This window comes from Engystomops pustulosus, chromosome 11 (assembly GCF_040894005.1).
Source record: "Engystomops pustulosus chromosome 11, aEngPut4.maternal, whole genome shotgun sequence".
Taxonomy (NCBI): Eukaryota; Metazoa; Chordata; class Amphibia; order Anura; family Leptodactylidae; genus Engystomops; species Engystomops pustulosus.
In genome coordinates, this window is record NC_092421.1 from 59,067,254 (window position 1) to 59,139,342 (window position 72,089).

At 42.5% G+C, this 72,089-nt stretch overlaps 2 protein-coding genes across 3 annotated transcripts in view; both read right to left on the bottom strand.

Moving 5' to 3' along the window:
* The window catches only part of SLC35G1 (solute carrier family 35 member G1), a 19,144-nt gene extending 6,840 nt beyond the window's left edge, over nucleotides 1-12,304 (bottom strand). Inside the window, exon 1 of the mRNA XM_072129745.1 lies at nucleotides 11,945-12,304. Coding sequence (XP_071985846.1) covers nucleotides 11,945-12,212 — 268 coding nt within the window. The 5' untranslated portion in view covers nucleotides 12,213-12,304. The remainder of the gene's footprint in view (nucleotides 1-11,944) is intronic.
* A 5,037-nt stretch (nucleotides 12,305-17,341) lies between these two features.
* Nucleotides 17,342-53,689, bottom strand: LGI1 (leucine rich glioma inactivated 1). Of its 2 annotated transcripts, XM_072131029.1 has the most exons (8): nucleotides 53,107-53,688; nucleotides 52,846-52,917; nucleotides 37,398-37,469; nucleotides 36,624-36,695; nucleotides 30,881-30,952; nucleotides 28,030-28,199; nucleotides 18,611-18,775; nucleotides 17,342-18,521 (listed from the first exon to the last, which is right to left on the bottom strand). In XM_072131029.1, exons 1-8 carry the CDS (start codon nucleotides 53,304-53,306, stop codon nucleotides 17,701-17,703), a joined length of 1,644 nt encoding a protein of 547 aa, XP_071987130.1. In that variant the 5' UTR covers nucleotides 53,307-53,688; the 3' UTR covers nucleotides 17,342-17,700. The 2 variants fall into 2 exon arrangements, with proteins under 2 accessions (XP_071987130.1, XP_071987131.1); XM_072131030.1 differs by lacking the exon at nucleotides 37,398-37,469 and having other exon boundaries at nucleotides 53,107-53,689.
* Nucleotides 53,690-72,089: the final 18,400 nt, after the last annotated feature.

A 72,089-nucleotide genomic window follows, 5' to 3' on the forward strand; every position in this document is an offset into this window, starting at 1 on the left:
ACCTATGGAGCCCAGAGCCCCACATTCTCATTTGCATAATTGTGGATAAAAACCAGGGCATAACAAGCTAAAACAAGAGCAGATCCTGCCCCAGAGGGGGCACACACTTGCATGTCAGTGTGCTTGGCTTACAATCCTCCATCCAGAAGGTAGATATCCTTTAAAGGTGCGGTGCACTGTAGTTTGTTAAACTCTCAAACTATTTACAGGATAAACTGATCAAAACTGAATTTACACAACAAAGTTGAAAACTAAACCCGTTTAGGAATAATTCATTAAAGGTCAGCAAACACCTTGGGCAAAACTAACAGTCATCTATATGCATGTTATGGTAAGAAGCAATAGCTAAATATTTGAAGCACTGAATGGAACTTTTTTTTTTAATTGCAAAAATATGAAAATAGGTACGTACATCAGAAAAAGACAGATTCCATGTGGCACACTGTAGCATTCAATGGTTACAGCCTTTTTTCTCTACTTTTAGAACATAGTTAGATATTTTCACCTTTTGCTTTGTGTGTACTGGAATCTAATACTAACAATTAATTACCGTACATTTTTATTCCAGGTCCCCCCCCCCCCCCCCCAAATCCCAATTCCCTCTCTCTGTCCGGGGGGGAAAAAAATGAATGGAACTTTAAAAACAGAAAAATATAAGAAAAAATAAATAAATATAACACAGTATAAAGTATATGTACAGCATACAGTATAATATGCAAACCAGTATATAAAATCTTAAGAGCTGAACCCTGTTGCCCCTTCTCCATATATACTATGACTGGTTGAAGGACAACTGTCTGTATTAGCCCCCTACCCCTCCTAATCTGCCTATAGTAGGACAAAGGATTTTTACTCCCCACCCTGTGCTATGTCCTAAACCCTCTAGCCAACCACCAAGCAAATGTGAGATGTCTAGCAGGAAACCGTCCCCTATATTCTTAGCAGAATTTTTATGGCCCTTTAACTCCGCGTTACGTATCTCACGCCACTTGGCAAACAATAAAATCTACCGATCTCACATATCAGGTGGACCAGTGTAAGGCCGCTGTCTGAGGAATGAAACTCAACACAAGTGATAGAAAAGACACATACCCGAGACCCTAGTCTTAGTGGCATCCCCATTCAGTTATCAACCAGAATTCCTAGGCAATCCGGCTACATCTATATATAAATCTTGTAAATCTTGGATATTGGGGCTCATTTACTAATGGTCCGTGGACCGCACAAACATCGGATATTCTGACGATTACCATTTTGCGCCGCATTTAAAAGCAGATTGTGGTGCACGTGATCGGATTTTGGCGCAAACGCACCGGCTTTCATGTGAGGGGGGGGGGTTCGGGCCGCCTGACGATCCGATGGATTTGGACTGAGTGCAGGACTTTACAATTGAATTTGTGTCGCAAGCCATGCACTTACATGCAATCGGGCGCACAATCTTAGTGAATCGCGCTGAGTCCATGATCGTCGGACAACGCACAGCGGGGATCGCGTAAGGGACGGGTAAGTTAATGTGCCCCATTGTGTCCATACCCAAAATGTAAAGTCATCAATAGTGTATTGTTGTATATGTATCAAAACTTTTTTAATACACTGTATGCACTAGAGATGAGCGAACATACTCGTCCGAGCTTGATGCTCGTTCGAGCATTAGCGTACTCGAAACTGCTCGTTGCTCAGACGAATACTTCGCCCGCTCGCAGGGAGACTTGCGACCGTTGTGTTTAGCTCTTAGTGACACACATATCCACCTCAAACACCAAAGTGGGACAATTTATTAGTGGTTTGATTTGAATTAGGCACAGTCTGCTGATTTATTTTTTTTTTACGTTTATTTCATTTTATAACTCAAAGTCATCAGGCACAGCACAAAATCCAGTTGTGTGCTGTCAGTGTAGGTTAGAAACTAGCCATAGCAATAGGATAGCATCGTTTTGTTTTAAAAAAATAAATAAATAAAAATAAACACCAAAAAAAAAAAATTAAGTTTACACTTTAATTTGGAAAATGTTTAACCCGAGGGCTAGGGGTAGAGGACGAGGGCGTGGACGTGGGCGTCCAACTACTGCAGGGGTCAGAGGCCGTGGTCCTGGGCGGGGTGAGACACCACCTGCTGATGAGGGAGCAGGGGAACACTGCTGAGCTACACTCCCTAGGTTCATCATGTCTCAAGTTACTGGGACTCGTGGTAGAGCACTGTTGAGGCCAGAACATGTTGGGTTTCAAAGCTGGACATGTGGCACGAACTGGCGCTGTACGCCTTGGAGGTTCTTGCCTGCCCTGCCGCTAGCGTGTTGGCCGAGCGGGTTTTCAGTGCAGCTGGTGGCATCATCACCGATAAGCGTACACGCCTGTCGACTGACAGCGCTGACAGGCTGACGCTTATCAAGATGAATAAAGCCTGGATTTCTCTGAATTTTCATTCTACACCAGGTGAAAGAAGCTCAACCTGAATAATGTATGCACTCCTCCTCCTCATTGTCCTCCTTCTCCTCCTCTTTGTACAATAAAGCAGAGGAAACTGGCTATTTTTTGCCAGGGCCAACTGGCTCTAGCTATAGTACTCTATGTATTTAATTTTTCTGGAGGGCCACCTACCCGGTCCTCTGTTTTAAACAATTTTTGGGTGTGCCACATACAGGCACTCAATCTATCTCATTTTTCTGGAGGACCACCTACCTGCTCCTCTGGTTTGAAAACTTTTTTGGACTGCCACATACAGGCACTCAATTTATTTAATTTTTCTGGAGGACCACCTACCTGCTCCTCTGGTTTGAAAACTTTTTTGGACTGCCACATACAGGCACTATCCAAATTAAATTGTCTCCATAGCAGCCTCCACATGTCGTCTTTTTAGCTGCCTCCACACGTTGTCTCCATTGCTACCTCCACACGTCATCGCCATAGCTGCCTCCAAAAGTCGTCCATATAGCTGCCTCCATACATGGTCCCCTTATCAAACGAGCTGTGTCAGGCAGAATTTTGGGTTGTTTTCATGGCTTCCACATCAAACTTGTTAACTTTGTCGCCACCCTGCTGTGTAATCCACAAAATATACTGGCAAACTTTTATCATTTACCGATATTATTTCAGCGCTTCTTGCGCATCTGTTTACATTCCCCTCACCTGCCATATCCCAAACTTATAAGAACGCTACTACACTTGATCTTATACAAAAAGTTCTTAGAAGTGCTGTTTGGGGAGTAGCCTAGAGACAGGGGCTTGGATTGGCGAAAGCTCGCCTGGCAGCGGAGCGCCAGCTCCATCCCAAGATCCAACTAACATAGTTTTAACTGCAGCACCTTTAATCTACTACTAGTTCACTGCCTCCATACATCGTCCCCTTATCAAACGAGCTGTGTCAGGCAGAATTTTCAGGTGTTTCACCAGATACATAGTGGAACGCGGCCCATCTGTCGCCGCCATGCTGGAGACCTGAAGTTGCAATCATAGCAGCGCAATATGGATGCCCCATAATGTCGCTCTTAATCATGGAACCATTTCCGTAAAAACAATTGAAAATAGAACCACTATGCTATTCCATTATTCCTAGGTGAAATATTCAAACGACCCGGCCTGCTTTGAAAATCATAATTTTTTCAAAGTAAACGCTTCTGGCCCCCAGGCCAATAATGGGTGGGGAGGAGCCGATAGACAGGAGCTTGTACAGGCGAAAGCTCGCCTGGCAGTGGACCGCCAGCTCCATCCCAAGATTAGGCAGCCTCGGAGGCATCCATGCATGCTGCCCCTGCTGTTTCCTGTCCATTTTGCCTGTCCATATGCAGCACATCATCCCCTTATCAAACGAGCTGTGTCAGGCAGAATTTTCAGGTGTTTCACCACATAGATAGTGGAACTCGGCCCATCTGTCGCCGCCATGCTGGAGACCTGAAGTTGCAATCATAGCAGCGCAATATGAATGCCCCATACTGTCGCTCTTAATCATGGAAGTCGTCTCCATGGCTGCCTCCACATGTTGTCCCCTTATCAAAAGAGCTGTGTCAGGCTCATTTTTCACCAGATATGTTATGGAACTTGGTCACTATGTCGCCACCATGCTGTGTTATCGACTAAATATACCGTCAACCTTTTGTTCACATAGGAAATCATTTCACCTCCTTTGGTGAAGCCTGAGTCCATTTAGGGTATGTCGATATGACACTCTCTAGCCTGCCGCTGCCTCTGCATGCCATTCCCTATAGTGTCAGGGTCAATTATTGCATGTTTTAGATGCTATCTAGCCTCATTCGGTCACTCTGTCATGGCCATGCTGTTGCCCATAATTTTGGCATAATGGTGCGATTAAGCAGCCTCAGAGGCATCCATGCATGCTGCCCCTGCTGTTTCCTGTCCATTTCCGTGGTGTTTCCATCCTTTTCTGAGGTTCCCAGGTGTTTGGCCAAGCTTCCCTGTGCAGAGCCTTGGTCCCCTTGAAAAATGCTCGAGTCTCCCATTGACTTCAATGGGGCTCGTTATTCGAGACGAGCACTCGAGCATCGGGAAAAGTTCGTCTCGAATAACGAGTACCCGAGCATTTTAGTGCTCGCTCATATCTAGTATGCACCTAACCAATCGTGCCATTACAAATAGACATGTCCTGCAAAAAAACAAGCCCTCATATAGGTATGTCAATAAATAATGTGATGATTCTTGGGGTGATGGGAATGGACAAAATCTTCCTTAAAGAGAATCTGTCATGCAAATTAACGCACCTAACATAAAAGTTATGGTTAAAAAGAATTGGCCTTATTCCAAAATGGTTCCTTTTCATGGCTGCAATGTTACAAAAATCAGTTTGTAAACCTATATGCAACTCACCCAAGGTATTCATGATTACTTGCATTGCCCTGCCTCTTTGTTCCTGATTGACAGGTTATGATATTCTGCTGTATGGAGAGCTCTGTTACATCATTGGGCACTTGAAGTTATGTGACCAGGATGACATCAAAGGTCCTGTGACGTATGCAACATCTAACTTATGTATGTACCTGATTACATGAAATTAAAACAGCCTCCATGGAGGATGGGGAGGAGTATAAGTCCAGGGAGGCTGCTGTGATTTCATGTGATCAGATATATACATGGTGAACAATTTGCCAAAGGACCATTAATCATATCACTCTGGTCACATGACATGCTAAATAGAGGCATAGGACATGGGGAGGTGTAGATGGGAATGACAGGCTGAGCAGGACAAGCCTTCTCCGATGCCAGGGAATATAAAGTTGATTTATGTGGATCTAAGGGAAACAATTTTTAGCTAAAAGAAGAGTGTCAGTTAGTTAATAGGACTCTATAGGAGCCTGTCACCAGCTGTATATATGAAAATGTGGTGACAGGTCCCCGTTATAAGTCAAGTATAAACTATAAAAAATAACAGTTGCCCTGTGTATACCAGCAAACCCAGTATGACTTATAACAGAGCCTTATTACGGCATATTTTACTAGCACATTATATACTGTAGAGCAAGAAAACAATATACTACAAGGACGTGTGCTGCACAGGGTTACTATTAATACGGCTGATAAGGCGGGAGGTGCTGACCGATATCTCTGGTGACGTAAGAGGCTGTGACTTTGACCAGTGAAGCATTTCTGTGCAATGTGTCAGTAGCGGAGCCTTCATTTGCTGTGGCTATAGTTTAGCTATAGTGTTAGATGTCCTCCAGAGAACAATCCCACCAGCAAGATCCTTTCCAACTACAGTCATGTTTATTCCATTTAGGCTCAGTTCACACTTGCATAACGAGTTTCAGTTACACTACATTTTAGGAGAGCATAAAGCAAACTAAGAACAATAGTCTGTGTTCACCTTTGACTTCAATGTACGGTTGCCTTCAGTTATAATTCTGTTAAAATAGCGGAAAAGAGATGCGGCTGCCGCGCCAATGCTCCGTTGTTTCATAACGGAACTGGCCAAATGTGATTGTGAACAGAGTCTCTCCCGATAAGCCTCTCATTATACAATCCCATCTAAGTGAACCTGTTACGAGAGGTGAGTGGACTTGATGTCTGCATTCGGGTTTGGTGTTCCGGTTCTGGTGGTTGACGGACGTAAAAGATTGGTGCAAGCTGCTAGCCATGGCTACGATTGGCCAGGGGAACTTCCCATTATACCCAAAATGTTTCCCATCAGTCCTTTGTGGAATCTTTTTGCACCTTTTAGGACTACGAAATACATAAAAGTCCACTGACCCGTAGGAAGTGACAGATAACAATCTCCTGTTTATGTCCTAACAATCTATCGCCTCTTCTATAAAAGACAATTGTCCATGGAAACCGGATGAGAAGGTGAAACCAATAAGATAACGGAGACTGTACAGTGCGATGGGAGAGACTCATCCAAATGATTCTGGAATTTCTCTGCCCACCTGCTACTGAAGGAGTCATGTTAGGAGTTCCCTCAATGGGTGGTTGCTATGTAGTAACTCCCTGCAGTAGTTATAGAGCGAGGGTGGTGAAAGTCCGGCACTAATGGTGTAAGATAAGATCTAATAATGGTCAATTACACTGAGCACTTTGATTCAGGACATGGGATCTGTGAGTGCCGGGAGCCACATGCTCCTTACACATGGATTACTCTATTATTGCATAAGCATTGTTTTATGCACAGTCATCCTGATGCTCATTTTTAACACTTACAGAGAGACTGTGCCTATACCTGCTGAGTCTGTCCCCTCATGTTGCCTCTCCGAGTCCTGTCCTGTCCCATTGTCCCCCGCAGAGTCTTGTTCCTTCCCATCATCCCTCGGAGTCCTGTCCCCCGCTCCATAGTCCCCAGCGAAGTCCTGTCCCCTCCCATAGTCCCTGGGAGTCTTGTTGCTGTATTCAATGCAAAAACTGTGACTACAAGGCTGCTATTTTATTTATTTTAGTTATTTCTAGTTATTTTAAGCTATACATTATGTCGTTCCTCTGTAATTCCTACTGGAATATTTTGACATTTAGACATTAAGGGGAACCTGTCACCAAGGACCTAATTCTCACTAATGACAGGGTGCAGAAGCCCATCACACCTGCATTCTGTTTTAACTTAACTTGCACCCTACAAGTTTTTAGGTGAGCGACATGTTTTATTGGTTTTGTATCTTAATTTCCATTCCTTTGAATATTGAGATAATAATATAATATATATATATATATATATATATATATATATATATATATATATATATGGGATAACATTATTATTACCCCATTTGTACTTGGGCAGTGTGTGTTGTTTTAGCTGTATGTCGTTCCAATAAAGTTTGTCATTTTTATATTGGCTATTTTGTTTAGGCTACATTCACACTGCGGTTGCCCGTACCGTAGAATGGCGGGCAACGGCAGCATATGGCGTACGGCGCCGTACTACGGAGAAAGATAGGACACGTCCTCTCTTTTTCCGGGGTACGGAGCGGTACGGTGCCGTGAGCCCATTGCCGTCTATGGGGGACGTATATCATCCGTATATACGTCGGCCATATATACGTCCCCTATACGGCAGTGTGAATGTAGCCTTACAAAATAAAAATTATCTATACTATATGCTATGTTATGTGTTTACCTTGTGTGAACTAAAGAAATGTTTTTGGTGGTTTTGCCTTGCACCCTGACAAATCTGTCTGTGCTGTTTACTCCTCAGCTTTCAGCCCCCACCTTTGTGCTCCTGAACAGTAGTGATGGGTCGTTTGGGAACAAGCCGCACGAAGAGCCGTCCTTTTGCAGTGAACGACGGCTCCCCTCAGTGAGCTGATAGATCACTCAACCGAGCCCCTAATTGACTTACCACACCCCCTCTAACCTGGTAAAATAGGGTTAAAAGTGAAGTTGTGTAGGGTGACTGACGGGCCCGAGAATCCCTATTATATATTTAATAGGGAGACTCTTATGAGCCAGAAGAGTGTGCGGAGGCTAATCACTACTTCACAGGAACAGAACTCACAGTGTGGTGAGATGACATCAGTGGGGGTGGGAGGAGCCTACAGGAGCACAAAGGTGGGGGCTGAGAGCTGAGGAATCTGCAGCACAGACAAGTCACGTGTATTTTTTTTTTAAATACATCCAAACCAAGACCCAACCCCTGGGACTACACAGAACATTCTGTCAGTGTGCAAGGTAAGTTATAACACTATTATATTGTAATGCAAATGCTTAGAGAAAGCAGAAAGACATATGTGCAATGCAGCTGTAATGGGCTTCTGTAACCCGTTTTTAGTAAAAATGAGGACCCTTAAGGGTTTTCGGCATCATCCATACTATATTGGGTTACTGGCCATTTCAAAAATCATAAATTTCCCATTGTTGGAGACCTCCTGATAGGCTGGAGGTGTTAAAGGAGTTGTTCACTTTCAGCAAATAATTGATATGGTTTGTGTAAGGAAAAGTTATGCAATTATCCAATATACTTTCTGTATTAATACCTCACGGATTTCTAGATCTCTGCTTGCTGTCCTATGCTTACTTACACTGGATAGATATCTGTCCCTGGTCATGTGATGTCACCCAAGTGCACAAGTCGTTATTATCACACAGCTCTGATTATTCTCTGTGATACTGTGATATTAGGGCTACATTCACACTGCCGTTGCCCGCCCGCCCGTACCGTACCGTAGCGGGCAACGGCAGTGCACGGGGAGTGGAGGAGGAGGTGAGCGCAGCTCACCCCCGCCCCTCTCCATAGGGATACATGGTGCACGGCGCTGTATTACGGGTAAAGATAGGACAGGTCCTATCTTTTTCCCGGGTACGGAGCGGTACGGTGCCGCACCATACCGCTCCCGTAGGCCGCCATGCGCCCATTGCCGTCTATGGAGGACGTATATCGGCCATATATACGTCCTTCATACGGTAGTGTGAATGTACCCTAAGACAAAGCTTTCTATAAAAAATTAAAAAAAGACAGCAAGCAGAGATCTAGAAAACAGCACGGAATTGATACAGAAAGTATACTGAAAAATTGTATAACTTTTCCTTACACAAACCATATCAATTATTTGCTGAAAGTGGACAACCCCTTTAATGCTCATATAACTGTTGTAGCCTGTTGACGGCCTCATCTTGGGTCACATGAGCAAGGTAAGTACCATTTATTTATTTCACTTGGGTAACCCAGGGGTTTTTCTATATAACTGGAAAATAATCAATCTTACCAGTACATTATAGTACAGCCCTGTATGCTCCACAAAACTGGTATTTCCCTGTATGCTATACATTGCCTCCAGTGTCTACAGTTACCTTACAGATACATTAGTCACATACCCCCTGTAATCTCTATGTTACAGTTATATAACCCGGAGAATTATATATCGCACTTATATAAGACATTACACTACCATATATATCAGTCATACTCCTCTGTACATTACAGATATTCACCCCTGTAACGTATTACAACCTTCTATACCCCTGTATACTATCACAATTATGTTACAGACAGATACATGTTTGTAATGTACATCACACCCACAGCTCTACATCAACATATATACCCCCTGTATACCATACTGTAATTTACCCCTTCACTAATATATATATATACATACACAGACACATATATACACACATTCCCCTAACCATGACACTTCTTCCTCTGCCTTTCACTTGTTTATTTTTACAAACTCTGGGTTTAATCTTTCTCTAGTTTTAGAGAGCCTAACCCTTTGATTCTTTCTGCCAAAGAGAGGTTTGGTCACCTTGTTTAGTGCTAAACTGGAGAACAATTGAAGCTGCAGTGTTGAGACGATTACCCATGGAGATTATCCGCATTATCCTTTCCTCTCTTGCATTTGTCTGTCGGCAGTCACCAGCCTTCTTGGGGGACTTGAATGAGTTAGTGATGATGTAAAGATGTAATGTTCTAGATCTCACAGACTTGGAATAACCAACGTCTCTTTCTATGGCTAATAGAGTCACCTCTTTGGCCTTCATCTGGACAACCTGCCGCCTGAGGGGTTCAGTCACTTTTGAACTACACAACATTTTTGCAAAGTCAGTGAAAACGGAATAGTCATGCTGTCAGCTACATAGGGTTCATCAGTTCAGTTTGATCAGTTCTTTTTACAATTATCTTATTTACTCTTTTATTCTATGCTTTAATATATACAATGTATGAAATAAGCTTAAATACTACAAAAGTTTGTTGTTCTCCAATTTTGATCTCCAGTGTACCCTCTATTACACCCCTGTATACCTTCTATTGCACTAGATAGACCCCTGTATACTCTCCATCACAGTATATATAGACCCTGTATACTCTCCATGACAGTATATATAGACCCCCGTATACTCTCCATGACAGTATATATAGACCCCCGTATACTCTCCATCACACTATATATAGACCCCTGTATACTCTCCATCACAGTATATATAGACCCCTGTATGCTCTCCATCACAGTATATAGACCCCTGTATTCTCTCCATCACAGTATATATATAGACCCCTGTATACTCTCCATCACAGTATATACACTCACTGGCCACTTTATTAGGTACACCTGTCCAACTCCTCGTTAACACTTAATTTCTAATCAGCCAATCACATGGCTGGTCTGAGTATTTCAGAAACTGCTGATCTACTGGGATTTTCACGTACAACCATCTCTAGGGTTTACAGAGAATGGTCCGAAAAAGAAAAAACATCCAGTGAGCGGCAGTTCTGTGGGTGGAAATGCCTTGTTGATGCCAGAGGTCAGAGGAGAATGGGCAGACTGGTTCGAGCTGATAGAAAGGCAACAGTGACTCAAATCGCCACCCGTTACTACCAAGGTAGGCAGAAGAGCATCTCTGAACGCACAGTACGTCGAACTTTGAGGCAGATGGGCTACAGCAGCATAAGACCACACCGGGTGCCACTCCTTTCAGCTAAGAACAGGAAACTGAGGCTACAATTTGCACAAGCTCATCGAAATTGGACAGTAGAAGATTGGAAAAACGTTGCCTGGTCTGATGAGTCTCGATTTCTGCTGCGACAATCGGATGGTTGGGTCAGAATTTGGCGTCAACAACATGAAAGCATGGATCCATCCTGCCTTGTATCAACGGTTCAGGCTGGTGGTGGTGGTGTCATGGTGTGGGGAATATTTTCTTGGCACTCTTTGGGCCCCTTGGTACCAATTGAGCATGGTTGTAACGCCACAGCCTACCTGAGTATTGTTGCTGCCCATGTCCATCCCTTTATGACCACAATGTACCCTGTAACATCTGATGGCTACTTTCAGCAGGATAATGCACCATTTCATAAAGCTGGAATCATCTCAGACTGGTTTCTTGAACATGATAATGAGTTCACTGTACTCAAATGGCCTCCGCAGTCACCAGATCTCAATCCAATAGAGCATCTTTGGGATGTGGTGGAACGGGAGATTCGCATCATGGATGTGCAGCCGACAAATCTGCAGTAACTTTGTGATGCCATCATGTCAATATGGACCAAAATCTCTGAGGAATGCTTCCAGCACCTTGTTGAATCTATGCCACGAAGAATTGAGGCAGTTCTGAAGGCAAAAGGGGGTCCAACCCGTTACTAGCATGGTGTACCTAATAAAGTGGCCGGTGAGTGTATATACCCCTGTATACTCTCCATCACGGTATATATAGACCCTGTATACTCTCCATCACGGTATATATAGACCCCTGTATACTCTCCACCACAGTATATATAGACCCCTGTATACTCTCCATCACAGTATATATAGACCCCTGTATACTCTCCATCACGGTATATATAGACCCCTGTATACTCTCCATCACAGTATATATAGACCCCTGTATACTCTCCACCACAGTATATATAGACCCCTGTATACTCTCCATCACAGTATATATAGACCCCTGTATACTCTCCATTACACTATATATCCCTGTATACACTACAGAGTATATATCCCGGTCTCAGATATATACACTATATACAGTATATACAGTATATAACCCAGAGCAGTATATACAGAGTTCTTACCAGTCTTCTCATCGGTGACTATCAGGCGGGCACAGGACATGTGGGGGCAGCAGTGCTGGTGGTCTCCGGTGTCTCCTCTGGGGGGACATGTAGAGGAGAAGGGGCTGTCACCTGGCTGTGCCCTGTCCCCCTCCGCACAGTCAGCACACACCTCGTCACTGTCCCACATGGGCTTCTGTGGGCAGCCATTGCTTTCCGGAGCCCGGACCAGTCCTTCCAGGTCTATCACCTCCTCCTCACTGACTTCTTCTCGCTCGTCGCTGCCCATGGCGGCCCCGGAGTCCTGTCACACCGGCACAATGTGTGCGCGGAGGGAGATCATCCCGGTTATGTGTGTGTAAGCGGAGCCGGCACCAGGGGGCGCCAGAGAGCAGGAGCCGGCACCAGGGGGCGGGGCCTGGAGAGGGACTGATACAGAACGTTCTACAGGAAGGATACATTGTAACGAAGCTGCTGCTCTGTGCGGGGAGACAAAGACTGAGGCTGCATTGTGTACATCTCATGAAGAAGCTTATATTATAACTTCATAATACATGTTATATGGTTATTATCATTGTTAATAATAACTGTAATAATATTTATATTTATTTATATTGGGGATTTGTTTCAGGAGTTATTGAGTAACTATTAGCCAATGACCCCTCCCTCCGCCTTGACTCCCCTTTACAGCGGGATAACCCCCATTCGACCTGTAAATGCTGGGGATCCTAATCACAGTGATCCTAATCAGCAACCTCTGCGGTCACGACAAGCAAAAACAGGTTTTTATCCACAGTGAGCAGTATATTCGGTTCTTGTTTTAAAGGGGTTGTAGCAAATAATTGATATGGTTTGTGTAAGGAAAAGTTATACAATTTTCCAATATACTTTATGTATTAATTCCTCACGGTTTTCTAGATCTCTGCTTGCTGTAAAAAGATTCTATGTTTACTTCCAGCGGATAAGAAATCTCTTTGTGGTCTCATGATGGACACGAGGTGCTGCTTTATTATTCCAGGGCTCTGACTATTCTCTGTGATAATAAGGCTCACGCGCCTGTGTGACATCACATGACCATGGACAGATTTCTATTCACTGGAAGTAAGCATAGAAGCTTCTATAGCAGGAAAGCAAGCAGTGATCTAGAAAACTGCAAGGAATTGTCTTACTTTTCCTTACACAAACCATATCAATTATTTGCTGAAAGTGGACAACCCCTTTAATATACAGAAGTCCCAGGACTCCCTCATATTTCAGAAATGAAAGGGAATGATAATCTGAATACTGCAGGAAGTAATGGGTGGATTAACTTTTTGGCTATGTGCGGATCATGGCTGCCATCATGAACGCAGATTAAATCAACCACAAGCTTTTCCAATGGGACTGTGGCCATGTAGCATATCGGAGAAGACTGGGGTTGTCTCAGAAATCAATTGCCACAATCAGGGTGATGGCACACGTGGCGTTTTGAATGTGTTTTTTAACGAACTGCTTAAAAACGGACTTAAAACGGGTTCAAAATGCCACATGTGCCACCACTTTTAGGGTGCGGTCACATGTGGCGTTTTGAACCCATTTTAAAGCAGTCTGAAGATGCATCCGTTTTTGTCCGGTTTGACCAATTATCTTAATTCATTTTTTAATGCATGCATTTTTTTCTGATCTGAAAAACAGCCCGTTTTCGGGATGCGTTTTCAAAAACTGATGCGTTTTTTAATGCATGCGTATTTTAACGGACTGCTTACAAACGGACCAAAAACGGGTTCAAAATGCCACGTGTGACACCACCCTTATACCTGAATGTGGGGAAATGATTGTATTGTCAGGAGACTGTTACATCATTGGTAAGTGAGTCACAGCGGCTGGATTGCTTTCAGGAGAATACTTGTCAGGCACCTGGCTTTTCTTATTTCCTCATTCAACCTTTCCCAGACATTTCACAATGTAGTGGATAAGCCGGAATGACAGTTTAAAGAGAACCTGTCAGGAAAAATAACCCCCGAAAATAAATATATTTTCATAAAATGCCATTAGAAAGCATTGTCCCTATCCTGTCATTGTCCCTCTACATGCCTGTAAACCTAAGCAATGAGGTCCTAAAGCTGTATGCAAATGACCTGTGAGATGTCTGTGTCTCACACATGTGTATAGCAGAACATGTCAGGTACTTGTGTAGCTGATGTCTGTGTCTCACACATATGTATTAGAGGGAGAGCATGTCAGCAGATGCAGCACAGACACCAGCAATGCTTTACTATACATTACACACAGACATGAGCAGGGGGAGGTGAGGGGAGGGGTAACAGGAGTGACATCACTGCCTCTGACCATGTGACCAGCCTCATTTACATAATAAAGAAAAGATGATTTAACAATGATTAATGTATGAAATAACTAGATAAAGGCTGGGATGGGATCCTTGTGAGCTGCTCCAGCAGGTAGTGGTAACCTGATGACTGGTGTCCTTTAAGGGTGCTGTCACAAAATCAAAATGCACTAGGGCAGCCCACGGCTGATTGCTTATGTGTTTGTAAGGGAACGCATGTGATCGGCATTCAGCACCTAGTGTCTTGCATTTACACAGTACAAGACGATGGGCGTTAATTGCTGATCGCGTCACAAATCTGTTGTTTGAGGCTTGAGAACAGCAGTTTGTGTGCAGGTAATCTGCAGTTTTGACCATATAAAGCTGCAGTGTAAGATTGTGTGCCTGCAGATCTACTAAACCTGCAATAAAAATGCATCTATATTCCAGGTTTGTAGCTGGACTTGATGCATTGAAGTACACGGCTATGTGAAATTTCCTCTAATCAGAGTATGGGCTGGAGCAGGCTTCTGACTAGATATAACAGCAAAGGAAAAGTTTGAATTCAGTGATCAAAGAACACAGCAGTGTGAGGACACTCGCCCGACTGCCCCATGTCCAGCTTCAATCCTGAAATAAAAATGTATTACAGTCTTGCAGAGTTATGACTATACAGTTATCCATGGCCAGTACCTAAATCACTCATACTATGCTTTAGTTTAAATTTCGGCTGGTTAGCCCCTCAGATTGTCCTATTATTCTGAATGCGACTTCATAAACAACCACATCCAGAATAATAGAACTAATTCACATGCAGAGTTGCAGACTCCAGGCTGCATTGAGTATAGATGAACCTACTTCATCAGCACTTTTTTTTGGCTTATTTATTAGATTATATGGAAATAGAAAAACAAAACCTGTTTTGTATCTGAAGAGGGAAAGGTTTTTCCGACAGAAGGTTCCATGGACTTGTTGCTAGGTGACACGTCCCAGCTACGGCTTCTGTACTAATGACTATGCCTGCAGGTAACATAATACTAAGACAATAGTCTGTACCCGGCTCCTGCCACTTTACAAGCTCTGACAGTCAGGAGAAGAGCTGTCAGACACGTCTCTATTAGGAAAATAATCATAGAACGATATGTTTTGCCTTTTCTCTGTTATTCCTCCGGGAAATTTGTGGATAAATTCAGTCTTGTCAGTTTTAGGGTGTGTTCACATATTCAGTTTTTCAGATGCAGTTTTGCTAAGCCATAGGCAGGTGTGGATGATAATGGGTGATCACATAGCACAGAGGGAAGCTGCTCCTCCTCTTATTTTTTCACTCAATTCCTGGTTTGGACATCGAAAACTGCATATGAAAACCTGAAGTGAACTGTCCGTTGTACTGCTTTTGCATCCCTAACGAATGGAGTAGCAGGTTGGACATGCGGACTGGGTGCTCTACTTATCTGGGGTACAATGGACCCCTGATCTTGTGATCTATAGGGGTCCCATCAGTGAGATGGATAAAGACTAAATTGTTGCCACTGGACAACCCCTTTAAAGAGTCTTTTCCATCTTCTAGACAACAAAATTGCCAAATACCCTGAAAATGGTCCCCAACCGCTGGGCACGACCTAACCCTGTGGAACACCTGGTCCCAAGATAAATTCCTCAGTGCTACTGCTTTGGGGGAGCAGGGAAAGCTGAATATGGGACTTTTTTGTTTCAGCAAAAAGAAGAGAGTGTGGGTGGTGGGCTGCATGGAGGGAGCATACAACAACAGGGGCTACAAACTGAGACATTTTCTTTAGCAACCCTTCCTTATAGTGTCCTCTTTTCTGTGACCCCCTCCTTATAAGGACAGGCCACAGAAAAGTGGACAATATAAGTAGGGGGCGACAGAACTGGGGGAGCTATGAGGAGGGGACTACAGGAAAGGAGAAACTATAAGGAGGGAACTACAGAAAAGGGAAACTATAAAGAGGGGACTACAGAAAAGGGAAACTATAAAGAGGGTACTACAGAAAAGGGAAACTATAAAGAGGGGACTACAGAAAAGGGAAACTATAAAGAGGGGACTACAGAAAAGGGAAACTATAAAGAGGGGACTACAGAAAAGGGAAACTATAAAGAGGGGACTACAGAAAGGGGGAAACTATAAGGAGGGGGGCTACAGAAAAGGGAAACTATAAAGAGGAGACTACAGAAAAGGGTAAACTATAAAGAGGGGACTACAGAAAAGGGTAAACTATAAAGAGGAGACTACAGAAAAGGGAAACTATAAAGAGGGGGCTACAGAAAAGGGAAACTATAAATAGGGGACTACAGAAAAAGGGATACTATAAGGAGGGGACTACAAAAGGGGGAGCACTATAAGGAGGGGACTACAGAAAGGGAACACTATAAAGAGGGGACTACAGAAAAGGGGAAACTATAAAGAGGGGACTACAGAAAGGGGGGCACTATAAGGGGGGACTACAAAAAGGGGGCACTATAAAGAGGAGACTACAGAAAAGGGGGCACTATAAGGAGGGGACTACAGAAAGGGGGCACTATAAAGAGGGGACTAGAGAAAATGGGAAACTATAACGAGGGGACTACAGAAAAGAGCAAACTATAAGGATGGGGCTACAGAAGGGTGCACTATAAAAAGGGGACTACAGAAAAGAGGAAACTATAAGGATGGGGCTACAGAAGGGGGCACTATAAAGAGGGGACTACAGAAAAGGGGAAACTATAAGTAGGGGACTACAGAAAAGGGAAACTATAAGTGGGGACTACAGAAAACTATCTTAGTTGGGGGCAATGGAGGAGGGGATTAGCATGCAGACGGGTTTGGGGACCACTGCCCTATTAGATTGGGATCTCTTCTTTGAGATAAATCAAAGACCACTGTAAAGTTACCAACAGAATTTTGAAATCAGCTATGCGTCTATTATAGATGTGAGTTTCTCTTAAAGGGCTTACAGAGATCACAATATCAATGGCCTATTCTTAGAGATCTAATTTTACTTGTATGGGACAAAACTGCAATACTCAGTACAGCCACTACTCACTCTATGGCAGATTAAAGCTTCTCCTCCCTGAAGCTGTCCCAAAAATCAGTGAAATGAATATGATACTTGGAAGACACAAAATGTAAACATTTTATTTGGCAGTTTTCTCTCCAACAGGTGAATAAATAAACGGAATAGTAACATTATTTATATATCTCTTCTGGGATGGACATATGCACAAATATGTACAAACTGTTAATGCAAAGGCCAGTTATCTATCAAGATTTTATAGTTTTTTTTTTTTAGAAAAAGTACAATTCTCAAAACCACTATACATGACAAATTAATGAAGGAGGATCAAGCAATGCTTCTGTTCTGGCCTCCCGGGCTTCTGAAGCCGGTGATCCAGAATCACGTCAGGAGATGGAGTTATCATGCATTTAGTTCATACTGTCCGGGTTAGAATGTCTTTAATGCATTTATTTCAGTGGTCATGCGCTCAGGTCTATTATAACATGTTCATATATTTGCGTCGCCCCCTTAAAACTCGAGGCAAACAGGAAGTCGTGTTTGTCTATGGACACATGTGTGAAGGACCTGGGGGCTTGGATGTTTAACTCTTGGAATTTGACAAATTTTCCCTTCTCGGCATCCCAGTGAAACACTTGGGTGAAGGAATAATCGCTGCCCAGGATGGCATACTTGTGGTTGTTGATCTCTAAAGGCTGGAAGACCATAGACCCACGAGATGGCATCCTCTGGATATCGGAAATGACCGAACCTCCTTCCCATTTGATAACTCTAGAATCCCCAATGAATCGAGTTAGGCAAAGGTAGACGTCGTCCTTGGTGGAAAAGTGCTTGACGGCATAGACGTCCTCTGTGTCTGGTATCTCGGCATGCTTTGAGAAGTTGTTGTACTTCTTGTTCCACTGGTAAATGATTGGACGTTGCGAGCTGCTAGACAAAATGAGATGTGGCTTGTTGGCAATCTCAAGGTATTCCACGTCTGTATCTCGATACCACATGTGTACTGACTGGTGGGAATAAAATCCATTTCCATTCCACTTGTAAATGGTAGTGCAACCAGCTTTCGAGCTATCTGCAACCACAAAATACCAGTTGTCATCTATTCGGAAAGTCTCAATGTCGTTAGGTTTCCGGATTTTAATAACCTCGATGTCTTGAATCTTGATAAACTTGTTTGCAAAAATATCTCTCTTGTAGATATGAGAACCACCGAAGAGTTGGGCCACTATGACATAGAGTTGCTTCTCGATGACAATAGGTTTGCAGACCACGGTGGAGGTGCCTAGGATATCAGAAGGAGTTTGGATTAGAGACCAATCATAAGCGTTTATAGAACAAATGTTTTCATTATTAGCTGGACATTGAGAATACCTGTGATGTTATCATAATTCCTGAAAGACATCTCCACGTGGTCCCACTCCAAGAAGACACATTTGCCAGTAAATGGTTGGGCGATGACCACATACTCATCATTCATGTAGGTGAAGGTGTCCACTGACAGGGACTGGTAGGGCAAGGATTTGTACAAGGCAAATTCTGTAAAACATACAATTTGCAAATAAAGTTAAGAATTTATTACAATTCCATAGACAGACTACGAGCCGGTGTACTGAAAATTTTATGGGCATCGAATAACAGAGACAATGGCACAAAGGCTGACCACCAGCTGTGCCTACCCGAAGGACATACAATATTTCTTGGTTTTGCCATGTGTCCTGAATCATGAGTTTTTAGAGGGTAGAAAACTGCTGCCAGGTGTTCCTGGAGATGGCAAATCTTCCCTGGGAACTAAAGATCTCATCTACCAGGGGACCTCTACTAGATCTCAAATCACTCCACGTGTAAAAACTGGATGATGTAGGGCACTATATAAGCTTCAGTAGAGATGAGCAGACCCAATAACCAGGTTTGGCCACCTGACACGGACATATATCACAGCTCCCCCTGCTGGGTCAGTGTCTGTATTGATCATTCCATTTAGATTTTTGTTATAGACAAGGCCCTGGTGGGGCCCCAAAATAAAGCTATTTTATGAACAGTCACAGTCAGTAAGAGGCTCCTTTAGTCCTGCACAATAATAACACTTTGTGGGGGGCGTGGCTTGGCCGGAGATGTGAGAGGACGCACGCTGAGGAGCTCCCGCTGGGCACCCGTTAATTTATCCTGAATTGCACCTTATTAGAACCGGGGGTGCCCTCTGTGAGGACCGGACTGCTGAAGGGAGCTAAGGAGCAGCGCGGATGGCTGGCAGCAGCAGCAAAAAACGGACTAAGGAGGTGCCGGAGGAAGCGGCGCAAGGCACCCAGAAGGCGGGGAGCGGAGGCGCCATTGATCCCGCAGCAATGGGCAGATAGGATCTAACGGGCCGACGGCACGGATGTCTACAGAGGATGGAGGTGAGGCTGAAAGCAATGACTGGCCGACACTGCCATCCCCAGCAGCAAACATGGCGCCCGCTACTAGGTCCAAGGCCCCAGATACACCTAAACCACATAGAGGACCACGTGTAAATGATATCCCAGCCGCTGCAGCCATTGCACAGGTTACTAAAGAGACAGAACCCACATTACAGGAAGTGCTCAATGCAGTGCATAGCTGCAATAATGTTATAGCCTCCCTTACAATGCTGGTAGGAGGAGTGAAAGAAGACCTCACCATTATCAGACATGATGTGCAACAAGTGTCAGAAAGAGTGGGGGCCTTAGAAGGCAGAGTGGGAGAAGTAGAGGATCAGCTGCCGTCTGTAAGACGTGACGCATCCCACATGCAATCCACCTTAGCGGCGGTCCTAGCAAAGCAGGACAACATGGAGAACAGGCTGAGGAGGAATAATGTTCGGCTGATAGGGGTCCCTGAGAAGGTGGAAGGCCGTAACCCCAATGAGTATTTTGAGCAATGGCTGCTGTCCACATTTGGGCGCGAAACCTTAACACCACTGTTTGCGGTGGAGAGGGCTCACAGAGTCCCATCAAGACCACTGCCACCGGGGAATTCCCCACGTCCAGTCCTTATCCGCATATTGCATTATAGAGATCGGGACATTATTCTACGTAAAGCAAGAGAAAAAGAGAAAATACAAATTAATGGCAGCCGTATATCCTTCTTCCCCGACTTCTCAGCAGAGGTGCAAAAACGGAGGGCAACATTCCACGGGGTCAAGAGTCGGCTAAGGCAATTGGAATTGCAATATTCTATGTTTTACCCAGCTAAATTGCGGGTGATTGCTCTACTAGCTACCCATTTTTTCAATTCGCCTGCAGAAGCTACTACCTGGTTGGATGCACATGAGCAGGAGTTACACAGGCGAAGTCCTAGGCGGGACTGACAAACCCATGAAAGGCACTTTTATAACGGTAACCAAGTTGAAATGGTCCTATGGAGGGCATGATCCCCGGGATGGGGTGCATTGCCTATTCGAGTAAGCTCAGCGGGCAGTGACTCTTTGATTATAACACTGTTAAGTAAGAAAACAAAATGAGAAATGTTGGCTATAGCTACTACTTTTTTTTCCCCAGGTTGTGCCAACGGCACGGGGGTTTATGTGTGTATGTAAAGTTGGGGGTTTATGTTAGGTCCGGAAATATGCATAAGGATAACTTGTACGCTTATACACTTAGGAAAGTATGGAAATACGATGGTGGTTAAACTGAAAATAATTGCATGGAATACGAGGGGACTGGGGGACTCTGCCAAAAGATATGCCGTATTTACTGCCCTGAAACAATACCAACCAGCTGTGTTTTGTCTCTCTGAGACGCATTTAACAGACACTACTGGGACACATTTGGGCCGTGGCTGGGTTGGTGCTAATTATCACTCCACATTTACCTCACACTCAAGGGGTGTAAGTATTTTAATACACAAGTCAATACCCTTTCAAAGTATAAAATGCACTGTTGACTCTGAGGGGAGATTCATAGCTCTCAGATGCAAATTATATCATAAGGAAATGTATATTATAGCAGTTTACATCCCGCCTCCCTTTGCGGTGAGCATCTTAAATAGAGCATTGGCTTTGGCGGCAGAGTCCCCGGAGTTACCCATATTAATTATTGGGGACTTCAACAACTATTTAAACCCGTATTTAGACAAATATCATCGTGGTAGCATCTCCCCAAATAGCCCGAATACGGTCCTGGCCAAATTGTTGAGGGAGGTGGGTATGGAGGATATGTGGAGGTATAAATATCCCACAACTAAGAAATATTCTTGTTATTCCAGTTCCCACAATTCATTATCAAGAATAGACCTGGCGATAGGTAATGATAAAATGATAGCGATGACAGAAGATGTTGAATATACCCCTAGAAGTGTGTCCGACCATTCCCCCGTGTTGGTTACGCTCAAAATGGCTGCAGACACGGGGGGATGGCGGCACCCATGGAAACGTAACCCATTCTGGATTCACATCCTGCGTCCTTCGGATACATTGCCTGGGGAAATTGAGGAGTTCCTCCAGATTAACCATGGATCGGCCTCCTGGCTGGTAATGTGGGATGCTCTCAAATCGCATGTAAGGGACTGCTTCAACAGACGCATAATTGCGCATAAAATCAAACAAAAAGAGTATCTGCAGGCCCTACAGGAGAGGGTACAAGATACAGAGAGGGAATATGTAAATATTGGGTCAGAGGCAAAACAAAAGGATTGGTTAGAAGCGCAGGAATTACTGAAAACACATACATTGGCGACCACAGAAGCAAAGAAATTCTTTGTACAACAAAAGTATTTCGAAGGGGGTGAGGGTACAGGGAAATTGTTAGCTTCAGTTATTAAGGCGCAAAAGGACTCATCACATATTCAAGCACTTCAAAACACGCAAGGTCTGGAAGTCCACACTGACAAAGACATTTTAGAGACACTTAGGAACTTTTATGAGGACACATATTCATCGAAATTAGGGGATAACATTAGTGGGGTGGAGGCCTTTTTAGATACAGTGACCCTACCGGTACTAACTGATGACCAGAGGAACACTTTAGATGGCCCTCTCACCCTAGAGGAACTAGAGACGGCGTTAAAGGCATTCCCGAATGAAAAGGCACCAGGGGCGGATGGTCTCCCGGGGGAGGTATACAAGACATATGGGTCCCTTTTACTACCGGAACTACTAGAAGTTTTCAAGGTGGCAGAAGAAATAGGCAAATTCCCAGATTCCAATGAGGGATGCAATAATAGTAGTCCTGCCCAAACCGGATAAGGACCTGCTACAACCGGAGTCCTATCGTCCAATCTCCTTATTGTGCACTGACGTAAAACTGATAGCCAAGGCACTAGCCAATAGATTGCTGGGGGTCATTCTTGATTTGGTTCATGAAGACCAAACGGGATTCATGCCGGGCAAATCTACAGCTATAAACATTAGACGGCTGTTCCTTAATATACAAATGCAGCAGGAGGGGGAGGGCTCCAGAGCCATCTTATCATTGGATGCCGCCAAGGCATTCGACAGCGTTGAATGGCCTTTCCTCTGGGCGGTCATGAAAAGAATGGGGCTAGGGCCAAGATATATAAAGTGGGTACAAATGTTATACGAGGCCCCCAGGGCACAAATAAGGGCCAATGGGCTTTTGTCCTCACCCTTCTCGCTTCATAGAGGCACTAGGCAGGGGTGTCCGCTGTCCCCATTCCTCTTTGCTCTGGCTATCGAGCCACTGGCATGCCTGATAAGAGCTTCCACAAACATCCAAGGCTTCAAATACGGGGAAGTGGAAGAACGCATCGCATTGTATGCTGATGACATGTTACTGTTTGTTAGGGAAGTAGATAGGTCATTGGGGCCCATTATGAGCATACTATCCGAATTTGGCCAGTACTCTGGACTGACCATAAATTGGCATAAATCAGTGATGATGCCACTGGGCCCCATGCCAGATGAAGTGGTTCTACATCAAATACAAACGGTTCCCAAATTTAAATATTTAGGCATCTGGATATCACCAAGGGTGCAGGATTATGTAGCTCTTAACATGGAACCACTAGTAGTTAGGTCAAATGTAAAGGTAGACGCTTGGTGCAAACGCCCTCTATCAGTTATAGGGAGAACGAATCTATGTAAGATGGTGCTCATGCCTCAATTCTTATATATACTGTATAATTCACCAGTGTGGATTCCAGTACAGATGTTTACTAAAATAACAAAGCTATTTAGAGCCTTGATATGGCGCAAAAACTGGAGACTCTACAAAGGGCCAAAACTCAGGGGGGACTGGCGGTGCCTAACTCATGGCTATATTTCCTGGCTGCACAGCTTCAGCATCTCAAGGGATGGGGACCGGACACTAGTCGGGGTACTTCTGAAAAGCTTTTAAGACATCTGGGAGGGGGGAGACCTCCACTATACATCCTGGAATTGGGAGCGCAGGGTAGGCCACCAGACCATATTCCAACAATGACGCTGATGAGCAAAGCCTGGCAGAAAATTAAAGGAGTCTTGCGAGTAGAGGGTTACACATTATTCACTCCACTATGGAGAAACCCAGGTCTGGGAGAAATAATGCGGCTTGAGGGCTTTAGGAGATGGGAGTCCAAGGGTATCCATGCTCTTACTCAATTGTACGAAGGAAGTGTGGTTAAAACATTTGAAAGTCTTCGGGAGGAGTACAACCTTCCACAAGGGTTATTTTATCAGTACCTCCAACTTAGACATGCCTTGGAAATGCAACATAGAGGGGAGGCAGTACACATTAATAGCCATGAGATTATGGATGAGCTGACAGCCACAGATGGAACCAAAGGGTTCATCTCCAGAATATATACTATACTGTTAGAGGAATATCATAAACAGAATCCCCTTACCATTCAGACTAAATGGGAGGAGGACATAGGCCCAATTTCAGAAGAGCAGTGGGCGGATATATTGGAGAAAGCACCCTCACTGGCGCTGTGTGAGGCACATCGATTGTCACAATTATATTTACTACACAGGGTGTATCGCACACCGCAGTGGTTGCTCAGGACAGGGCTTCGTGGGGATGACTGCTGCCCTAGGTGTGGGAGAGAAGGTGCTCACCTAATGCACATGATGTGGGACTGTCAGAGAATAGGGCAATTTTGGAAAGATGTATTAAAGCTCATTGAGCGGGTGTTTGGATTGGTCCTACAAAAAACTCCCCTGGTCTGCGTGCTGGGATACATAGAAAGCGACAGCTTATCAGATGGTACATTGATAGGAGTCAGTAGAATGTTATACCTAGCTAGGAAACTCATAGCCATGTACTGGTTGCGTCGCGAGGCTCCTGATCTAGAAACGTATATCAAGAAAATGAACAATATAATCAGACTTGAAAAAGGGGTCTATTGCAAGAGGAAGGCAAACACGAAGTTTGAATACATATGGGGGCAGTGGATAGACACCCCTGGTCTACCGACAGCTTATTTACTCCGTAACCCACTTACAGCATTCCTGTAAATGTGTATGAATATGTACAAAATTGGTGTATAACATGTTAACAAAAAATGTATAGGCATTACATGTATATGTATTAAATCCTGAAGGGGTAATGTTTGATATGTATATTGTCCGGACAGTGGGGTGGGCGGATAAAGGGAAAATGTATGTAAAAATGTTAAAAATGTTTAATAAAAAAAGCTTTGATTCAAAAAAAATAATAACACTTTGTAGTTACACACAGTAGTATGGTAAGTATCTGTAATATGGGACTGTAGGAGAATGTTATAGGAGATCGACAGATGACAGGGAGATGGATGATAGAAGATAAATATGATAGATGATAAAGATTTATAGATGGATGATAGACAAATTATAGGAGATGGATAGCTAGACAGATAGATGATAGATATAGAGACAGGAGATAGGTGATAAGCATCTTCACCCGGGTATTCAAACAAGGGGTATTAGGGGAGCAATACATCCTCTGCCTACAAAAGTCCACAAGCAGGGGGCCCCTTTAGGACAGGGGGGCCTTGGCAAATGCGTGATTTGCCGTCCACTTACGCCAGCCCTGGTTATAGGCACCATATAAAAGACTTATATATATATTAAATACATTTCAGTTTTGGGAATGTCTGTCAGTGATGGTAATTTTGTATTAAACGAAGACAAAGATTTCGACACTAGTGCAGAGAAAGTAAACTTAATTATTACTTGCTCACCATAATGTAATATTAAGGCTTGTTTACTCAACACATTTTTTTCTCAATATGCTCAGTATCTGCGAATTCCAAGGACAGCATACTGCTCCTGTTTAGACTATGGAGGGAGGGGGGGGGGATTTATCAAGGCCACTGCCCGGATCTACTGAGAAGCTCTGGTCTTAGATTTGGTTGCAACCTCCGCCAGACTTTATAGACCAGGTTTGTCCTGGAGGAGATTTCAGGTATTGTCTATGCCAGTTTTCCAGCAGAAAGCAGTGCAGGCATACCAACTCTTCCCACTGTCTGCAGATTGGTCAAAGTTTATGGCTTAAAGAGGACCTGTCACCCTCAAAAACGGCACTAGGATATGTTACTAAAGTAAGCATCTCCCAGTGCTAAAATAGACACAATTATAGCGTTATTGGAAACCTGTGATAACGCAAACAAACACTGCTGCACTGCACACTCTCAAAGTGGTCTGGCGTATTCATGCTCACTCCATAGGCCATAGGCCACCGCCCCTAATCCCGTCCCTCATGAATACGCCGAACCATTTTGAGAGCGGTTCGGCGTTTCTATTGTACAGCACAGCAGTGTTTGTTAGCGTTATTGGAGGTTTCTGATAACGCTATCAGTGTAACACTACTGCATCAGTTTTAACACTAGGACCTGCTTACTTTAGTAAGCAGCTCCTCGTGACATTTCTGAGGGTGACAGGTCCTCTTTAAAGCTTAAAGGGAGTCTACCAACACCCTAAGTCAGTGATGGCAAACCTTTTAGCGGCAGAGTGCCCAAAAAGCAACCCAAAACCCCCCTTATTTATCGTGAGGTGCCAACCAAAAACTAAAGCACTAACTTACTGCTCCCTGTTCGTCAACAATCAAATTGGCCTCCTAAGGACAGCAACACAGCAGAAAGATGGAAAATTTGCATCATTTTAGCTTCTTTCCGGTGTCTGTTCACAGAGAATCTAGGGGCCAGCAGGAGGTCCCCCAAAGATAATTTCGACCTGCTTATACATTCTCCCTCTTCCTACAGTCCCAAGTAGCGAAGTAGGTATCAAAATATGACTAAAAGCAGCATCTTTTAAGTTGCTTGGAACTGCAGGAAGATTCTTTGAGTCCTGTCTGCTGTGCTGGGGCAATGGCCCGGGTGCCCACAGACAGGGCTCTGAGTGCCGCCTCTGGCACCTGTGCCATAGGTTCGCCACCACTGCCCTAAGTATTATAGTCTGTTGGCAGCATGTTATAGATGAATGCACTATGATGTCAAGAATACTTTTATTTTATCCGTCTATCATGGAGTTTTAGAGAAATTAAAATCCATATGCTAATGAGACAGTTGGTGCACCCAGACTGTGTCCTTAGCACCCGAAGCACTGATATTCCTTTCTGGATCAGCTCTCTTTCCATAAGGTAAGCAGGAAATTTTGATTTGCAGAAGCACAGGACAAGACCAGGAGCAGATTGATTTAGGCAGGAATAGTAGGTGCTGAGTACACGAAATGGGTGCGCTTACTGCTACATTACAATACTTAACAGGGAATATCTTGGAAATGGCAGAATGTTCAGGACTAAAAAAAAGATATGTCGAAAATCTTAGTGCACTTCTCTACAACATGCTTTCAAAAGATTATGATACCTGATGGAGGTGGTAGAGTCCATTTAAAATATTCAGAAATGACATAGGAATGTACACAACATAAAACTAGAGTAGAAACAACCAAAATAAGTTACCATCAATTATTCTGATCTTATGTCACTAGAGATTACCGTTTGGTCCTTGGTGGTAAATGTCTCTACTATTAAATCCTGAATTATGGAAATTAAATGGGATTTTATTCAGCTGGTGTTGGAAAAAAAAAGCCACAAAAACCACATAAATATAAGCTGGATAAACTGTCCTCTGATGTTTATTTCAGGACAATCTTTATTTTGGCACAAAAATACAAAGTAAGAATTTTTTTATGACACATTTAAATGAGCAGCTGTGATCAGTATCTCACAAATCCTGGGATCGTTCCCATACGACTGATATTATAACACAGCAATTCTGTAATCCAGCACTTGGCAAACCATGGCAAGTCTAATAGAGATTCGACAAGATAATATTTAAAGGGGAACTTTGCGTTTACTACACGTGGACTATACTAGCATTGCAAACCTGTAGGCATGACACAAATATCAAGGCCAAGTTATCGCTAGAGGGCAGGGTTACAACACCCGCTGTACTGCTGGAAAGGGGGACGCCGCTATGAGAGGTGCAGAGGGTTCAAAGTTACTATGATATACTATGATATATTATCTGTACTGTACTATGACATTAAAGGCTCATTCACAGGAACGTAATGGCTACCAATATGGGGTTCACCATTGGCAGCCAGATACCAGTCTCCATTGAAGCCTATGGCTGGTCACGGTACGGTGAGCATGCACATATCCTATATTTTATGTTTCCGCGCCGGTCCTGCACTGCTCTATGGAGAGGGGAAGAGCCACACTCCCTCATCCCTCTCATCCCTCCTCCACTCCAGCTCTCTGAGGTTCGTGTGAATGTACCCTAACCCTGTTTTATTATGTCACTTTTCCTACGACATATCAATGTGTATTATCCCTCTAGTGTGACATCACCGTGTTCTTTGAAATCTCCGTATCCCTAAACCGTAGAAAATTCCTTTTTAACGTTACATTTACCTGTAGTTATGCAATCAAAATCTTTAGCGGACAGGCTGTTGATTTTGCGTCCTTTGTATTCTGGAGGGCTTTCACAATAAATCTGCTCCACTGTCGCATTGGTTTTATCGAGCCATTCTACCAGCCATTTCAATTTACAGTCACAATGAAACGAGTTCCCCCGTAGGTCTCTGAAATACAAAACGGATACAACTTAAAGATTGTAGAAAATAAAATTGCTCCTGATGATGTCTGAAGACTGAGAAGCGGAAGCAAATTCATACAAAGAGGACCCAGCACCTCTCCGAATTATCTGAATTCCCCAAAGTATAACAATCGTGGGACTTCTTATAATTCAAGGCCGTTGCATTCCACTCCCGTTATTCTGGTGTCCAATCAAAGCACGTTATTTCTTATCCACCTGATGATTGGCTATCCCCATCAGAGCCATAGAGATGAATAGAAGAGCAACACAAATGTGGGACCCACTTGAGGAAACATTGGATCGTCGTTCTGACACATGGCGGTCCCACAACTGGGAACCTACTAATCGGCAATTTATGCCCTACCCAACTTATTGTGACTGGAGAACCCCCTTACACATTCGTTTAACTAACCAGAGCTGAAGCAATGGAGCTCCAACTACTCTACATGACCGCTTAGGCCAATCCGCTACAGCAGCCATGGGCAGTGGTCCTTATTGAGACGGACGTTGTGTTGTTGGAGGTGTGTTGCTCTCCTTTCCTTCTTTTATAGCATTCTCTAAGGACCTCTTAGAAACACTATAACTGGCTATCAGGAATAATTGTAAGAGTTAGGCCTGCTTTCTAGTCCACACTTAACTAGACAAATATGGATCAAGTTTACTCAAACTACTATGGACTTCCTAAGCCTAGAAGATCCTGGCTTATATACACAACCACCAATAATCCAGCCAGGGGTCGGAAGGAACGGTACAGTTTTGGTTCAGCACAATGATGGGTGCTGGCTATGTGTTTAGACTTGGCGCTCTAAAAACCAAGAGTATGTCAGGCCTGTAACACTGGTGTAACATGAATGGGAAGTAGCACATTCCCTTAAAGGTAATGAGACAGTAGGAAACACTATTGTATTTTTAAGGTAGTTATGGGAGGTACCTTAAAGGGGTATTCTATTCACAATCTATCCCTAGGATAGGGAATAATTTACTGTTCGTTGCCTTGCACCCCAAATGGATGGAGCAGCAGACGACCTTGTGAGCTACTACTATATTCACTATCTATGGCAGTGATGGAAGTAGCCGAGAACAGCAAGGCACATGTGCGACCAGCAGCTCCATATTTTCACATACTCATGGTCCCATCACGGTGACCCCACCCATAATCAAGTTATCGCTTGTGATAAAAGTGATGATACTCCTGAGACTTCTGCAGCCAATCACTGACATTAGTGGCCACATGTGACGTCATCCATGTTGCTTAGGTGTTTGCTGGGGTCAGTGATTACCCGGGGTGGCCACTAGAGGCTGAGCACGAATGGAAAGAACAGAACAGCACCAAAGTTACAAGGAAGAGGAGCAGGATGAGAGTTTTTTTTCACTTTACTTTTTTTTTACTTTACCCCTTCTCAGGGATTTTCCAGTGAAATCAGAAACCCCCTTTTTAAAATAGTATTGAACCTTATTTTCTTAAATGAAGTTGCTCCTGTTTAGTATTGACTCAATGTATAATTGAAATACAGTGTATAGGATATCCCCTCCTCAGCCGCAGACTGCAGCAGAGCATCCACATCCCTTTAATACCGATATTTATCCCATGATAGTCTTTCTCATGTGACGGCCTCTGCCCGGAACTCTCCAGGCGTGAAATTAATAAGGGATTTCCATTTGTGTCTGGAGTAAACTCTTCATGGAGAATATAAAATGTAACTGGATATTTCCTCTGGGAATTAAGGCTTTAGTCTAGAGGATATCGGATTTTCCAGTGCAAAACAGTCTTTCCAAATCCTAGACCACACTCGAGACAATATGGGACCTTTTACTCTTGTTCTTTTAGGTATTTTTTTGGTTTAACTTTTTTGGTTTCCTAAAGAAACACAGAGAATGGAGATCCCAAAATAGCTCCATTCTCTGTGTAGTGGCCAGGCTTGGTAACTGCAGCTCAGCTCCTATTTCAGTGAATGGAGATGCACAAATAGCTCCATTCTCTATGTAGTGGCCAGTTCTGGTAACTACAACTTAGTTCCTACAAATGTGTATGGAGATGCCCAAATAGCTCCATTCTGTATGTAGAGACCAGGTATGGTAACTGCAACTCAGTTCCTCTTCCAGTAAATGGATATGCCACACTAGCTCCATTCTCTATCTACTGCCCATGTAGATGATGGAGGTCTTTGCATTGTATCAGAATATATTGCACAGAATGCATTTCCAGTACTGTAACAGTTAATACAGTTTTGGCGCTGCAGTCCTTGCATTATATTCTGATATAATGCAAGAACTTCATTCCTCTTAAAAGTGCGCAGTCTATGGGGCTGGTTCAACATACGTCCCATTTTCTATATACTGCACATGATTGTGTTCAGGGGGCCTAAAGCTGCAACTTGGGCAGGCAAGTTAACAGTTGTTGCACCCTGGGCTCAGGATCCATAAGGAACCCATAGCCATAGGGAGTCTCTTACCAATACAAAGAGACCAGCACTTTATAGGATACATTATAATTTTGGGTCCTGGTAAGATGTTGCTTAACAGTTTTAAGGAACACTTGTAAATTTTAGTTACATTTGCAAATTCTTCTTATGAATAGCTTCTCTCGTCTGCGCATTGCAGTGCAGTGCTCTGTTTGTGCTCTAATTTTTGCAAATTATTTAGCAAATTATTACAATCTCGTCTTACACATTTGTTAGCGAGTCCAATCCTTTGAAGACATCTTTCGGAAGAGACTGCAGGTTGTTATTGGCCAGACTCCTGTAATACAAGCAGAACGACAGCTTTAAGAGAAGGTCACATACTCAGAATTACACATTTGATAAGAGTACAAGTTAAAAATAATACATTTCACATTAAATGTGGACTGTGTTATTATGATAAAATCTGAGAAAAGCCATTAAACGTAATTTTCAGCCATTGACAGGTTCCAATAGCCTTTGCTGTGCTAATTTTAAAATCCCTTTGTCAGCACTCTGAATGATTTTAGTAGTTTACAAAAGTTTATTTTACATTACCTGGCTCCCTGCCAGCAGTGTGTGGTGAGTCCTGGGGGAGGGGCAGCTGCATTAATTTTTTCTATAGCTACTTATCTACTGGGGCATGTGCTGTGGCTACCTATCTACTGGGAAGCATGTGCTGTGGCTACCTATCTACTGGGGAGCATGTGCTGTGGCTACCTATCTACTGGGGAAGGCATGTGCTGTGGTTACTTATCTACTGGGGAGCATGTGCTGTGGCTACCTATCTACTGGGGAGCATGTGCTGTGGCTACCTATCTACTAGGGGGCATGTGCTGTGGCTACCTATCTACTGGGCGGGCATGTGCTGTGGCTACCCATCTACTGGGGACCATGTGCTGTGGCTACCTTTATACTGGGAGCATGTGCTGTGGCTACCTATCAACTGGGGGGCATGTACTGTGGCTACCTATCTACTGGGGGGCATGTGCTGTAGCTACCTATCCACTGGGGAAGGCATGTGCTGTGTTTACTTATCTACTGGGGAGCATGTGCTGTGGCTACCTATCTCCTGGAGGGCATGTGCTATGGCTACCTATCAGGGGGCATGTGCTGTGTCTACCTATCTACTAGGGGGCATGTGCTGTGGCTACCTATCTACTGGGTGGGCATGTGCTGTGGCTACCTATCTACTGGGTGGGCATGTGCTGTAGCTACCTTTATACTAGGGGCATGTGCTGTGGCTACCCATCTACTGGGGACCATGTGCTGTGGCTACCCATCTACTGGGGGGCATGTGCTGTGGCTACCCATCTACTGGGGACCATGTGCTGTGGCTGCCTCTATACTGGGGGCATGTGTGCATAACGTATGTCTCTCACAGAATCACATTTCAAAAGATGTGGAGTGCTTGGCTCTCTCAGCCAAAAATGTTCCTGACCCCTGACCTACAAGATGTTAAGGACAGGTAAGGGATATACCTTGTAGGTCGCTGATGTCAGCAAGCAAAAAAAGGAAAGTATTTAGACAGAGGAATATCCTGAAGTCAAGAGAGATTTAAAGCCAAGCTCTGCCCACAAAGAGTAAGTATATTGTACATATGTGCAGCTCTCCTGCGTGTCTGGTTACTACACAGTGAAGTACAGACACTGCCGACCAGACTACTGCTATTTATACTGAAGTTACCTTAGGTCACAGACCGCAGATAGATCTCCTTTAGAGAATGGCACAGTTCCTGGCCTGGCACCTGGATGCCGCTATGAAAACCATCTCATTAATAGATCTACCATATTTATGCCAAGGAAATCCCAAAATATCAGCCAGCAGAGGGCGCTATGACACTCAGTGGCTAGCATCTATCACAGAGTGAAAATCGGATACTTTTTATGTTGTTTTTCTAAAGTTATTTGACTATTTGATCTTCTTTGTGTTTGTTTGTTTTATTGTCTCTATGATCTATTTGTGCCTCTTTGCCTTTGAATTACTGCAGAATTTTTTGTTCAGTTGAGCGGGCCGACCTAGATCAGTTCAAAAAACCAGTTTTTGAAAAAGGTGAAGACATCCTTTAGCAATTTTTTTTTTAAATCACTACAAAAAAGTATTCCCCAATGAATGTCTAGGTCATATGTCTTGTACAAGGATGGATTTACTCACAACTAGAGATGAGTGGTCCCAAAGTGTAGGCGTGTTCCTCCTGACCCAGACATATTGCCAAGCAGTCAATCCGACACATTGGTGAGGGTGTCCCCCTGGCCTACCATAGCCATGGCTAGTTGTTATGGTTGTTAATTTGCTAGATTCAATCCGGCAGTATGTCTCGGTCGGGTGGAACACATCCAAATGCGAACCCAAACTTACATGTTGTGGCCCGGAGAGACCAATTAGTGTTTCTCCAGCTTTGGCATGATACGGGGGTCTCCAGTATTTGCTCAGGGGGTCTCCAGCATTTGCTGTGTCTGGAAGTCTCATGCATTTGTCTGATCTGGGGGTCTCCGCTACTAAACATCTACTGGTATTAGGCATCCCCTCTGGGGGTCTCTGGTACTAGCCATTTGCTCTTGGGGTTACCCTGTATCATCTGCTATGGGGTCAGCAGTATTTGCCATATGCTCTCAATATTAGCTGTCTGCTATGGGGGTCTCCAGTATTAGTATTATTTGCCTGTTCAGGTGTCGCTTATTTATTATCTGGTCTTTACTATCATTTATTATTTGGTCTGTAGTCTATATTATTTATTGCCTGGTCTGGGGTCTGTATTAGTTACAGTGTGAATGTTGTATTTGGTTTCTGTACTCTTGTATTTATCATTTCTGGGGTGGCGTTTTATGTTATACTGTAGTCTAGGTGTGTTGTTTAATGGTGCGACCCCTTAAGGCTACACAGTATGACAATGTGGGCCTCTGACCCATAAAAATTGCACACCCCTGCTATTGAGTCCTGCAGTAGAAATTCCCAACTATGTCTTTGTCTTTCAGGCAAAAAATGTCTCATAGCTCATATGGCTTTAGAGGGTCATTTATAAGTTACAGAGTAAGTTTGAACATAAATGAGGAATTTCTAGAAAGGGTATGAAATATCCTATCTAGGGTGCTGGTAACAGATTTAAAGGAAACCTACCACTACCTATTACTGTAGATCTGGTGGTAGGATCATCTAACCTATGTAAGGATAGCCCTTTTTAGGGCCAATCCTTTACTCCCCTCTATCTTTTCTAATCTTTAATCAGGGTAATATGCACATTTTCTAAAGAGGCTACTGGGTCGTGGAGTAGCAAAAGCTGAGGCTACATGGCATGGCTACTCCATGCCCCAGTAGCCTCTTTTATCCTCCTACCCAGACATCTTCAGCCCTCATCCGCGAAGCCGGAGTTCTGCGCATGCCCATGTCTGGGTAGGAGGATCAAAGAGGCTACTGGGACGTGGAGTAGCTGTGCCATGTAGCCTTAGCTCCAGGTACTCCACGCCCCAGTACAGTACAGTAGTGGTAGGTTTCCTTCAAATCTGTTACCAGCACCCTAGGTAGGGTATGAAATATCCTTTCTAACTTATTAATGATCCTCTAAAACCATATTTGACTTAAGAGACACTTTTTGTCTGAAATGAGTCCCTAATGGAGGTCAGAGGGGGAGTGTCACTTCAGATGCCCATATTTTGGCCTCTATAGCAACTCAAACCATGCTTTTGGTGTCACATTATTACATATTACCCTGACTAAAGATTGGAAAAGATAGAGGGGAGTAAAGGATTAGCCATAAAAAGGACTATCCTTATATAGGTTAGATGCACCTGCCACCGGATCTACCTTAATAGGTAGTTTCATAGTGGTAGGTTTTCTTTAAAAGGTTGATCACAGGAAATACTAATTTCATATTTATGTTTGTTATTTGATAAAAAATTATCTATTACTATTTGCAGCATATGCACCTGCCTAAAACTTTTGCACAGCACTTTCTATATGTATAAATATGTTCACTTTTCTATGTAGTCCAATGGAGTGAGGCCGTCTTATGTTGAAGCTGAGTAAATTTTCTCACTTTTTAACATTTTGGGTTTTTTTACCTCAAGGCTGTAATTGTTATTCTATTACCCACTTATCGCTTTGCTGGATTTTCTTCCCACTTTTGGGCAAATGTAAGAAAAAAATTGAGTAGTGTATTATGTAAGTGTATTACTCTCCCACGTGCATAGCTCTCCGCCTTCCATGACAGCGCGCTGCCTTTGTTCACAGAGGCTCAGATCTAGGGAGATGCTAATGTCATGATTATTAAACATAACGTGGAGCCGAACAATGTCTTACACAGTTCAGCCAAGAGTTCTGCTCTGTGCCGTTTTGTTTTAAAGACTGATTAACTTTTTGGCTCTCTAAAAGTTAAATACAACCAAATGTTCTGTCTCCTGCAGCTGCAGCCTCTAACCAGATAAGAATAGCAATCCCATTAGACGGGTCACATTGAAATAAATCAGAGATTATACTGTAGATTATTCAGGTCTTGGGGACAGGCTGCGGATGATGCAGGTTATATGGCAGTAAGTTACACACTGTTATGGCTCAGGATATACCTAGACTTTGTATCTCACACACGAAAAAAACATTTGCAGTGAAATCATAACCCATAAAGGAGAAGGTTTTTTTGTATGAAATCACCGTAGGGGTTTGCTATGACCCTGGAAAACTCAATGGGGGCCATGGAAGTGGTGGTATAAAAAAAAAGTACTTACTCTTTTCCAACTTCTAATAAACGAGTTGTCCTGGTACTTCCATTCTTCGGCTACTGCCCTGAAGTTCTGGCAAGTCGTACGACCTACTTCAACCAATGAATGGCCTCCTGTGACCAAGGGATTTCACATGCCCTGACTAGGGGACGTGATATCTTCTTATTTGTTCCTAGGTCTGAGGGGGCCATTCATTAGCCGGGTGGGTCCCATTACTCTGATGGAATTTCCAGCAGGCAAGGCTAAAAAAACGGAAGTACCAGGAGTAAGGTAAATAAGCTTTGTTATCTTACCTGGCATCAAAGGAAGAGCGTAGGGCTCGGCCGACCCCTCCATCTACTACTCCCTTTGCCTTATGCCTCCTCGCAATACAGTACTTCATGTTATGTGACCAGGGTGATGTCATCTAAGGTCCTTTACCCAGTGACATTTGCACATTCTACCACATGTATGCATTTGATTACATGAAATCATAGCATGCCTCCATGGACTTCTACTCCTCCCTATCCTCTATAGCGGCATGCAGTGGTTTCATGGGATCAGATACATATATGGGGTACACTTTCCAAATTTTATTAGATAAAGGATCTTCGATGACATCACTCTGGGCACATGACATGAAGCATTCAATGATGTAAGAAAACTCTCTCCCAATCTTCTAGAAGGGCACTGTGTAAAACATTTGACTCATAATAATAAGTAAAAAGAGCTGTATATGTCTATAGTTATCGGCAGACAGTCCCTAAGTACTAGTTCCATATAGTAGCAGGTCCTAGTAGTGACACCTGTAAATCAGGAAGAAAGAGACAGGGCAATTCAGGTAAAATGTAATATGCAGGACTCAATGTCATTGGACTCTGCTCAGGTCAGTTTTCAAGCTGATTTTTTTTAACATTGCAGCCATAGAATGGAACCTTTTAGGGATAAGGGCAAAGCTTTTCAATAATACATTTTTTTACAAAGTATTTATTTTGGGTGAGTTAATTTAAATGGCAGATTCTTTTTAAGAAAGGCTTTTTATTATATTTTTAATTTTTTAATGTTATTTTTGTATGTATTTTGTTTCTTAATTTAGCAACGACATTTGTGTTTACCTTTTGCTCTTCTCACAGCTCCGGATGAGGGAACAGTTTGGATTATGTGTCAGATTATTATTTTTTTTAACTAAAACATCTGGACTTCTCCACTAAAACAACACCAAAAATAGTGCACCGGATATCAGATTCAATAACACACAGCATAGTATTTCAATATACTTACAAGTGAATCAAAGACTTTAACCCACGGAACGCATTTCTCGAAATTGATTTTATTTTGTTGTTTTCTATGAACCTGAAAAGACAAAGAAAAAATCAAATATATGGCAAGACTTGGACATGGGGCCTTTTTTGCCTTAAGTGCAATGTTCCCTTCACACAAAGACATTTACAGTAATGGCTTTATGAATTGATGGTTCATTAATTGTGGCACTAAAGGATAATAGGAAAAGCCCAGGGAACACTTATCCTCCAGGTCCGATCAATAGTCACCCCCACCCCCATCCCATTACCATCCCTTGCACTGCACACACAACCTCATATAAATTGAAAACAAATAGATGTAAACTTTGTTCAGATCAACAAACCTTAATGTATGTGATGAATAAAACATGTGTAAGTACTATAGAGGCTCAAAATTAAAGTGAATCATGGTGGCACCGTAGTGGGGTATACGAACATGCAAGGGAACCAGTTACCATGCGTCATGATAGAAATTCACCAATATCAATACAGCATAACTGAAATCAGAGCACCAGAGTCATTTATATATGTGACAAGACATATGAAGGAAGGATATAGAAGCAGGAGCACATCCACAACGGGTCATCTTTCCAAAAAATTTAGATTTTTTTTATTACAAGTTATATGGAGAATTTAGCTCCATATAAAATTTAAAGAGCTGTAACAAATAAGATATGAAACGTGGATGTAATCCTGCTGTTCACTCAGTTTCTATGAGTTATAATGACAGCAATGGGTTGGTGCTTATACTTACAAGTACTCTAGGTGAGGAAGACCAGTAAATGCATCATCACTGATTGCATCAAAAGTGTTTGAGGTGAACAGTCTGCGTAAGTATAACACATACAATTAGGACAAGGAAGAGAAAGTGGTGTGTTTAATAATGAAATCAAAATTAATTTTGCTAAAACGTTGGAGTATATCGTCACACAAATGAGTTAAAGGGAAGGTCATGTTAATAGCAGGTATTAGAATGTGTGTTATGTCTTTCAAGAATGGGGGATATTTGGCAAATGCAATCTCATTTTTGGCTACGGCACTGTTGCTATCCAGATTACATGATATTGATGTCATATAATAACTGTTTCACAATAAAATACAATTATGCCTGAATCTGATTCTGAATCGTATAGCCTCTGCTATGCTGCTAACACTTTTGACAGCATTCTGAATCATTTCAGTAGTTTATAATAGTTTATTTTACATAACCAGGCTCCCTGCCACCAGTAAGTGGTGAGACCCAGTGTGCCTGTTTTAGTCTCCTTTCCTACAAACTCTTCCAACTCCCTCCAGTGTTATGTGCATTGAGCAGACAGGGCTGGGAGGGGATAGTATGGAAGAGAGGATGAATACATAAGGAGACACAGACATAAAGACACACAGACTGCAGCTGCCCCTCCCCCCTGGACTTATCACACAGTGCTGGCAGGGAGATAGATAATGTGACATAAACTTTTATAAACCACTAAAATTATTCAGAATGCTGACAAAGGCATTTTTTAAATCATCATAACATAGGTTATTGGAACCTGTCACCAGCTAAAAATGACTTTCTTGGTTACAGATGTGCTTTAAAAAATGCACCAATATAAATACAGCTCTGCACAACTTTCTTGATATGTAGAGTAAAACACATGTGGTTCACAAATGTGTTTTACCTCATCAGCTGCCATTCCTTTGATCTCAGCTGTCCATGACCAATCAACCTTTCAGGACCTTAATATTGTAATCATAAAGTCCTGGAAGGTAGATTGGTCACGGAAAGTTAAAAGCACATGACCCTCCATCTCCTTGTATGGACAGAAAAGGCTGCAGATAAGGTAAAAACATTTTTGAACCGGGGGACTTTACTTTAATTTTCATAGGTGGTAAATTACTTAATATTCCACCCCCACACATTATACAAAACTGGAAGTAAAGAGGCCAAACCCTTTAAGGTATAATTTAAACTAGCAATGGCGTAACTTGAAGTTGATGGACCCCAGTGCAAAGTCTGTGTTAGGCCCCCAAATATAATATATGGTTTATAGTACTAGTCTCCTCATATTGGTAAGTGACACCTTATGGGCCCCCTAAGCCTCTTGGGCCCATTTGCTACTGCACCCTCTGCACCCCCTCAAGTTACCCTGTAAAAATAAGGCACCATTTATTTCATTATTTTGGAGCAGTAGGGAGCTAATCTGTACCCGGTATAGTTCTTAAGGCTTTCCATTTGCTTGCCATACAGAGTGTACATATTGTAACATACTATAAGTTTATTGTATTCAGGGAGCACTAAGCTAGGGCACAGTACTATAGGTCTGTAATACAGCATCAGATGGAACATAGCACTAATGATTTCATATGGAGTCAACAATCCACCATACAAAGTTACAGTGTAACCCCATAAACTCACAACTGTAATCCTGACCTGTGCTCAGGTCAAAGGATATAACCAGAAATTGGAAGGCAAGCACTCTAAACTATGAGTAGAGAAATGTATTCAGCTAAAAATAAGAATTTCCATTGGTAATTCAGTATTCAATGTTTCCAAACAATTAAAAATCAAAATTGTTGATATCATCTAGTAGGATACTAGTAGGAGATTATGTTCCATCTTCTAAGACCCGAATCACCAGAGATTGTGGCCCTATCTTCCTATAGAGATGTGGACCGCCATATAGTACATGTGCTGTGTGCCGCCATATAGTACACCAATGCTTACTATACAGTAATCAATCTACAAGGGGCTTGTACATTATTCCCTTCCTAGGCTATGTGATCAGAAGCTTTCTCAGATGAGGAGCATAAATTTTGAGATACAGTAAGTACAAGAACCAACGTAACTCAGCATTAGTAAAATATTATAAATATTTGCATAAATTATGGAAAATAATAAATAAACAGAAAGAATCCTTGTTTCTGTTTTCTTATGTTAATATAGTTATCTCCAGGTGGCGCTCTTGCTATTGGCATACATAGAACCTCTCAACAACTCCCGAAAACTACAGGCTGCACTACATGGGATGGCAGCAATAACATTTTTGCATAACGCAAATGGAATAGAAATTGATAACACTTCTATTTCTCAGTGGGATTAGCTGCTAATGTGATGTCCATGAGAGTGTAAATCAAACGGATGAGATGCAATGTGTTTCGGCCAGGACAGGACTCAACAATAAGAGGCTACATTGATCTACTAAATGCCCAAAAAATATAGAAACCATGTAATACCACAGAGGGAAACCACAGCTTCTGCTTAATAAACACATAAAGTTTTACAAAGTTTTGCAACATACACTTTTTTTTAACTCTCCGTTACCATGTGTGTAGGTGTCCAACTGTCAATAGGTTAGTACTGCCGATCCCTGACCTTTACACATGCAGCAGGTCACTGCTAGGGTCAGTCAGTGACGTGTCATCTGTATAGAGGTCACTGCTGAGGCCAGAATACTACATTACAAAGAATTTGACTCAAAGTTGGAAAACCCCTTTAAAATATGAGAGGGGGTGTGACTGCCAAGATGGGTTGGACATCCATGTAGACTTCCATAACAAGGAGGAGGTGGGGGCCCATTCTCACAAACTGATGGAGCGACTGATTGAAAATGCATTCTGCCAGTCCTTCGGATTAGTGAGAACGTGACCTCCTTTCTCATGATTGTTGGGGGTCCCAGCAGTCCAAACTCCAACTTTTAGATTGTTATTATCAATGTTGGTGTCAAAGGTTAACAATCAAACAACAATCATCGGGTTTAACCAAAAATGCTACAACCCCTTTAACAGCAAGATTAAAGAAGAAATATGTATTGTATGAACTCTCCCTCTGGCAGTTCCAGTCACTGTTGGTAGGGGGCATCAGTTTGCAAAAAATATGTTTTTAGATACGTTTTTAGATATGGAGTAGCAATCCTCTTCCCTTTCCTTTTATAATACAAAATAATGTGGCAGCAATTATCATGACATATGGTCAATTATGTCACATAGAGAAATTACCCAGTTTTAGATCTGCACGGACAAAGGCTGGAATGGATCCTGATATGAATAAAATTGGACTTGAAGGGGAGTAACAAGCAGCACATAACTGGAGATCATTGGACCCAATAGAAGAGATGGTCCTGATGCCCACCCTACAACTATGTACAACATACGGACAACCATGTGTATGTAATGTTATCAATGAGGACAATACATTGTTATACGTGAAATGACATATCCTCTTGTTCTACTAGCCCTTTGTGACTGGTACTCAGTTGGGCCTGGTCTTCAATGGTCATAAATTCATGGGGTTTGCTTATTAGATGGTAACGGTTTGATACATATGGTTTAAAGGGATTTCCACTTTAACGGGGGAAAGGTAAGTAATTGATATTGTTTGAATAATGAAAAGTTATACAAATTACTAATATACTTTCTGTATCAATTCCTTGTGGTTTTCTAGATCTCTGCTTGCTGTAATTCTATGGAAAGCTTCATTGTTTATTTGCAGTGGACAGAAATCTGACCATGGACACACAGGTGCACAGCTCGTTAGTATCATAGAGGGTGCGGTCACACGTCGCGTTTAACGCATGCATTTAAAAACACATTGCAATAGCTGAAGAATGATTTACCTAATTAAACAACAGTTAACAGGTGTGTTTACAAAACACAACCATAAATGCATTGTTAGCGCATGCTTAACATCGCGGGTAACACATGTGTTTGTTAATGCAATGTTAACACAAGTGTTAACATTTGCGCTTTGTAAACGCAATTGTTAACAGCTGTTTAATTAGGCAAATCACTCTTCAGCTATTCCAATGCATTTTTTAACGCATGCGGTAAATGCAACGTGTGACCGCACCCAGAGAGTAATCAGAGCTGTGCGACCATGGTCAGATTTCTGTCCACTGCAAATAGAATGACAGCAAGCAGAGATCTAGAAAACCGTGAGGAATTGATATAGAAAGCATATTTGAAAATTGTAGTATTTTTCATCATACAAACAATAACATTAATTTAAGCAAATTGTTTATATTGTTAGTGTAGTGAGTACAATTATACAATTTTCCAATATATTCTCTGTATGTAATTCCTCACAGAGTGGCTTCTAGCCAGTTGCTATGTATCAGCTGAAGTTTATTCTAGCCTACCCGTGTTATCACTACTGTACATTATAATCCTCGCTACACTGTAAACAGACATTATAGGAGGAGGGCTGCTGTGTGTAGCAGGGATCTTCAGCTTCTGTCCAGGTCCAGCATATACATATAAGGCAGTCATGTCATATGAGCAAAAATGGGATACATTTAATAATTGTATCTTTTCATGCTATATTTGATTGACCTTGATCTTGGTTGAAGTAAAATCATAGACTGGCCTTTGGTCTCTGCCTGACAGGACAAACAACAAGGAAACTTTGAATTTAACAAATATATCTACCGACGTAAGCATTTGTAAATTTACTCAATACACATTAAAAAAAAGTTGAAGCAATTATGTCATAGATGGATCTTAAGGGAAAAAATCTCTTTTATGCATTTCCATGGTAACAGACTACAAACTCTGTGTAGTCTGAACAAGACCTCTATCATTTCTGTATGTTCTCTACTTCTGGCTGACGTACAGGTAGGGGCGTAATGATGCGTGTGTACGGAGGAGTCCGTCAGACTGTGGCTCTATTCGGAAATTAATACATTTTTTGCATGTGAGACACCCCCCTCCCCCTCTGCTCCCTTAGCACTGCCCTCTGCCTACTGTAATCTTACACAGCAGGAAGGGGAAAATGCTTCTGTACAGTGTAACAGCCTGTGCAGCTACAGTATGGGGGGGTTCTAATAACACCCCCCCCACACACACACACACACACACACACACACACACCCGAGCCCTTCTAGCCTCATTAGCATAATGTTAAAAGTTCAATTTAAAAGGAAAGAGGCCACAGATAACAAATATAAGAAGATTTCCACAGTCACGGTGCCTGGATCTATGAGTAATGTCCCTGGTTTATCATGTTTGACTTTGATGGTAGATTTCCTTTGGAACAGATTGAAGTCATCTAGACAGTTTGGTCACTATGGATGCCCTACCTGGCAGTGACGACCTATTATTTCAATGAGGTCAAGGACCTAGCTATATTGGGTGTAGAGGGCCTGAAGCTTTATTGAACCAAAGGCTATCAATATGGTAAGATGTGGCCCTATTGTACTGAATGTTTACATTGGGGGCCGCAAAGGTCATGTTCTGCTTCTGTGTCCTGGTTGCTGGACACATTTTCTTGGCAATTAAGAATCTTAGATAACATTGGCCACATTTTATTCATCTTTATGCTGATGATACCCAACTATATACTTCTGCACGTAACATCAACCTGGGCCTAATTCAGAACACAAGTGACTGTCTCTCTGCTGTCTCTACCATCTTGTCCTATCTCTTCTTGAAACTTGGTCTTTCTAAGGCTACATTCACACTGCTGTTGCCCGGCATACCGTAGCACGGCGGGCACACGGCAGTGCCGAGGGAGTACGGAGTGGTACGGTGCCACATATGTGCGGCACCATACCGCTTCTGTTGGGCGCCGTGAGTCCCTAGCGATGTATGGGGGACATATATCGGCTGAATATACGTCGGCCGTATATACGCCCTCCATACGTTCATGTGAACATAGCCTAAAACTGAACTTCTTGCCTTCCACCATCCACTAACAGAGTCTATCCTAACCTCTCCATCTCAGTCTGTGGGGTCACCATAACCCTGAAGCAGCAGGCCCGCTGTCTGGGGGTTGTGCTTGACTACGACCTCTCTTATGTACCACATATTCAATCTCTTGCTCGCTCTTGCATCTCAGACACATCTCTAGAATCCACACATTTCTCACAAGCGAAACCTGTAAAATGGTAATTGTTGCGCTCTGTAATGTACTATTTTATATGTGTATGTCCCCCATGTTTTGTAAAGCGCTACGGAATATGATGGTGCTATATAAATAAAGATTATAGATTATTTCAGCACGGTTCATATTTTTTTATATATCTTTCTTCATGATGTCTTGTTATTGGAAGGGAATGTATGTATATATATATATATATATATATATATATATATATATATATATACATCCCAAGGATCTAGGACATGTGTAGCAATCCCCTGCTCTCACTGCTGCACAGTCTCTTCACGCTGTGCTGTCTAATCACCTCGGCAGCTGCCTAGCAACAGTCTCTAAATGTTAGGAAATTTACAGCACAATCGAGATGTTATCCTGAAGCCACAACATGCAGAGATTTACTTCTGACTGCGTCCGGAGCTGCAGGTTCCCTGCACTTATATCATTAAGAAATAAAGTATTTAAAAGAATATGAATCATCTTTATAGAGAAAGAGCAGATGAGATGTAGCACAGCGTGGAATTTATCGCTCGTCTAGTAATGGGGAGCGGTTACCCATTGTGTTACCAAGAATTTGAAAATGGAACAAATAAATTACCTAGGTTTTTAATTAAAGGCATATATCACCTGACCACAGGAAAGTGGATAAATGTCTGACCAACATGGAAGGAAGGGGGGAGTAAGAGCTAAGTCTCTCTGTACAACCTGGGAATTTTGAGATCAGCTCGTCCATTAAATTGTCCTGGAAGTCTTAAAATGGATCTATCCTCACACTGCTGTACTCTTAGCTCTCTGCACTGAGAGGGTCCACAACCACACCCTAAGCTCAGAGAAATAGCTATAGCAAGCTTCTAGTTAAATACTACAGCTATCACAGAGCTAATGAGAGAAGATTTTAGTGCAGAGAGCTAAGAACACGGCTGGGTTAGGACATTTTCCCAGTGCACTTCTTCAACCCGAGAATTTAATTCTATTTTGGACACTCCTGCTTTTACTAACATACAACCAACATGTCCATTCAGCTATAACATAATCAAGGGTATAGGCTGTAACCCAGTGAGTAGCACAGTTGTGCAATTTTATGCAAATTTACTCCTATTCCCGAAGGCCATGATAACGTAGGATACACTGTAACATACAATAGACAGCTATTGTGTGAAGTCAGAAGGCACACAATTGTTACACGATTCTGACAAGGTCGTGTTCAAGACTTTTCTGAATCAATAATAGATATTCAACGCTGTGGTTGCATTGTAAAAGTTACATGAATGATTAATTGTGTGCCCGCAACGGAACGTTCACATCACTTTGCCTTAATATCTATATATCGCAACTATATACTGTAGTAGAATTTTAAAAGTAACTTTAGTTTTGAGGGATTTACTCCATCAAGTAAAGCAGCTTCTCTGTTTCTTTTTTCTGCCTCTCTCTCCTGTAGTGAGCAATCTAAAAGCCTTTAGACAAATATGGAGGCTAAAGAATGATTCTTTCTTTATGTGGTAAATATTTTTCCTTTATGATCAGACATTGTATTACATTCCTTTATCTCTCAGCTGTCAGTGGATACAGGACAGAAACCTGATTTACACAAATGTTTTAAAGAGGACCTGTCATGGCGACACCCACAGGTTCTTTAGTGTCCCAAATCACCATTTAGAAAACATTAGTAAAAAACATTAATACTTACTGGGACACATTTACTTACCCGGTCCTGTCGCGATCCCCGAGGTGCATCGTCCGACTAAGGATGAACTCTGCCGCGAATCACTAAGATTGTGCGCCCAATATCCTGCATCTGTCGCTTCGCCGCTCAGGTACGCCGGAGTTTACCTTCTTCTTCCCGGTGTATGTGAGTGCATTGTCTTGCGACACAATTAAAATTTTTAATCCTGTGCCAAATCAGTCGGGTTGTCCGATGGTCATGCCCCTGATTTGTGTAGCGTGAAATATGTCGCCATTGTGCCAAAATCCGATCGCATGCTCCAAAAACCCATGTTAAATGGCACGCAAATCAGAAATAGTCAGGAAAGCCAACGGAAATGCGGTCCGCGATTCTGGTTCTTCCCAGCTTCATCACGGCTTCACTGCACATGTGCCGGGGTTACAGCGCTTGTGCACGATAGATGGCTTCAATAAGCCTCAACGGACTCAACTCTAGGTAAGTATTGAGGGTTTTTCTTTTATATAGCGCCCATAGAGAGACTTGTTAATGGGCGATTTGGGACACCACCAGTCCATGAGAACCTGTGGGTTTTTTAGTGTCACAAATGACACTTGACAGGAAGTGAGACAGAGAGAAAGGAAGAAGACAGGAACATATTTCTTTAATGAAGTTTACTATATTCAAATGCACTTTCATTTATAAATGTTTTTCCAAAGGACAATGGGGCACAGTTACTAAGAACAGTGCAAACTGCACTAAATGCAATTTGTCTATGTAGTGTGCAGGGGGCACCAGATTCAGGATTTCTGGCGCACATTCTTCATGAATCTGTCGCCCCCTGCACCGCCCTGACAGAGCGCACCACTTTTTTTAGTGTACCTCTAACATGGGGTGTGCAACACACTTCTGTCGGACTTTGCATGTTAAATCTGGCGCACAATCCGACTGAGCACCAGAACGCCCCCTAATTTATGTTGCATGAAGAATAGTGCAGCGGCACCACCAAAGGGTTGCGTGCGACACAAATGTGGCGCAGACCCTTCTTAAACACCGTCAGAAGTAAAAATAGAAACGGTGCGGGCACAGTCAGTCTTGAATCGATCAATATGTCACGGCTAGGAAGGTAGTGGGGAGGTGAGGGTATGGCAGCAATCACTGTGGTCGTGTTTCAGCTTCGGAGAGCAGTCCAAGCGTCCAAATGTATATAAAGAAGAAGGAAGCAGCACTCACCAGTATCGTGAAAATATTCTTCTTTATTCACAGCAAGTGGTACACAGGGAGGCACGCAGTGCCGCTAAGTCAGCTGACTTAGCTGACTTAGTGGCACTGCGTGCCTCCCTGTGTACAACTTGAGTGAATAAAGAAGAATATTTTCACGGTACTGGTGAGTGCTGCTTCCTTCTTCTTTATATACCTTCTTAAACACCTGTGCAAGCCGTTTGCTCTCGAAAGAATGAGCAAAATCCGACGGAAAACTGGCGCGCGGAGCTTAGTAAATGTGCCCCAATGTTCCTATACACTACCTTCCTTTTTACATAATGTACAACTTCCAGAATTTTACTATAAATATCATGTATATGATGATTATTTTTATTATTATTGTTATTATTGTTGCTGTGTAATGTTTGCTACAATGTTATTTCTGTTCATATCTATTTATTTATTTCTATTCATATCTATTTTTAGGGTTTTTTTCTACCTTCCCCTCTCTCTCTCTATACATACACACGTCACATTTTGTTGCCATATGACAACCCTCTGCCCTGACCTCGACTCTGGTCATCACTGTAGCCATGAGCAACTAAACAAAATACTCTTTGACATGATTTAAATACATGGATGTTCGGGAGTTGTGGACATCCACATGTCAGCACATTATTCACCGATAGACAGATGAGACCCATTTGTTTCCACCTTATAAACTACAATGCAAAAACAAACAGGATTATCACTTATCAAGAGATAATCATGAAATTATCATTACTAGGCAACTTTAGTATCATAACTTTGCAGAAAAGTGTCACAACCAAAGTTAAAGGACATCTAACACCAGGATGAAAGACTGTATGCAAATGAGCCTGAGGTGCTCCAGGCTCAATAAACACCTATGGATCCTGGAGCCCATCAGGCTTATTTGCATACAGTCATTTTTTTGACAACAGAGGCCTGCATTCATTTGGTGGCACTTGTGTGTAAACATGGCATGTGTAAAGGGGGTCTCCAGCTTCCAAACTTTGAAAGCCTATCCTTATTGAAAGCTAATAATACCAGAGTCATGGAGGTTTGGCTCTACACAGTCCTTCTGATTAGCTGCTTAACCCCTTATCACCGACGCTAGTTTTTCAGCTCAATGACCAGACTCGATTTTTCAAATCTGACAAGTCTCACGATAATTGTCTCATCAATTGTCTCAAGTCTCATCCGATCGCTTATTTAAGCCTTTACACTGCAATACACTTGTATTGCAGTGTATAGTGTAAGTAACTGAGCATGCTGCGCATGCTCAGTTACTTACAGCCGGGTCCTGCCAGGAAGGCAGAACCCGGCGGGGAGAGAAGCCGACAGCCTCGGGTCACTCGTCGGGACCCGGGGCAGCAGCAGGAGGGATCGGATCCCCCGGTAAGCACACCGGGGGGGTCCGATCCACGGGGGACACACTCGCACGCCGCGGTCATGCTTGACCGCGGCGTGTAAGGGGTTAAACACCCGGGATCAGAGTTTTTCCGATCCCGGGTGTTAGTGCCAGGTCTGGGCTGTGATATCACAGCCCGACACCGGCACTATACTGACCCGATGTCCCGAAATCTTCTTCTGACGCGGCGCCGTAGAAAGGCGTACGCGTCAGAAGAAGTACCCTAAATGACCGCCGTAAAAACCCGATAGGGCGGTCATTAAGGGGTTAAAGGGCCACACTACTCATTCATGTGCTGCATCCTCCTCTACATACTGTCTACATCTTGTATTAGCAATTGTACAGGGTATTGTAGCTTTGTCCTATCTACTTAAGCACTTTTCTTTCGTGTCAGTGGAAATGAAGCATAAAATTGATTACAAGGAGGTTTAATTCACTCCTTTTTTATAGCATTTTTATAGTGGCTGTGCCATAAATATCATTTTTAAGCTACAATTGTAATTTTGTACTTCTTTAAAGAACCAGGGATATTCACTCATAGATCAAGGCACATTGACTGTGGTTATTCTCTTTTATTTGTTATTTACGGTCTCCTTCTTTTTAAAATCAACTTTTACAATTATGTGAATGAGCCCAAAGCGCTCTGGTGGTGTTTCCGGAGCTCTTCTGTGCTGTCTTTTCACAGATTGTTACAATGAGCAGAGTAGATCCCCCTTTCCCCCGGCACTTTCTACTGCTGCTGGATTACGCAGGCAGAAGGAGGAGGGAGAGAGCAGGGGGAGGAGATACATAGACTGCTCCTTGTAACAGGCTACGAAGACTCAGCACTGAGGTCCTCTGGAAACACCCAGCAGAGCCCCTCTGTCTCGTAATTTTAAAAGTTCATTTTAGAATGAAAAATAGACATGGGTAATAAATATAAGAAGATTACCAGAGCCATGGTGCCTGGATTTATGAGTAAGTATGAGAACAGAGAGAGAAGAACAACTGTGTATAGGTCAAAGTGGAACACTACAGCTAAGCTTCTATTTATTTAAATATTTCTTAATCAAGCAAATCTACCATCAAAATGAAGCATGGATAAGCAAGGGACACTTACTCATAGATCCAGTCACCGTGACTGTGGTAATCTTCATATATATCTGTATCCACAGTCTCTTTCTTTGTAAAAGCAACTTTTAAAATTACGCTAATGAGTTACATGGGCTCTGGGGGGGCTTTACCAGAACCCCTGCGTGCTGTGTCTTCGCAAGCTGTTACTCTTTGAGGGAGTAGAACTCTTGCACAGTGTAACAGCCTGTGAAGCTACAGAATGGAGGGGCTCTGGTAACGCCCCAGGAGCCCTACTGACTCATTAGCATAATTTTAACAGATATAAGAAGATTAACACAGTCACGGTGCCTGGATCTATCCTGGAGTAGGTGCCCCTGGTTTATCACAATGGATTTTGATAGTAAATATGTTCTTCAGATGAGTCCGGGTAGATGATACTGCAGCTGTAGGGAATCCATGGGTTAGATTTATGAAGACCTGAAAGTTTATTATTTTTTTAATTTAATTGATCTCAGTATTTTTCCTCAAGTATCAGTCTATAATTGCGGTAAAGTGATGTTAGTATATCCTGGAGCCTTCCAACATGCAATTTACTCATCCACTTAAAATGCATTATCTCTTTCCAATCAGTTCCATGTGTAGAGATTCTCTCTTGTAGATGGAATAAAAGGCTGACATCAGCAGAAGCCTCTTATGTACAGTCTGCTGAACTTCCTGGTATCGTAATGATGGAAATACAGATGTAAAGGTTATGAAAGGCCAATGTACTTATAAGAAAATGGTCATTTGGGGAATCAAAGACAATGGGGGCCATTTACACGGGGGGCGTCCACAACAAGTTATATTTAGGGCCAGTCTAGTCATGTCACATAGGGTGTCAATATAACGCTATATTATTGAATAAGGCATCCAAAACTGCCCCATCATATATCATACAAGAGATCATGTATAATACGGGCATATATACAGGAGCAATAAAGCTCTTATTTTAATGGCCAGATAAATAAAGGGGACACGGTACCCAGGGAAGGATCCAGGACTAGGCATACCCAGGCAAGTGCCAGGCCCAGAGCTGCTGGGGGGCCCACATAAGGCTGTATATAAGGAAACCATGGGGTTGTGGGGGGCTGTATCTAATTAATCCATAGGGGGTGAGGGGGCTCTATATAAAATACCCATGAGGGGGATGTATATAAAATAACCATTAGGGGGGCTGTTTGGTATGATTACCTATGGAATATTTAAGGGAACAGAAGATTGTTTTAGTCTATGAATTTTTAATGCCTCCTCGTAAGTTTACTGCAAAGGGGCCCACTTAGGCTCTGTCGCCCAGGGGCCTACTGAAACCTGGAGCCGACCCTGACAGTACTCCCTGGAAAAATAATTGTTGTGGACATACACAATGCCTGCCATAATAACTGCTATTAGTCTTTTTATAGAGTCACTATCTTCCTAACCACTGTGAACCATACTTTGGTATGTGGTTGCCCCATTTAAGTGTTAGTTTGACTGCAACAACTTCTACCATTGAAATAAAAAATAATAAATCAGGGGCATTTACTCATAGACCCAGGCACCGTGACTCTGGTAATCTTCTTATTATTTGTTATCCTTCCTTCCAAAATCAACTTTTAAAATTATCCCAAGGAGTCAGAAGGGCTCATGGGGTTTTACCAAAGCCCCTCCATTCTGTAGCTTCAAAGAGGCGCAGAACTCCCTTTTCATTTCTTATGTGATATCGCTAAAGTTTTAACAAAGGCATAGTTTACAATGGGGCAGATTTATCAAGCTGTCTAAAAGTAAGAATGTTCCCATGGCAACCAATTACAGCTCCCCTTTAAAATATTAATGAGCAGTAGTAAAATGAAAGCTGACCTGCAATTGGTTGCCATGGGCAACAGCTTGATAAATCTGCCCCAATATCTTCATTTCCATGCTTAGTATAACAGAGAAAATAGATTTTTTTCCTAATAAAATCGTTAATGGCCTATCCTTGTCCACAAATCTTGCTAAGCACTCCGAGATCTTATAAACTTTATGACAAAGTTGTACAAAACAGTGGGGCTTATTTACTAAGGGTCCCGCGAATCGTACTTTCGTCAGCTTTTAGAAATTATCCGGATTTGCGCCGCTCTGACAGCTATTTAGAAGGGGATTGTGTCGCACGCGATCAGATTTTGGAGCAATTGCGCTGACTTTCATGCGACATTAATGGGGGGCGGGCAGTCGGACGATCCGACTGATTCGGACTGAGCGCGAGCCTTAACTTTAAAATTGTGCTGAAAGACATGTACTCACATTCACCAGGGAAGAAGGTGAACTCCGGCGGACGTGAGCGGGGAAGCGACACATGTAGGATAGCTTGCGCACAATCTTTGTTCATTCTAGTTGGACAATGCACAGCGGGGACCGCGCAGGACCGGGTAAGTAAATGTGTCCCCTGGGTCCGTTGGACCTTGGTAATCTGCCCCATTCCCCTTGTACTAATACTAGCCCTGATCATCACCATGGACATCGCCCAGTCAGCTGCTATAGAAATAAATGGAGCTCCGGGGTCAAATGATGCTGAATGAAATATGAATAAAGCACAAGCCCCGGCACTCACACACTACGTCAGCTTGTCTCTATTTTGCGTTACGTATTACAGTAACATATCTGTAGGACCTATGTAACGCAAAATAAAGACCAGCTGACAGAGTATGTGAGAGTCGGGGCTTTTGGTTTAGCCATCTACCTGCAACAGTCGGTCCTCCATATACTGTATATCACAATATCCATAAATGTATACCTACAACTCTAAAACTCTACGTCAAGGAAGACAAAATAAAGTCATTTTAGAAAACAACACTCAGAAGGGATCCGATCCGTCTATCTCCTGATATATATTTTGCAGCAGCTTTTCTATTCCTTTGTATTGTACTATTCCTCTGTTATTCCTCTTTAAAATGTCTGAATAAATTGACATATAGGAGTGACTAACTGGGAGTGTATCTGTACATGTCAGACTATGTAAAGACACACCTCTTTGACAATAGGGGATGGTAACCCCCACTTCTCAATTTATCATTCAATTTATTTTAGGAGGAATAACAGAGGGAGTTATGAAACAGGATCCTCAGATCCTTGCTATTTATTGAAGAATACAATAAAAAGGCAATGAAAATTTTCAGCTTTATGCTGCTCCCTAAAGGTACAATTGCTGGACTGTCTCCTCCTATGGTTTGTATCAATGTACATATTTTGATGCAGCATTATATCCCATAAACACACAGGCAGCATGTGAAATTATTCATGATAATCTCTATACATCCTGTAATCTGGTTGCCAAACGACAAGACCTATGTATACACCAGCTCACTATATCATGGGTCAGGCAAAATTGGAAGTTGTCACGGGCATCTATAAAGAATGACATTGTAAACATATAGAGCGTATATATATATATATATATATAATCATATATATATCATATATATATATCAATGGGGTCCATAATGACATTTCCATTCTTTTTTGGATGATTGTAAAGGAGTATGTCAAGCGACAATACAGGGAACTAGTCATTTCATCTTAAGCACCAGAATTATACATTGATGCCCATGTTTCTTGACTCTGAAATAGTATATAAATGGTCACGATTCTGTTGTTGATGTACAGCGACTATATTGTCGCCGGCAGGGAATCTGATGGACATGTACAGGGCACAGCGTCTCCACAGCATGTGTGTTTGCTGCATTGCTCAGACTCTCTCACAATCCCCTGCTAAATACCGAATCCCCCCCAACACCTCCTTCCCAGTCTAGAGATCTGCAGAACACGGTGTAGTCAATGCACTCTATTTAATTATATGTGCCTTCAATTACAGGGGGAGACAAGGTCTTGGTCACTTTGCAGTAGCGCAATTTCCTGCAAACAGGCGAGCGCACATTAAACAGGTGGACAGCATAGGAAGATATATCACAATAATAGAAATACAAATCTATATGTATATAAACCTTGCTTACAAGAGCTGCAGAGATGGGATATGGGAAAAGCTCCCTTCTGGGATTTCTGTAAATTCGGACCTGACAAAGGACCTGCAAAAAGAAGACATATATAGACGTATCATGTAAAACAGCAGACGTGGTGAGAAATAAAATCCTATAGAAGATCCTATAGAAGATATCATCTGGTCAAATACACGCAGCCTAATGCAATACACATGAGAGCATCCATAGTATACATAGCACCTAATACAGTAAGAAGGAAATGCTTACAGCCCTTACAGTGAGATAACATCAGGAAGGAAGGTGCGAGGAATGGTCTTGGCATTTTCACATAAGGCATTGTCTTTGGTACAGGTGCACCAGGTTGGGCATTTTGACTTGCTGGGTTTTCTCCCTTCAATCTCATTGATCAATAGAAGAACAACTGCAACGCAATAGAACAGAGCAAATCTTCTATGTAGCCTGGTGCCATTCCCCATCCTCCAGGTAATTTCTGAATGCAGCCAGTAAGACGGATATCCCAAACCATGAACAGCAGCTGTGGTCTTTTGTAAGGCCAACGCAAGGGTCTCAGCTGGCCCCCCTTAGGCTGTCCTCTTCTTCTCAGCCGCTGGGTTGCTTTATCTGTATGCAGTGTGTGTATGTGTGTGTGTGTGCAGAGGATAGACTAGTGCTGTGCTCCGAGATGGGGAATATCCCACTGCCTGGCAATAAGGGCGAGAACAAGGGATACATGCATTGCCATGTAAATATCAAGCTCGCACAGCAGTAGAATGCCAAGTGATGTCATTTAGAAAATGCACAGCCTGCTGCTTTCAAAGGGAGGCCCTTTCCTTGGAAACCAAAAATAGTACAGCATTATGTCTTGCTGGGGCTTCGAGGAGGGGAGGGAATTTATCATTTTCACTGGATCCTTCCAGTGTCAAATCCTATGGGGACAGTGTTTCCTATATAACAGCAATAGCCAAGGCTTGGATGCACAAGTTACCCTGACAGGGGGCTCATCACTATGCAGCCTCCGAGCCGACAAGACAACCAGATGCCTTTATTGACAGAAGACAAGCAAACGCTTTTAGTAAATTGCTGGTATAAGATATTAGCTGCAAGGCATTTACCTTTCCTCTGCAAATGGAAGCGTACGCCTTGTTTCTTACACAGCTGGTCGATTTGTTGCAGAGAGATGCACAATTTAAGACAGCGTGGTAAATAATGAGTTAAATTAATTAGGGTTGACGTTTTTAGTTAGGGGTAAAGATATATATATATATACGTTCTATTGCATTCCATCTAAATATCTGTACACAAGACGAGGTCATTGCTTAATTTACTACTCTCTATTTTTTATTTATTATTCTTTGTTTTATTTATTACTTTGTTTTATTACTTCATTTATGACGTTTATTTATTTATCGCTTTATTTTTATTTATTACTTGGGTTCTTTCCTGTATATTACATACCGGGAACATCTTCTGCATCAGTCTCTTTCCTCGATAGAATCTAGTTATACATCCAGTCATTGTGGGGTAGAAACATACAGACTCCATGCGGATATTTTCCTGGTCTTAATCGAACACAGAACCCCGGGGTGTTTTAACCATACCTCCCTTAGTTAAAGGGTTTTTAGGGCATTTAAAGGAATTTAAATTGCCTCTTTAATAGTGCGCCGTCCTTCGCATAGATGATTAACACATGATATGGTATGGAACATCTGCTGGTGAACTTTTCCACACTAAAGATTGATCAGGAAGGAGACAGCCCCTTCTGAAGTGTAGCATCCATCCTAACGGCTCCTAAACTATGGACAGGGCTGTCTACTTTCAACTCACTCCTATGCGTAGCAATGCCTCTCTCGTTAGCTGATGGTTGAGGTAGCCCAATATCAGACCCCCACCAGTCACCCACCATCCAACGAATAGGTTATTTGTTAGAGCTAAAATACACCCTTTACTGCTATTTATCCAATCCCCCGTATAGATTAAATGAAAATCTCAAGGCCTCCCGACTCTTGAAATCCGGGAAGATAAGGATTTAGCTGCTGATCAAATCAATGCATTTGCACTTTAAGCCGAGCGTATTGTGTCGGTGCCTCATTCGGCCAACAACTACAACATCTCATGCAGCAGTGGATTATAATAAAGGCAGCTCAGGGCCACCAAAACCTCCCACCAATTTTTAAACTGACCAGGACCTTTACCCATGAAATCCTCATAATCTGTTCCTGCTCTCAATATACATGCACACAAGAGCCATTTCAGGACCTTCTAAGGTCCTCCAACGGTCCTGAAACAGAAGCTTGAAAGCAGGCAGAAGGGACACGTCCTCCAATCTCCAAGAAGCTGATTCTAGTACAATACGTAGGAAGTGATTCCAGACTTGCAGGGGCTATAACATTCATACAGCCCAGGGCCCATGGGAGTCTTATTCCACCCCTGATCTCATGAGTTATATCCTCCAATGTTTGAGGTTCCTTACTTTCCCTTTTAGCATTGCAATCTATAGCAGCCATGTTGCTGCGTGATTTAGTCTCCTATTAGGCTCCTGTCTCCTTAGGATATAAAGTCTCCCCACTTCATTGCACACAATGTGGTTCTCTATTCTATTAATCTTTTACTGCAAATGACACTAATTAGTTGAGAGAAAATCACTAATTATTACTGTACACCTGGGCTCCTAGGAACACCATAGAGGTAAGCTGAGAAACGTCAAAACATTGCTCATTGGGTTTTGGCTAAGCAACCACATGAGGCCTTCTTTGTATATAAGATAAAAAATTATCAGAATCAACTTTCCAACTAGATCTATTTTTAGTAAAATCTGATCAATAATGCAATCATGTGATTCAGAGATGACAATGTGACTTATGCCAAATGGCTTTGCGCCATCTCTGCTGGCATCACAGGGACAATCTGGCTCTGATCAAACTGAGATTTAGAGTTTTCGGAATTGGATGCGTAGGATAATCTGCTGAATGCTATAGACCAGTGATGGCTAACCTATGGCACTGGTGCCAGAGTTGGCACTCAGAGCCCTTTCTGTGGGCACTCAGGCCATCACCAGAGATGACTCCAGGTATCTTCCTGCAGTCCCAGACAGCCCAGGACTTGCTGTGCACAGAGCTATTTTAAAGTGACAGTGCTATCTGGGACTACTGGAGGAGTGGGAAGAGGCGGACAGATCTGGATTATCATTGTAGCTCCAGCCCCGGCCCTGACAATTCTTCCTGTTTATGGGACCCTGAAGGGAAGCTACAATGATCCTCCAAATTTCTTCTATTTTCTGCTTTATTGGTGTCCTCAGGGGCTGGTATCAATGAAAGATGTGACAGAGCAGGGAGTATAAATCACAAATTAAATTTCTGTGTTGGCACTTTGCAATAAAAAAGTGGGTCTTAGTTTGGGTACTCAGTCTCTAAAAGGTTCGCCATCACTGCTATAGACTTTTACATTTTGCCTAGGTAGATCCCTGGAAACTAGTCTGTCTTGGAATATTCACGTGTAATTTTTCCAAAGAATCCAGAACTAGATGTATTCACCCAGGTCCAATTTCTGGTGTTGCAGCAGTTGGGTTGGTGTTGAGTTGTCAGATCATGAGACCTGCTGCATCAGAACAAGCAACATCAAGGGCTTCAAGAGAGCACTAATTGGCCTCAAAGGGTCCACTGACCACCTTGTTGGGAGTTCCGGGTCACCGAAAACCCTGGGATGCCAGGATTGGGAGATGGACCACCAATGCGTCTTCCACCATAAAGGGTGGTGGAATTGAAGACCCCAAGACTGAACAGTGGCTTTTCAGAAATGATTCAAATAACCTTAAAAATAAAGAAAAAAAAGAAAACATTAAAAAAAAAGAAAGAGCTATTGTATAGAAGTAGGAAGAATTGGACGGCACTCACCCAAATCCTGTGGCATAAAAAGTTCTTCTTTATTGAAAAGATCAGGACATCACAAACAGGTTACAGCGGGGAGGGAGTGATGCATGGTGCTCAGAGAGAGGCCTAGGTCGCCAGTGGACTGTGTACACTAAGTGGTGGATGGAGGTGCCGCAACCGGCTGTTTTTCTTGCCTGAGAAAAAAAAAAAAAAAAAAAAAAAAAAAAAGAGTTTAATGGAAAACAATTAGAAAAATCAAACAAGCGGAAATGAAAACTTGGCATAACATCGTAGATTCTCTTTTTTTTAAAAACATGTGCATATCAGATGGTGCCTAATGTTTGGGAGGTTTCACGGTTTCTGGCCTTAATTTGAAGGGATATTCACTGGTGTAAAGATTACATAGGAAGACGCAAGTGTAAAGTGATAGAAGGAAATATATTCAGGCGCCAGAAACTTTAAACCATAGATTTACTAAAATGGCCAAGTTCAGAACCACAGTAACAGATGCTACAGCAGCTGGGGATTTCAGATTGTGGCTCTCGGAGGGTGGTCGCTACTATTAACATTGCTCCCCCCTGAGCACACAGGCATCTGATTTCCTAATCACACAATGACCTTGACAGGTTGTAGAATGACCTTGACTATGTCAAAACACTTCTTTCTGGCGGCCGGGTGTGAGGGCGATAGTAAACATTATCTATAACACCATCAGTCTAGAATGATCATACAAAGTTGGAGGAATGGCGGATACATCCTTTCTGCTTCGTTTAATCTTGGTTTCAGGACCTTTGGAGGACCTTCAAAGGATCTTAAATGGCTCTTGTGTATGTGTGTATTCAGAGCAGGAACAGATGTACATGGATTTCATGGGTGATGGTCCCTCTTAGTATAAAATTTGGTGGAAGGTTTGGGTGGCCATGGGTCCCCTTGAAGGCTTGGGCCCCGGACTACTGCCCAAACGCCCTATACTATAATCCGCTACTATTGGCCATATGCCCTATTATTGCATGGGGATGCAACAGAGGGAGCACAGCTCAACTGTATAAGGTTCCAAAATATAGAGGGAGCCTAATCTGGCCTTACAAAGTTTAAAACAAGTTTTTAACATCCTCTTGCTCACAATCCTGACCACCATGGAGTTTCCTATCAGCCTTTCTACTGCTATGGACAACTCTCAGGCCGGCAGCATGTGATCTTGGTCGGTCTGTGAAAGAAAGAATGCATGGCAGGATTTCATGGACCAACCACAGTACAGGGGACGGTACTCTGATCATAGTAGCAATATATGATACATACACGAGTCCCTTCTTCCCGCCTGTTTGACACTGCTGTTTCCTGGGGAAGAAGGGACTCCTTGTATCACATATTACTCTGTATCATATATCACTCTCATCCTTTGCACTCACCCACGCTTCCATGTAATACTCAAGGACCCATAAATAAAAACACCAGTTGTTGGCTACAAGTAAACTAAATCTACAGATGGGTCCACAGAGGAAATCCATTTCATGGAGAAAATTTAGGATTTCTGTTTATCTCGATGGGGATTTATTTTCTGTGTAACCCATTCAGGTTAGGACATGGGGGTAAACTGAGAATTTCTGTAGCACTTCTGATTTTAACTATTGAGGGATTGCATAGAACTCAAAGGGGCAGTTATTATTGGCTTTCCACCAGTTTTTTGGCAGATTTTTTTCTTGCTGAGCCTTATGCACCATATTTATGATGTGTTGGCACCACATTATTGCTGCTCTTACGACAATCATGACTTTATTTTTTTTGGCTGTAAAATTTGGAAGCAGCATTGTAATCGCCACACTTTTCCTGCACTTCTAGATTCCTGACAAACTTCTTTGGCACAATTTTTGATGCACAATTACCAAATTCTATTTCACCTTCATGAATGTGGAGTCAGTCCAGTCCCTTTGCAGTCGGGCCTCAATTCATTTCGCCCTTGTGTCACAATCTAACACCCGTCTAACTGTACAATTGGTGACCCAAAAAAACGGACCTTGCAACACTATTATCAAAATCAAGCATGATAAACTAGGAACATGGTTACACTACCTTGCCTCCCTCCTGCTTCCTCAATACTTCTCCCCTCCATGTACTTGATATAATCTCATGGCAGCAAAGGAAGTTTCAGCACACAGTGGGACAGGGGAAGTGCTCTTGAACAGGGCAACCATCTGTGAGGCTACAAGCACGGAGGGGCTCTGAGAACACCCCAGTTGCAGTATTGTCTTGGGTGACTGGGACAGTTCCAAAAAGTTAAATATATAGGATTGTTAAAGCAAATGGTTTTGATATTACAGTCATGTATTAACATACCTGTGGAACTTCTATCTGCATGATTATGGTCTCTCTCTCGGCTTGGAATGGTCGATATTGAGCATTTTGCTCATCCATATTGCTCCAGTGAAAAGTACATATTAGTAATGTACTTAATATACTCAATATCCGGTCACTGCTTGTATCTATGAATCAATATATATATATATTTGCTGGAAATGTTTGTAATAACATGGATCTCATTAGTTTCCAGTCGAAGTGGCGAAAAACTCTTCTATAAGCTGAGTGCTTTGTCTGTAAAGTCTCTTGGACAGATCTATTGGATCCTCTCCAACTCCATTGCTGTTGAATCTAGAAAGCTATGGGACATCCATGTGCAGCAATGGCAACTGCTGAATTTCCATGAAGGAAGTTCAGTATCAGGGATTCATGTAAACATAACCTTAAAGGTGTCACAAAGGTATAACAAAGTTTGTATGTTAAAGTTTTTTTTAAATATTATAATTTACCACTTTCTATATTAAAACAATAATAGTATACTCTGAAAATTTGATCTGACTACTAGCCTTAATATTGACACTTGCTAAATGGTTACTGCAATTTGGAACACATTTTCTTAATTTTTCAAATCCATTTGCAACATTTGCTACAAAGTGAACTTCAGCAATGAAGTCACATAAATAATATTCTGTGTTCTGACTTTTATGGCCCCGATCCAAAATAGTTGAGCTTGACTCCTTAGTTAAAGCGAACCGTTAAAGTGAAACGTCACTTTTTGTTGGTGACATGCTTCAATAGCCTGTGCTCTGCTGGTTTTAAAAATGTCCTTGTCATCATTCTGAATCATTTCAGTACTTTATAAAACTTTATTTCACTTTATCTGGCCCCCTGACAGCAGTGTATAGTGATTCCCAGGAGGTGGGCAGCTGCAGACTGTGTCATTCTCCTCATGCATTCTTCCTCTCCTCCTCACTCATCGAGCGCCCCACACTTCCTGCTATCTATATCGATCAGGCAGGGGAGGGAGGGGGGAGGTGTGGAGCAGACAAAGAATGCATGAGAAGACTGTGACACAGGCACACACAGGCTGCTGCAGCTGAACCTCCTTCCTGGGACACATTGCTAACAGGGAGACAGTTAATGTGAGATAAAGTTTTAAAAAGTACTGAAATGATTCAGAATGTTGAAAAAGGCATTTTACAATCAGAATAGCAGAGGCTATTGGAACCTGTCACCAGATAAACTGACATTCCTGATACAGGTAATTATGGGGTTTTACCAACATAGCTAATTATCAACTATCCACAGGATAGGGTATAAAAAAACTCATTGTGGGCCCCCCACCCATCACGAGAAAGCACCCCCAGCAATCCAGAGAATGGGGTCCTATTTTTTATAATTGGTGGAGCAGCACGATGAGTATTCGTCCTACCACAACATCTAAAATATGTTGTCAAAAATTGGCAAGACTCGCTCTCGAAAATCTCTGGAACTACCATAGACAGTGTATGACAGTGCCGTAGATACCGGATTGCTGTGCTCGCCAGAACTAATATAATAATCAATGGAGTGTCAGGATGCATGCTTGTTCCATTGGTGAGAATGGGACCAATGATCTTGGAATCAGTAAGGGTCCCAGTAGTCAGACCCCCATCAAGAAACATGTTATCCCCTATCCTGTATCAGTCCCCTGCAAATCTTCTCGGATAGCTGATCAAAAACCCTGGAACACCCCTTTAAAACAAAAAATCACCCTTCAGTGGCAAGTGGGCTCATACAGCTTGATCCCAATGTGTTCTAAGAACCTCATGTTCCTTCTTAAATATCTCGCTTAGCAGCAACAGATGATGTTTATCAAAAATAGATGTGCAGTCCATGTTTTTTTTTTCTACAATTGTGGTGAAATAAATAACATGTTAATTTCTCTGGGAAGACATTTGGTGATAGATTTTTTTTTCTGGCTTCGAGTTAAATTAATTTGTTTTTACGGAGTCAGCCAAACTGCAAGATAGATGCCAAATATCTTCTGTACTGAATAGAACATGAGTCGTATTTCTGTCCTGGCTTGTTGTTGAAAGCTTCACATCAACTTTGATTAAAAGTTCTGCTAACTTAATGAGCATTAAAACCAGAAAAGGATTACGCTAAGGACATCTGTGTTTCAGTTCAGGGGTACAGACCCCACCAAATCCAACTTTAACTTAAAAATTATACAATTCCCCCTTGTTAGAACAGTTTCAGTCCATGTAGACCATATGTCAGATGAATTTCCCGGACTGACAATTGGAGGGACCCAGGCGCCAAGCGTCATAGGCATCTATAGCCATCTATGAGGCTGTGAGTCACTGTCTCCCCCCAGGACTATGGAGCCATGCTGCAATAATGCTTTCAGTACTGAACAGTAGACCTACAAGGAGCATTATTGATGATTATTGATAGATTGTGACGATGTTGTGAATCCAGATTCCCGCACAATGTTCTGTTTGTATTTCACATAGTCTGAAACTGGGTTTAGGGTATTTTGTTACAAGACCAGGGGTGGAGTAAGACTGCCATGGGCCCTTGGTTGTTTGAATATTATAGCCCTCTAGTGTCCATTTTAGGACACGGTCAGAAATCATAGATCATACAATGCCATATTTGCCATATTGACAGCCTGAGACTGACACATGTCAGGTGTCGGTGTCAGGTGTCAGTCTCATGTGTCAGAGCCATGTGTCAGAGTCAGGTGTCAGAGTCAGGTGTCAGAGTCAGGTGTCAGAGTCAGGTGTCAGTCTCAGGTGTCAAATATTCCATTATATGATCTATAACTCTGATTTCTGTACAAGTCTGGAATCACTTCCTACATATGGTTCTAGAGTCAAGCTTCTTGGGGAACAAAGGATCTGTTACTTCTGCTGCTTTTAATTTCAGGACTTTTGGAGGACCCTTAAAGTTCCTGAAATGGCTCTTGTGTACAATAAAATTTGCTGCAATTTTAGGGAACCAGCTCAATTCTATGTTAATGTGGACTATGTGAGCGAGTGCACCACCTTGCGTCCTTAAAATCTTAAAAACTATCACCCCATGTAGTCAGCCTCACAATATAAATAATTGAAGACTCTTTTGGAACACAATTATAAGAGCAATGCCCCCCATTTTTCCTCATTCTCACTGCTTTTATAAAGTCATGAAGGAGGACAGCTCAGCACTAAAGTCACACTCTCCCCTGTCAAAGCTCTTCCTGCTTCTGTGATTGACATCATGCACCAGATATCATGTGAGATGGTTAGTGATGATCAGGGCACAGGGGTATCAAATGCGGTGAAGGAGACATTCTTAGGCAGAGTCATGGTGACTGCAGTGCTAAAATCTCCACCCCTGTGACTCTATACATCCAGCTTATATCTCACTTCAAAGTAGTCATAGCCTCAAGTGTATGTTAGAATCCTTTTGAAACTGTGTACTAATAACGAATGGCTGTATAAAACTTTTGGCTCAGTTGTGAATACATTTTCCCAAAAAACACAAATACAGAGTGTGTGTGTGAATATACGCTAACATAAAATAAACAATAATTATAGTTAGAGGTCAGTAACTCTTGACTTATATTTACTGTTAATACACATTGGGGGAGATTAATTGAGATTGGTGTTTAGAACTCCCTCCTCCTCCACCACCAGTTCCAAACTTTAGACCAGATTGTAACTGGCAGAGTTTTTCACAGTTTTCCAACGGAGACTACAGCAAATGCGACAGGCTTTCACTTCCTGGCCCGCCCTGCTCCCTGCCGGGTCCCCACCCCGAGACACCCAAAGTGAAACCGATAGGTCAGGGGAGATTCATGCAAATTGTCGGAAAAACCATTATTAATCTCCTCCAGTGTATGGGTTTCATGTGAATCTCCAGTGACTGAACCTCGCAAGCATCAACCATTAGACAAGCAATTACTGGGGCTTATTTACTAAGGGTTGCGGATCGCACTTTTGTCGAACGGTTTGCCGCTTTCAGGATTTGCACAGCTTTGACAAGTTTTTAACAGGTGTCTGCGCACACGAAGGTTTTTTTGGCACAGCTGCTTCGGCTTCCGTGCAAAAGAAATCTGGGGGCTGGCCGTCGGATGATATGACTTATTCGTCCTGTGCGCAAGATTTAAGTTTCAAATTGTGTCGCAAGACAATGCTCTTACATATGCCAGGAAGAAGAAGGTGAACTCCGGCGGACCTGAGCGGGGAAGCGACACATGCAGGATATCAGGTGCACAATCTTAGTGAATCGCGTCAGAATGCATTATCGTCGGACAATGCACTTTCTGTGAACTCCATGGAACGGGTAAGTAAATGTGCCCCACTGTATCAAACAATACTTTTTGGTTGCAAGTCTGATATTACAAATTATCAAAATCCGGCATAGTAGATCATTTTTAAAAAGTCTTTACATTAGCACCATGGGCTTATGAGAGAATCCAGGGCACAAATCAAAGTTTGAAAGTTGGATTTCTACTATAGATGAACCAATGGGCGTCCCAGTAGGAATGTACATAAAGGAGATCTATAGGACTGATGGCATACCAACTGGGATGTACATAAAGGTGCTCTGTAGGACTGGTGGAATACCAACTGGGATGTACATAAAGGTGCTCTGTAGGACTGGTGGAATACCAACTGGGATGTACATAAAGGTGCTCTGTAGGACTGGTGGAATACCAACTGGGATGTACATAAAGGTGCTCTGTAGGACTGGTGGAATACCAACTGGGATGTACATAAAGGTGCTCTGTAGGACTGGTGGAATACCAACTGGGATGTACACAAAGGAGCTCCACAGGACTGTTGGCATACCAACTGAGATGTACTTGAAGGGATTATGTAAGACTGGTGGCATACCAACTGGAATGTACATAAAAGTTCTCTGTAGGACTGGTGACATAAGAACTGGGATGTATATAGATGTGCTCTGTAGGACTGGTAGCATACCAACTGGGATGCACATAAAGGAGTTCTGTAGGACTGGTGGCATACCAACTGGGATGTATATGAAGGGGACTACATAGGACTGATGGCATACCAACTGGGATGTACATAAAGGAGCTCCACAGGACTGTTGGCATACCAACTGGGATGTACTTAAAGGGATTATGTAGGACTGGTGGCATACCAACTGGGATGTATATAAAGGAGTTCTGTAGGATTGTTGGCATACCAACTAGAATGTATATGAAGGGGACTACATAGGACTGGTGGCACTAACAGGCCCAATCATAGAGGTCGTGGTTATTGAGTGGCTTCAACATTTGTGGAAATGTTTGATAAACTGAGAAGATTATTGGGGGTTTTAAGAACAAGCTGACCTCCAGTGATTGTCTTGTGGGGTCTCTTGCAATAATCCTTTTATGATAATTAGATTCATGGAGAAGGAGTCTGAGGGATATCTGTCTCCAGTCCATATCGTATCTTCTGTGAATCCATATGACTACCGTGCATTCTGTTATGTAAGCATCTCATTAATGCGACCACTTTAGGCTGACATGTCAATAGAAAATGGTTTATAGCAGAGAATTCCCAACTAACATATCTTATTGACTGGCCTTTATTGAATTGGGGTATTAAGAATATCCATCACAGTAAAATTACATTGATTTTGCATTTCTTCAGCTGCTGACCCTGCACATCCAATAAATAATACGTTATTATTTCAAGCATAATAATGGAGACTAGTAGCAGAAAATGGAAACCAAAAAAAAATTAAAACCTAATTTCTACTTCTAAAAATATCAACGGAAAACTAAAACCTTGACCAAGCACAGGTCTGACACATATGGTAAATGTCACATTCTATGACTATAATAAACAGTAAAAGCATTGGACTGATGGGACCCATAAAGGAAGGGATATCATATGATATTGTTCCTCACTACTTTGAGTATTGAAAAGATAAAGCACTCAAATTTAAATGGAAATCTTATCCAATGGAGAAGAACATGAATGGGACCAGCTGTGGTAGACCATTGGCTTTGTATGTAGAAGAAATTTCAGAGCAAGTGAAAGTCATAGAGAAGAGTCTGTGATGAAAGCAAACTAGAAAAGGTGCCCCCAGAAAAATGAGCTATTTTTTATATTATTAGATACAACATATTACTGATGAATTTTGAAAATGTTTCCATGTCACCAGATATAATAAAAAGTATTTTATCCTGCAAATCACCTCATGAACATCACAGACAGGATTACAAATAAAACCTCTATAGAAAACACCTTCATTACATCACTACTGACAATAGATGATGTCACAGCTCAACTCCTCCCCCTCCCTGTACAATGACCTCTATACAGATAACACTGACCCATCATTACATCACTACTGACAATAGATGATGTCATAGCTTATCTCCTCCCCCTCCCTGTACAATGACCTCTATATAGATAACACTGACCCATCATTACATCACTACTGACAATAGATGATGTCACCGCTTATCTCCTCCTCCTCCCTGTACAATGACCTCTATATAGATAACACTGACCCATCATTACATCACTACTGACAATAGATGATGTCACCGCTTATCTCCTCCTCCTCCCTGTACAATGACCTCTATATAGATAACACTGACCTATCATTACATCACTACTGACAATAGATGATGTCACCGCTTATCTCCTCCTCCTCCCTGTACAATGACCTCTATATAGATAACACTGACCCATCATTGCATCACTACTGACAATAGATGATGTCACAGCTTATCTCACCCTCCCCCTCCCTGTACAATGGCCTCTATATAGATAACACTAACCCATCATTGACATCACTACTGACAATAGATGATGTCACAGCTTATCTCCTCCCCCTCCCTGTACAATGACCTCTATATAGATAACACTGATCCATCATTACATCACTACTGACCATAGATAATGTCACAGCTTATCTCCTCCCCATCCCTGTACAATGACCTCTATATAGATAACACTGACCTATCATTACATCACTAGTGACAATGGATGATGTCACAGCTTATCTCCTCCTTCCCCTCCCTGTACAATGACCTCTATATAGATAACACTGACCTATCATTACATCACTACTGACAATAGATGATGTCACAGCTTATCTCCTCCTCCCCCTCCCTGTACAATGACCTCTATATAGATAACACTGACCCATCATTGCGCATAACCTTCCTGTGGACGGGCTCTCCATGACTCTTCTAGCTTAAGAATCCGCTGTTACCGTTTCGGCGGTTGCCTGCTGTTCAATAAAGAACTGTAAGTTGATTTGCACAATGTTGCCTCTGTCTGATCCCTGGATAGCGCTACTTACTACCACGGGCCTCCCCATCCATCACCCAGGGACTCATCCTACAGACACTTCAGGGGTCACCCCCAAGGAGAAACCATTGCATCAGCCTCTCCCTCCATATTTCTTGCACACACCACCCGCTGGAGACCTTCCAGGCTGTAGGTCAACCCTCCGGTCCCCATACCAAGCACCATGACTACAGCATGCCTAAGACCCCAATAGCCAGCCACTCTGGTATTCTTGGCCCCGGATGCCTCCAGGCCCACAAGAAAAGGCTAGGCATATTTTTGTGCAATAATGTGGTCCAATGTCACAGCTCATCGCCTCCCTGTACAATGGGCTCTAAATACAGTACTATTGCTGAGACAAAATGGTGACTTCCATCTCTAGGATGTAGATGAAGTGTCTGTAAAGAGACCCACATTTATTTTCCAGGAGCATATGAACTAGTCATATACAGCTAAATCCTATATAGTTACGTCAAATCTTTTTATGTTACCCGCAGCCACCAATCAGAGCTCAGCTTTTACTTCTTGAACTGCTCTGGTTAAATACAAGCTAAGCTGTGATTGGTTGCCATGGACAACAAGGCCTGCTTTTGTTTATAACTGTTTTAGTACATTTTACCCCTGTTTTCACCCCCCACCATTTATCAGACTCTATACCAGTGATGGCGAACCTATGGCACTGGTGCCAGAGGTGGCACTCAGAGCCCTTTCTGTGGGCACCCAGGTCATCACCCCAGAATGAAGTTCACCAGACAGAACTCAAAGAATCTTCCTGCAGAATCTTACTACAATGACAGACAAATTTGCCCTCCTCCTTTCAACTGCATTGGTGTCCTTAGGGGGCTGAAGGATTGAAAGTTGTCATTAACAAAAAGAAATACATTACTGCTTAAATTGCTGCACTGGCACTTTGCAATAAATACGTGGCTTTTGGTTGAAGTTAGGGCACTGAGGCTCTAGAAGGTTCGCCATCACTGCTCTATACAGATGGGTGAGGAACATTGAAATGTGACTTTTCTGAGTCTCTCGCACCCTCATTATCGCTCCGGTCACATCACGCATCCCGTGACTTTTGTGTTCACATTTCACAGCCAAGTTCTTTCTTCCTGCAGTGCCATTACATCACTGGCGACATGTCTTTATTCAAGTTTTTACCCAAATCCTCTTTCTCCATTGTTGTATCTATACACAGCGTGCTCCAGCATACTGCCAGCGCCAGAACATCAATTATCACAACCCGAGAATTGTGCTCCATTTCTCAGCAGCCTCGGTGCGTTACCATGGCAATTCAAACACCATTGTGGAACGAATCAATCCAGACAAGTCAAGCAAGATTTTTAGTGACTTAATATCAGCATTTTTTTTCAGAGAATCTTCATTTTAGTTAATGCAACATCCATTTTGGAATATTACCATTGCTACCCCTTAGCTGTAGGCCGGACATTGTCCCGAAAGTAGGATTTGTTTTAATAATGTGATCCCAAAACTCTACTGCAAGCTACACTGGCGATTTTACTCACCACAAAGAATTGAGCAATTCATAAGGGTACCCTGTGGTAATTTTTGCCAAATTACGGTAGTTAGCAGAGAAATTGATAGACGTCACCATTGTTTTCTATTAGTATCAAGGGAAAAAAGAGGGGCAGATATGTTTTCACACAAATTTGGATGTGGTAAAAAAAAACATTAAGACAAAAAAAATTGCGGCATAAATATACACTTAGCCTCAAGCAGTGGTGTTACATCAGTGATAGCAGCCACAGCAACCGCTATGGGGCCCACAGTGTGAAAGGGCCTGGCATCTGGAGTATTGGCTGTGTATTGGCTGTATATACTTTATGTGTGTGTGGTGTGTAGATAATGTATCTTTGTATATGCTGTATGTCTTTATATGGTATTGAATGTATGTATATGTGCAGGCTCGATCTGGCCTGCCGGGAGGTGTGGGGAATCCCCTGATGGGCCCCAATACCTGGCACTATGGCAGGGGGCTCTGATCGGATCCATCCAGTGGCTGCAATACTCAATGCTCGAGTACTATATCTGCAGCCAGGGGCGTCACTAGGCTAAAAGATCCCGAGTCCTCACCCCTCTCTCACTTCTATCTGCATCCCTTCCGGACACAGATAGAGGCGAGTGCTGCAGTGGAGAGCGGAGCCATAAGCTCCGTTCTTCACTACAAATAGCAGGAGACACAGTGACGTCATTACTCCTGCTTCTTTCACTACAGAGCTGGGAGCCGGAGACGCGGAGTGATGACGTAAATCACAGTGAAACTGACCTGCAAATCTATCTCTCAATATATGTTATGTCATCCCTCTAAAAATGTTATACCTTCTAGATATTAGAGCTTGGGGGGTTGTGCTAAAAGACTTAGGACGCGTTCAGACTTTGCGGTTTGGATGCGTTTTGAAACACATTCCAACAGCTGAGTAGAGGTGATTTACATGATTGTTAACATTTGCATTTACAAAATGCAACCGTTGATGCAACATGATGTTAACGCATGCGTTGTCATTGTATTAACAAATGCATGCATAAACGCATTGTTAACTCATGCGTTAACGTCATATCACCTCTCCTCAATTGTTGTAATGCTTTTAAAAATGCAATGTAAACGCAACCAAAACACAACATGTAAACGCGCCCTCAAGATCAAAGAAAAAACCCCAATAAAATGCTAATTTATCCATAAATTTCCATTAGGAATAACAGATGAGCGGCACAAGGCAAACTGTTGAGAAAAGAAGCTCCAGAAGTGATCTATAATGGGGAGTACAAGTACTTACTAGAACAGACGTGTCTGGAGGGGCGCCAGATCATCTTTAAGACATTAATTGGAAGATCTGACAATTTGTATGCATCACTTATTATCAGATATTTCGGCGTGGGTAACTGTAGTAAAGGACCTTATTGTTTGGATGATTTAACTTGTTATAGCTTGTAATAACACAGCCCTTATCACCTCCAAATCATTTATTGTAACTCCACAACAAGCTTTATTAATCATTGCACCCGAGATAATGTGTAACAGTATGTTGTAAGCATATGACAGGCAGAAGCGTCCAGATGTCTCCATTAACTCTTACAATGATTTTTCAGTCTCAGCATTTACAGCCTATCCACATGGCGGGCCATACGTTTCTAGTAGATGTGTGTCCCACCACAGGGATCTGCATCTGTCTCAAGAATGGGGGTTGGATCCCCTGTTTTGCAACCTCTGTGACTGTACGGATCTCTTCATTCATATATATGGAATTTACAAGAATGTTTGTTGGTGTTCTAAATACAAAAGCAAGTCAATGAAGAATACTGATTCTGTAATTGCATTCAAGACAAGTAAAGGAGTTGTCCTGGATAAGAACAACATGGTGGGTTTCTATCATCAATAGCACCACAAAGGTGCACAGGTTGTATGTGGCATTGCAGCTCTGCAGTATTGAAGTAATAGGAGATAAGCTGCAATACCACACACATCCTCCGGACAGGTGTGGTGCTATTTGTGAAAGAAAGAACCCATTCAAATATTTGAAACCCATTTAAATTAGTAATACTCACCTTTCTAATGCCCTGACACTCCACTTTATAGTTTCTCCTCCAATGTAGGTAATAAGTGACACATCTTCATAGTAACGAGGATACTGTTGTTATGCTGACAACTTTGACTATCAAGGCATAAAAGAAGAAAGAGAGGAGTAGTGAGTAGTGCTACTTCTGTTTAGCGTTTTATAGACTATTCGCTATATAAAAAGCGAATGCAAACAGTGCCACAGACTTCGTAGTGGATATGTTGGTAACTGCAAGTCTATCCCCATTCTGAGGTTGGTAGCCCAACATTAAGAAAGGAAATATCATTTTAACTAATTTGCCCCCACCAAATAAATCTAGCCATAGGGGTCTTAGTCGCTTTAATAAATGCATGAATAGCATTAACTTCAATACTTTGTTGGAGAAAACATTGTTAATTAATTCATATTAAACCTTGCTGAATCACTGTTTATCAGGACGCCTACATGTGTTTGGCCGTAAGTGTGAAGACAGTTCTCCGCAGATCCTACATCTGCCATAAAAATCTGTGAGATACCAAGGTGCCATGGGAAAAAACTTTTACTCTGATAATGGTCCTCAGATTTCAAATGTTTAGTAGTAATGCCAGAACCTGAGACCCCCTTGTTACTTGTCAGAGGACTGGTGGGGTCCCAGGGCATGGAATTCCCTCAATGATATATTTTGACCTGTCTAATGAGGGATTTTGTTGTATTGTCACTCATTGGGGGACATGTCACTTTATTTTGGGGGACTTTTTTAGGTACATTTTTGTGACTATGCCAAGGTCTTAAGAAATTAGCCAGTGGTTGTGTCAGTTGCAGTGTTCCTAAGGCCCCTTCCACACTAGAGTTGCGTTTCACGTCAGGGTGCAATGCGTGAAAAACTGACGTTTTTGGCTGCGTTTTTGTTCCATTTTTCCTTGGAGTAATTAGCGTTTTTGCGTTTTTCACGCGCGTGTTGTCAGCGTTTTTTTGCGTTTTCGGCGCATTTTTCACGCGCGAGTCAATGGGAGACTCAAGCATTTTTCAAAGGGACCATGGTTTGGGATTAAAATGTGTTATTTAATTGAAAAATAATGTCTTCTGATAAGTTGCAAACATCTGCGATCTATTCTTCACTGTTCCCCGTGTATATTATCTCCCGACAAGTTAGCAGATGTGAAGAACAGTGAAGAATAGAATAAAAACAGTGAACACAGTGAACACAGGATCATTTAAGAGAAAAACACAGTGCAGAACACAGTGCAGAATAGATTACAGATGTTCGGCACATCTGCTTACTTGTCGGGAGATACGCGCGGAACGGTGCGCCCAAAATAGCATGTGAAGAACAATATATATGTGTGTGAAGAACAAATTGCAGATGTTTAAATACATCTGCAATGTGTTCTTCACACATATATATTGTTCTTCACATGCTATTTTGGGCGCACCGTTCCGCGCGTATCTCCCGACAAGTAAGCAGATGTGCCGAACATCTGTAATCTATTCTGCACTGTGTTCTGCACTGTGTTTTTCTCTTAAAGGACACCTGTCATCAGGTCTGTGTCACTAGTCCTGTCACCTCTACCTGTTGGAGCAGCTCACAAGGATCCCATCCCAGCCTTTATCTAGTTATTTCATACATTAATCATTGTAAAATCATCTATTTTTTATCATGTAAATGAGGCTGGTCACATGGTCAGAGGCAGTGATGTCACCACTGTCCCCCCTCCCCTCTCCTCCCCCTGCTCATGTCTGTGTGTAATGTATAGTAAAGCATGGCTAGTGTGAGTGCTGCATCTGCTGACATGCTGCATCCTCCTAATACACAGGTGAGAGACACAGACATCAGCTACACATGAATCTGACATGTTCTGCTGTAACATGGCTGCCTGGAGCTGTTGTATCTCTCCTAAACACACACACATGCACACACAGGCTGCAGGGGGCGTGGCCACCAGCACCAGGAAGCACATCATTATAAAGCCTCACATCATTATACAGGCTGTCAGTCAAGCACTGGGGGTGTGGCTGTGCCTCCCACTCATGAATAGAGTGGACAGCTTGAATATGCTAATGCTTCATTGGACATTTCACAGGTCATTTGCATACAGCTTTAGGACCTCATTGCTTAGGTTTACAGGCATGTAGAGGGACAATGAAGGGATAGAGGCAATGCTCTCTAATGGCAGTTTATGAAAATATATTTAGTTTAGGGGGGTTATTTTGCATGACGGGTTCTCTTTAAATGATCCTGTGTTCACTGTGTTCACTGTTTT

Excerpts from the sequence above, each read along its gene's own strand:
- LGI1 (XM_072131029.1), bottom strand. The coding sequence starts at position 53,306 with ATGGGGAATGGCACCAGGCTACATAGAAGATTTGCTCTGTTCTATTGC. Across the intron at positions 30,953-36,623 it reads TTAAAGTCTTTGATTCACTT|GAGTCTGGCCAATAACAACC; the intron begins GTAAGTATATTG and ends CTTGTATTACAG. Across the intron at positions 28,200-30,880 it reads TTGGACTCGCTAACAAATGT|AGACCTACGGGGGAACTCGT; the intron begins GTAAGACGAGAT and ends TTTGTATTTCAG.